At 39.7% G+C, this 71,765-nt stretch overlaps 4 protein-coding genes and 1 long non-coding RNA gene across 12 annotated transcripts in view; 2 read left to right on the forward strand and 3 right to left on the reverse strand.

Annotated features, from left to right (window-relative positions):
• Positions 1 to 867: 867 nt before the first annotated feature.
• On the reverse strand, positions 868 to 2,326 carry LOC116723849 (uncharacterized). Its single transcript, XR_004340050.1, has 3 exons — positions 1,945 to 2,326; positions 1,730 to 1,836; positions 868 to 1,638 (listed from the first exon to the last, which is right to left on the reverse strand). It is a non-coding gene; the product is annotated as an uncharacterized LOC116723849 (long non-coding RNA).
• A 2,780-nt stretch (positions 2,327 to 5,106) lies between these two features.
• Positions 5,107 to 37,703, forward strand: mapkap1 (MAPK associated protein 1). 2 transcript variants are annotated; one of them, XM_032569011.1, is made up of 12 exons: positions 5,108 to 5,364; positions 6,053 to 6,513; positions 13,704 to 13,793; positions 16,451 to 16,599; positions 21,225 to 21,397; positions 21,512 to 21,688; positions 22,091 to 22,200; positions 24,221 to 24,328; positions 26,187 to 26,327; positions 28,067 to 28,192; positions 34,687 to 34,784; positions 35,382 to 37,703. In XM_032569011.1, the coding sequence occupies exons 2-12, from the start codon at positions 6,231 to 6,233 to the stop codon at positions 35,502 to 35,504; spliced, it is 1,578 nt and encodes a 525-aa protein (XP_032424902.1). In that variant the 5' UTR covers positions 5,108 to 5,364; positions 6,053 to 6,230; the 3' UTR covers positions 35,505 to 37,703. The 2 variants fall into 2 exon arrangements, with proteins under 2 accessions (XP_032424903.1, XP_032424902.1); XM_032569012.1 differs by lacking the exon at positions 28,067 to 28,192 and having other exon boundaries at positions 5,107 to 5,364.
• A 3,901-nt stretch (positions 37,704 to 41,604) lies between these two features.
• Positions 41,605 to 58,748, reverse strand: ajm1 (apical junction component 1 homolog). Of its 4 annotated transcripts, none has more exons than XM_032569001.1 (3): positions 58,496 to 58,748; positions 46,930 to 47,866; positions 41,605 to 46,773 (listed from the first exon to the last, which is right to left on the reverse strand). In XM_032569001.1, the coding sequence occupies exons 2-3, from the start codon at positions 47,810 to 47,812 to the stop codon at positions 44,543 to 44,545; spliced, it is 3,114 nt and encodes a 1,037-aa protein (XP_032424892.1). In that variant the 5' UTR covers positions 47,813 to 47,866; positions 58,496 to 58,748; the 3' UTR covers positions 41,605 to 44,542. The 4 variants fall into 4 exon arrangements, with proteins under 4 accessions (XP_032424892.1, XP_032424893.1, XP_032424890.1 ...); XM_032569002.1 differs by lacking the exon at positions 58,496 to 58,748 and having other exon boundaries at positions 41,605 to 46,288; positions 46,699 to 46,773; positions 46,930 to 47,043; XM_032568999.1 differs by having other exon boundaries at positions 41,605 to 47,866.
• Positions 58,749 to 59,022: 274 nt separating this feature from the next.
• On the forward strand, positions 59,023 to 64,266 carry minar2 (membrane integral NOTCH2 associated receptor 2). Its single transcript, XM_032569032.1, has 3 exons — positions 59,023 to 60,833; positions 61,225 to 61,473; positions 63,248 to 64,266. Exons 1-3 carry the CDS (start codon positions 60,687 to 60,689, stop codon positions 63,440 to 63,442), a joined length of 591 nt encoding a protein of 196 aa, XP_032424923.1. The 5' UTR covers positions 59,023 to 60,686; the 3' UTR covers positions 63,443 to 64,266.
• Positions 64,267 to 65,662: 1,396 nt separating this feature from the next.
• slc12a2 (solute carrier family 12 member 2) overlaps positions 65,663 to 71,765 on the reverse strand; it is a 76,316-nt gene continuing 70,213 nt past the window's right edge. For all 4 annotated transcript variants that reach the window (XM_032568998.1, XM_032568995.1, XM_032568997.1 and 1 more), the window contains 3 exons: positions 71,622 to 71,757; positions 69,846 to 69,913; positions 65,663 to 69,714 (listed from right to left, as the gene is read on the reverse strand). In XM_032568998.1, the coding sequence (XP_032424889.1) occupies positions 69,579 to 69,714; positions 69,846 to 69,913; positions 71,622 to 71,757 (340 nt within the window). In that variant the 3' untranslated portion in view covers positions 65,663 to 69,578. The remainder of the gene's footprint in view (positions 69,715 to 69,845; positions 69,914 to 71,621; positions 71,758 to 71,765) is intronic.

Raw genomic sequence — 71,765 nt, forward strand, 5'->3', positions numbered from 1 at the left:
CATGCCACGGAGCCGCAGATTCCACCGCTACTTCTCGCATGTTAGCTCCAGGACTTTGTTTTCCAGTGTTTGAATCTTTTCCTCAGCTTTGCTGACTCGGCTGACCGTGGTGTGCTGTGTGCTTTTAATATCTTGTATGTCAGCGGAGAGAAAATTAATAGTAGACTTCAAGTCATCGATGGATTTCCCAATAGATGTCCCTTGCTCCTCGATAGCTAGCTTTAGCACCGCTATCACGTTCTCTGCTGTGGCTTGCTCCATTTTACCTTTCTTGGTAGACGGTGACTTCGTAGGAGTAAGTACTAGATGACCTTCAGTTTTGCGTTTTGTTGTAGAGGATGAAGACATTACAAATATATCTGTTCTGACAGGAGAAGAATAAAGTTGGAGGAAAGTTCCAAATAACGTCTAAACGCCAGCCGCCATCTTGACTCTGTTTTGTTACTCATTGTGTTACAAGTTGGCTCAAATTTGACGCGCAAGACGTAACTGGTAAAATCCGGTTTAGGATTTTCAAAATAAAACATCCGGAAGTAGTTCATTATTTCTTGCGCGGCCCGGTACCAATTGGTCCGCGGACCGGTGGTTGGGGACCACTGCTTTACAGTACAAACCACAGGGTGAAAATAGCAATATAAATTATTTTATCATTATAAATTTTCATTATGACAGATGTCATAAAGGACTACAAATGGTCAGGTGTGCATAAAACTGACATGATACTGTCTTAAACATGATATAACACCTGTTAGGAACATATTAACAGGTGTCATGAAGTGTCATTCAGTAAATAATGACACTTTTAATGAGAATTTGCTTTAAAAATGGGATGACTGGTGTAGCGGACCCCCCCCCTCAAGTGAAGGATTTTGGCTTTACTGATGAACAGTGAGGCTTATTGGAAGTAAATCCTGAGTTTCACCGTAAGAGCTGTAGCACAAACACAAACACAAAAAGACAGTATAACACTCTCTTACAACCATAACGTTTGAAAACAACATTCACTACTAATAACATCAACCGATTCAAAAACTATACCGTACTTGATTACAATAAAGCAAAAATTACAATTACAGTTGATCAATATTAGAAATATTCTAGTTACAAAATAAACATGCCTTGTGCTTCTGTCAAGGGAGCCGCTAATAACTAAATACATTTTATAACAGTGTCGCCACTTATCTTCCGTTTCTTCTGTTGCCAAGCTGCCGCCTCACAACAGTGGAAGTTCTCCCATTATTTACTGAATGACATTTCATGACACCTGTTAGTATGTTCCTAACAGGTGTTATGTCATGTTTATGACAGTATCATGTCAGTCTTATGCACATCCTGTCAAATAAAGTGTTACCCACATTTTTCAAGAGTACATTGCCAATATACTATAACAGCATTGTACAATTGTCAACACATTCAAAGTTTACAGACAACATGCTTATGAAAATTAGCACAATAAAACAATCCGTACACTTTAGAGGACATGTGAAAAATATTTCAACAAGGACAGAGTATTGTTTTAATACAATGTCAAAGTATTCCAGAATTACTCCAGACAAACTGAAATTTCTCCTTCCTAACAACAGTGAAGATCAACGACAGAACATTCCTATTCACTGCACGACTACACTTTACAGAAACCTACAAAAGAGAACAATAGAGCAATTAAACAGAGAAAGTAGTTGTATTTTAAAGAGTGCAGAAAAACAGCAAAGAAAAAAGTAAGACTTACAATTTTAGCATAGCGTTGTGGACTCGCTATGTATGTGGCATCATCAGAACTGATGATGATTGGGACTGGATGCCTGGGGTGGAAAACATTTCAGGTGTCTTCTTTGCCTGTTTATGTTAGAAGTAGAAAAAATAGTCAGCAATATCATAGAATCAGTTGATGTTGGCATTAACTATGAAGCTGTTTTAAGTGTGGACTTAAGGGAGACAAACTACCTTAAAAGCTTTCCATCCATGATTTGAACACGTTGATTCTTGCAGGGTGGTGAGGGGGGCTAGTGGTGCCCATCTCCAGCAGTCAAAAAATGAGAGGCAGGGTTCACCTTGGACAGGTCACCAGTCCATCACAGGGCCCTGAAAGCTAACAATGAATAAAATGTATGAAAGAGAAATGGTAGATTAACAAGGGGAATAAATTCTGTCCAATTATTTTTTAAATCAAATCATGTTTATTAAGCACTTAGTGCTGGCAGTGGCAACACACCAGTTTCTGCTGTTAAAAATGTAGCCAGCTGCTCAGTAAAAAAAAAAAAAATGCCTTACACCATGAAGACGATGTGGAGGTGCATCCTCAGAACTGGTTGGTGATCTGGTGGAGCCAGAAGTGTGAACTGGAGCTAATGCCGTTCACTAACACATCTTACATCATACATCTGAAAATGGATTGGGTAAAGACAGCTTCCGTGTTTTAGTTAAGAAACTGAAAACAAAAGATCATATTCAGAGAGATGTACAACTGAAGATAGTCAAAAAGCGAAGCTCTCGATTTACAGGTCGATCTACGCTCCCACCCTTATCTATGGTCATGAGCTTTGGGTCATGACCGAAAGAACGAGATCGCGGATACAAGTGGCCAAAATGGGTTTTCTCTGTAGGGTGTCTGGGCTCTCCCTTAGAGATAGGGAGAGACTCAGAGTAGAGCCACTGCTCCTTCACGTCAAGCAGCTCGAGAGGAGCCATTTGAAGTGGCTCGGGCATCTGGTCAGGATGCCTCCTGGATGCCTCCCTGGTGAGGTGTTCCGGGCACGTCCCACCAGGAGGAGGCCCCGGGGAAGACCCAGGACACGCTGAAGGGACTATGTTTCTCAGCTGGCCTGGGAGCGCCTGAGGATTCCCCCGGAGGAGCTGGAACAAGTGGCTGGGGAGAGGGAAGTCTGGGCCTCCCTCCTGAAGCTGCTACTTCCGCAACCCGATCCCGAATAAAGCGGAAGAAGATGGATGGATGGATGGATGGATGGATGGATGGATGGATGGATGGATGATACCTGCTACATTTAGTGTTAAGGACAAGTATTGTTTTGGTTGTAGAACCTCTGTCACTAAACTGTCAATGTTTGATATTTTGAGGTATGAAAACATTATTTACTTTGTTAAACAACATTACATCAAGTTCCACTATAAGGACTGTTATTTTTTTAATTCTTTGACATTTTAACAAAAATTGTAAAAGATTATTAAGGGACCTAAAATGGCATACTTTATTAGCCTAAAGTATACACTGAGACGTAATTTAAACATACTGAAATTAATCATTTTAAGTAAGCGTTAAGTGAATTTTAAAAAATTATATTTTGAGGATATATTTTAAAATATATGCTCAGATATCTTTTAAATATCTTTAAAGCATATATTTTAAAGATATTTAAAATATCTTTTAAATATACACTTGAGGAAGTATATATTTACACTTGAGCAAATACATATTTTGTTCACTTAAAGTATACTTTTATTTAATATATTTCTTAAAAGTGTATTTTGGTACAATTATATTTAAGTATGTTTAAAGCAAGGGTACTCAAAGTCGGTCCTGGAGGGCCAGAATGCTGCAACTTTTAGTTCTCTCCCTGGTTTAACTCACCTGGATCAAATGATGGCTCGTTAGATAGCCTAGGAAGAATATTGACATGGTGAAAAGATTGTTACTACCACCAGGGAGAGAACTAGGACCGACTTTGGGCACCCCTGGTTTAAAGTTATAATGTCAAAATTGGTACAAGCATGCTTTTAGTATACTTTGTATATATTTATAGGTAGCACACTTAATACTTAGTATACTTAAAATGTACTTACACGAATGTAAGCATATTTGAAATATACTAAAGTATTTTTTCACTAGGGTGATGATCCATCTGTTATTTGTTTTCCTATTTTTATATTAAATTCTGGTTCTACAAATGCTATTCCTATTTTTTCAGTTATTTTTGATGCATCTATAGACATTTCAATACTGTATATTGATAATAATTGTTTACATATAATTGTACTGAATAATTATCTATGACACAAGATGTATCTTTTTTTTAACCATTAATGATAAATCTACTATTGATTCTGGTAGAATCCAGGGTGGTATAATTGATATTGGTGTTGTTTGACTAAGCTACATATTTTAAATTCTTTTCTTTTCTTTTCTTTTCAATTGTCCATCCAAAACTGCTCATTTCTCTTTTTTCTTTTTCCCAGCATTGATTTAAAATTTCCCATGTTGGATGATCCAAGTTACTGCCTTGTAAATTTAACCAATAATTTATTAGTTTTGTTCTTCTTAAACCTAAAGGCGTTTCTCCCATTTCTACTTCTATTGCTGCTGTTGATGTAGATCTAAATGTTCCTGTGCACAATCTGAATGCCTGACGCTGAATAATGTCTAATTTGGCTAGATGAGTTTTAGCTGCTGAACTGTAAACTATACAACCAAAGTCTATGTTAAATCTTACCTACCTTTTGAATTTTTTTATGTTCTTTGACAGTGGTCTCTGAAAGGCTGGTATCCTGCAACTTTTAGATGTCTCTGCTTCAGCACACCTGGATCCAATATTAACTATTAGCAGAGCTCTGTAAAGCCTGTCTGCATGCTAAGTGAGGCAGTTCAGCCTTTTAATTCAAGTGTGTAGATTCTAGATTGTGCATAGCTGACATCTCCCGTTCACAATGAACAGGAGATGGCAGCAATTTGCCCTTGATGCCCGAAACCAAAGAAGCAGAAGAAGTCCAGAAGAAGAATGCTGTGTTACAGTTGTATTCAAATGTTGGAATTTTCATTTACAAACCGAAAAAAAAAAAAAAAAAAAAAAAAAACTTACCAACCCCTACATCTAATTCAAATTCAGCATTGACAAACTGTTCATTAGCTCAACATCTGGTCTGTATGTCGTTAATTAAGTTTCACCAATACTGTGTATTATTTTGTCACGTAGTCCCGCTAGTCTTTCATCTAGTCATAGGATGAAAGACATGCTTAAGGATTCGACCTATATCGCTAACCGTGATTGATGTAGACACTTTGCACAGTAATAAAGATCAGGTTTAGATGGCAGATTAAGATTTCCAACTTCAAAGTATTTTGGTGTGACGTCATTTCTATAATAAAGTTCCAATTTCCGAGGCAAACTAAACGCACCAAAATATAAGGAATTGTCCTGGAGTAACGCTGTGATTCTGTTATATGGTATTTGTTAACACTGAAAATAACTATTTGCTTTATCTCAAGTTACCACGGATAATGCGCTGTCGTAGACCTTTGTTCCCGCTGTTGGCTGTCAGTTCTGAAAGTGGGATTTTAAGAGGTTCTGATAGCGGCTAACTACAGCCAGCTAACCAGATCCAGTCTCCGTGATCCCCGGGTTGGTTTACGAGGTAACTAAATCCATCAAATGCTGTTTGTAGCCTTTTTGTGTACAGTGACATGTTGAAGTGTGTGACGTGTACCTTGGTGCTAAATGTGCAAGCTATTTTATTTTTAGAAGTTTTAACGCAACTACTTTGCAAGGTTAGATTAGGAGGCTGAGCAATAGCCCTCTTTGCTAACATCAGCCTGCATTAGTCTAAACATATAGCAACATGCTTTATTTACGCGTTCACCATGAAATCGTCTGGGCTAAAACATTTCAACAGTTGTTAACAAAAACTTGACACTAAGTCTTTCCTGAACATCAGTTTGATGAGATTACTAAGACTTTCTAAGCTGAGTTCACCTGCTTATTAATGCCTCCTGTTAGAACTGCTGTCTGGAACACAGTCATTCCGTTGGATCTGATTTCTCCATTCCAACAGCAACATTTGTTGAAATTATAGACAGCCTTGTGTTTATGGTTAACTTTTATAGTTTATGTTTGCTGTTCCCTCATGTCTAACTGGAAAGTGTCTGAACTACAAGTACTAAGTCACTAATGTTGTTGCGTAAGTTCCTTGAGAGTTTATCACTGATTGCTGTTCTGTTTCACAAAACCTGGTCCTCATCAGGATAATGTTGTCTGTGTGAATAACAGCACTGAGCCCTGTTCTCCAGCCTGCTTCATGCTAACAGCCTTCTCACTCCAACCAGGTGCTGATAGTTCTACGATGGAGCTGAATCAGTAGTTAGAGCAGCAGGAGGAGTTGAGGCTTCATCATAATCCACTGCTTTAACGCCATTCAACAGGAACTGTTTTGGAAAAGAGCCCTAAGGTAAAAGAAAGCCAAACCTCCCTAAGCCTTAGGCTCTGCTTTGTAAGACTCAGGAAATGGCTTTCCTGGACAATCCAGCAATTATCCTGGCCCACATCAGACAGTCCCATGTGACCAGTGATGATACAGGAATGTGTGAGATGGTTTTAATAGACCAGGATGTGGATCTGGAGAAGTGCCAGCTTACTCTGGTAACCAGCGGCAGCTGTGGGTCATCTGAGTCCACCTCTCTCAGTGAAGATAGTGGTACCATGGTGGACAGTCATACTTGTGACCTCTCTCAGTCCATGGACATCACTTCTAGCTGGGACTTTGGCATCCGCCGACGCTCCAACACAGGTAAACCCATCTGCAGGCGCTTGCTGGTTGTTTGGGCAGGCTTTCTGTTGGGCCCAGTTGTAACAGGTCGTACAGCTCAGGCAGCCAGAAAGCCTGTTCCTCTGTAGTTCCGTGGTGCTGTGTCCAATCTGTGACTCTTATGGGTCATTGAAAATGATTGCTGTTGTGGTGAAATCATGGGATCAGATGTATGTTAGCTATATAAAAATCATTCAGTGAAATGTGGAGAGTGGACTAGATGAAACTGGAAGTAGCCAATTTTAGACAAGCAGGACTGGTTCAGTTTATTTATATAGAGCCAACTCATAACATTGTCTCAAGTCACTGTAGAAAAAAGTCAATGTAATGAAGTCATACAGACAGATCCAAGGTCAGTTCCATCCATACCAATTTGATCCTAGTTATCAAACTGTTGGTGTCGTTGTTGAGTGTGTGTTGTTGTGTCATGTTACTTAAAATCCACAGCAGGCAAGCACTGAGCTAACTTTGATTGGTTGTTGATCGAAAAGTTAAAATGACATTGCATATAAAGTCAACACATCTTAGCAAACTCAATAAAATAAGTGCTATCCACCTTATTCCTAGCCCCCATGAGGCTTTGCGTAAACTATGGGCTCGGAACTTGACTTCCGTCGCAAACCTGAATCGTCATTTGTTTACATGTTAGCAACTTACTAGCCGGCTTTTGTCAGAGCTTTTAGGCTATGAAATATATGGGAACACCAGCTATCACACCTTAAATGTGACAGTATTGTTTTAACCCTGCCGACAGCTCAGTGACGTGCGGTAAAGTTCATAGCTGGTGAGGCACTGACTTAATAATAATCAGATTTGCAAATATAGACCCTCCTGAATGTTGTTGTTTACATACAGAAATTTCATGCATGCGGACAACGCTGGAGAGCAAAAACACTATCCCTTTACATGCCATCCATAGCTGTGCTGCCGTGGTAGAATAATGTAGACCCATGTAGACCCAACCAGTCTACATGTGTTTTGTGGACTTGGAGAAGGCGTTCGACCATGTCCCTCGGGGAGCCCTGTGGGGGGTTCTCCGGGAGTATGGGGTACCGGGCCCTTTGATACGGGCTGTCAGGTCCCTGTATGACCGGTGTCAGAGCCTGGTCCGCATTGCCGGCAGTAAGTCGGGCTCGTTTCCGGGTGAGAGTTGGACTCCGCCAGGGCTGCCCTTTGTCACCGATTCTGTTCATCACTTTCATGGACAGAATTTCTAGGCGCAGCCAAAGTGTTGAGGGATCCGATTTGGTGGCCTTAGGATCTCATCTCTGCTTTTTGCGGACGATGTGGTCCTACTGGCCTCATCAGGTCATGATCTGCAGCTCTCGCTGGAGCGGTTCGCAGCCGAGTGTGAAGCGGCCGGGATGGGGATCAGTGCCTCCAAATCCGAGGCCATGGTCTTGAGCCGGAAAAGGGTAGAGTGCCTTCTCCGGGTCAAGGGGGGTGTCCTGCCCCAGGTGGAGGAGTTCAAGTATCTCGGGATCTTGTTCACGAATGGGGGAAGAAGGGAGCGGGAGATCTACAGGCGGATCGGCGCAGCGTCTGCAGTCAAGCAGGCGCTGAACCGGTCCGTCGTGGTGAAGAGAGAGCTGAGCCATAAAGCGAAGCTCTCGATTTACCGGTCAATCTACGTTCCCACCCTCATCTATGGTCATGAGCTTTGGGTCATGACCGAAAGAACGAGATCGCGGATACAAGCGGCCGAAATGGGTTTTCTCTGTAGGGTGTCTGGGCTCTCCCTTAGATATAGGGTGAGAAGCTCAGTCATTCGGGAGGGACTCAGAGTAGAGCCGCTGCTCCTTCACATCGAGAGGAGCCAGTTGAGGTGGCTCGGGCATCTGGTCAGGATGCCTCCTGGACGCCTCCCTGGTGAGGTGTTCCGGGCACGTCCCACCGGGAGGAGGCCCCGGGGAAGACCCAGGACACACTGGAGGGACTATGTCTCTCTGCTGGCCTGGGAACGCCTTGGGATTCCCCCGGAAGAGCTAGAAGAAGTGGCCGGGGAGAGGGAAGTCTGGGCCTCCCTTCTGAAGCTGCTACCCCCGCGACCCGACCTCGGATAAGCGGAAGAAGATGGATGGATGGATGGATGGACTCCCCTGACCGCACGTCACTGCTACAGCTATTGCAGGGTGGGATGGTGACTTAAAGAAGCGGCCGCAAATAACCCGCACTAGCATATTTAGCTACTTCACTGACATAGTTGCTTCGGATGTGGATTTTTTTCCGTTGGCCTTTTGTCCACACAATGAAACGAGGATACACGGGGGGAAATCCCGGGGTGGGGGTGATAATAGAAAAGTTTAGAATTGTCCCCCGCAAAAAAAAAAAATGATAAAAGAAACCTTTGTATTTAAACAATATGAATATAAAAAGGCAAAGAAAACGGAATGAAATAAATTTGCCATATATGAAAGAAAAAAATAAGAGTGGATTTTTACAAACCCCCGCCATTATTAGAACAATGGTTCAGTCCAAAGTTTAAAAGGAGCAACAGCAATGCTGCACAGGCTCTGTCAGAGCCGCTGAAGAAAGGAGTTAGCTGTGGCCCTGCAGCACAAACAAAAAACCCTCCAGTAAGTAAATAGTTAGAGCAAAAGATGTAACACCTTTTATTTACTTTCACTGCACAATAATAAGAAACACATTAACAATAAAAATCAGACTACAGTTTGTTATTTCATTAATTTGGCTGAATTATGCCTTGGAAATCAAATCTAGCAAAATTGGCTGGATTGCTTTGATAGACTTAGCTTTGTTTGTCGAAGGTAGCAAATATCAGTTACATTTAGCTCCCTCCGTTTCAGACTCTTACATTAATAAGAGTTTGAAACGGAGGGACTGATCACTACACCTAGCCGACAGCTCAATGTGTGGGAGCCAAGAGCAGAAGCAGAATCAATGTTTGTACTGCCCCAGATTGACTCAACGGTTAAGAGGCAAAGAGGCTTTCCAGACTCTCAGACAAGTGTTTTCATTCATTACTCAATGGCTTATTTTTAAAATACAATTGTAAAAAAAAACAGATGATTTTTTTTTTCAAGATTGATACTCATTTAAGATATTTTGTAAGCCTTGTTATTGAGTGTGCCACCTCTTCTGTCGTCATCTGTTGAGAAAGCAGCATCAGAACTGCTCAACCTGGTAAAGAAGACTGGCTCTGTCCTGGCTCTGTTCTGGCCCTGTTCTGGGGACGACCGTGGAACCTCTGGAGATGATGATGCAAAGGAGGATTCTTCATAAAATTATGGACAACTCTGGACACTGTATTTCCCTTTGGGCTCACTAAAGTATTTTTGAATTTGAAACGAATTTGAATTTTGAGACACTGTAATACTTAATTTAATTTATATCTCACCCATTCTGTTGTAAATCTGTTATTGTACTCGGAATCACATTTGACTCTAGAATACTTTTATACATAAAAGACTGCAAAGCAAGCCCACATCATCAACCCCCCACCAACATTCTGCTTGTTGATGGAAAGTCCCGTTGACATAGTGTTGCTGTCGGTTCCAGCTGAGCAACGCCTTTAGCTCGTCTGTTTAAACTATTCCTCCAGAATAATAGCTGTCTATTTATGATTAGCTTGGCTGAGAACCAAAAGGTAGGTAGAAATAATGAATATCTGGGAAGTTTCATAAGTTAAACTTAACACTCCAAGCACCAAGGTTTTTATAGAAAAATATCCAGATTTTTTGTGTGCTTGTGGTTTTAGAAGCTCTATATTGAAAATGGTAAGAAATAAAGGCATACATTTCTGCTTTTCTATCTGCAGCATTTTTTTTCCTAGACAAAAAGTGACCCTTCTAATTGAGTAATACCTATTCAGTAGTTGTTTTTTTTTTAATTTTGCTTAGTAATTTTTCATGTATTATTTTCTGGAATTGACCATCTTCCAGAATTCTATAGAGTTGCAAATTGATGTTTTTAAAAGAGACTGTCTGTCATTTACATTGATGTCCCAAATATTCACACACATACCTGCAGCTTTATATTAGAAATTACTTTCATTCAGCTGAGAAGTTTTTCTTTCTTATAGATAAAATATGCACTGATCAAATCATAACAAAATTCAAATTCGTTTCAAATTCAAAAATACTTTGGTGATCCCAAAGGGAAATACAGTGTCCAGAGTTGTCCATAATTTTCTTAATTTTATGAAGAATCCTCCTTTGCATCATCATCTCCAGAGGTTCCACGGTCGTCCCCAGAACAGAGCCAGGACAGAGCCAGCCTTCTTTATCAGGTTGAGCAGTTCTGACACTGCTTCCCCAACAGATGACGACAGAAGAGGCGGCGCTCTCAATAACAAGGCTTACAAAATATCTTAAATGAGTATCAATCTTGAAAAAAAATCATCTGTTTTTTTTTACAATTGTATTTTAAAAATAAGCCATTGAGTAATGAATGAAAACACTTGTCTGAGAGTCTGGAAAGCCTCTTTGCCTCTTAAGCGTTGAGTCAATCTGGGGCAGTACAAACATTGATTCTGCTTCTAGTCAGAAAAAATGTGTTTGTAAAATTAAAGCTAACTTATGAGCTAAACCTGCCATGGGTATGAATATATTACAGCATAAATTTACCACTGAGGAACCAGCTTGATCAAAGGTATCTTTTCACACACTGCTTCTGCTTTGTTATTCTATATGAACAGCATCTGGTTGGTTTGGATCAAGTGGAGAAAGAATTGGTTCTAAATTGTGAGATACTATGAATGCTGTTTTCTTAACCTGCCAGACCTTTCATCTTGACAAAATAGAAAGAATAGAATAACCCAAACTAGACAAGCATATTTGCATGCAACCCCTGTCTCATTTTATCTTAAGTATTTAATACACAAAAATGTAAAATATTAGCATATTACAGGTTTCCCTGTTTTTGCTTAGTAACTCCCTTCTTTTAAAGTGTCTTTAGACAGTATACCTGGAAATGGTCTCATTGATTCAGTGAGCAAATTTTGAAGCTGTTGCCTGAATGTCATTGAATTTACAATATAACCTGTTTGATACCATGATGAGAAGTGTAAGACTTTCTATTTGATTGTCAGAATACCAAATCTGCCATTCAAGCTAATCCTCAAATCATTCATCATTGTGCTTAAGATGGGATATGGGTTTGTTTGATGCAGAGATGCACCGATAGAATGGTTCAAATCTGGTTGACCCAATAGATTTTTATTTCAAATGGACCCAGTTTTCATTGTAAACTGCAGTAATTTCAGTCTGTATGAAGTACATATTTGGAGTCTTGATCATGCAGACAATGGAATCGCACTGACTGTTTTGTTATTGACTGTGATGCAACACATTCACGGTTTCTTATAATGTTTACATGCTTTGAACTTTTAATATGACTTGTTTTGTCATGTTAAAACTATGAACTTAAATATATTTTACTGGGATATTATTTGTTATATCAAGATAATGCAGAAATTCAAAGTTGAAAAGAAAAACATTGAGTGTTTTGCATTAATATTCAGCATTAATATTCAGCTGTATTCTGATAATTACACTCAAAATATAAACTCTTCTCCAGAGGTCACCTAAGCAAGTACAGTTTACTATTGTGTAATTTAATCTGTGTTTCTGTCCTCTGAGGTTTTATGGAGAATAACCAGCATCATGACTAAGGAACACTGTAGACAGGTCAGGGAAGCTGTGGGGAAGTTTAAAGCAGGATTAGGTTAGCAAACTATATATTCTATGCTGTATATATCTTTTAGCTGCAAAGGTCAGGTGAGATGATCGGTTTTCAGTCTTGCACTCAACAAATCTGAACTTTACCTATTAATCTAGAACAAAGTCATTTCTGAAAAAAACCCATAAGAAGTTCTGTTTGTAGTATGCTACAAGCCAAGGAAGTTGCTCTGGACAAACGTCAACTTTTTGGTCTACATGTAGAACTGAAAATTACTACACCTGGATCACGCTTTCCCTATGTTACTAGCACAACTAAGTAATTAAATGGTTTAGATCACAGCATGTTCTTATATGACAGAGTAGCCATTAAAAGTCCAGACCTAAATCCAACCAAATTTCTGTCAAGAGTTAAAAACTGATATTTACAGATACTTTCCATCCAGTCTCACTGGGTCTGAGCCAATCTGCAGATACAAAAAAGCACGTGTAAGTGGTTTGTTAACTTATACACAATGAGGTTTTACTTTTACTTTTTATTTTCAACTTTGAAATTATGTACAGCGTATTGTGGAATTCACTGAAGTTGAATCCATAATGTAACAAAATGGAGAAAAAGTTCAAAGCATGTGTAAGGCAATGGAAGGTAAAGCTTCAGAGTCCTAAAGGGGTTCTGACTCTTGACAGGACCAAAATGGTCTACCTGTGAAAGTTGACCAGAATAAACTGGCCTAGTTCCTCCCTGAATGATCGGTGCATCTCTCATTTGATGTGATGCAGAAATCTCCATTTAGTGAGCCCCAATTAAAGGGGTAGAATTAAATCTGCCTCAAGCAACTTGTCCTTAAAAGGTGAATATGGTTTTGCCACGAGGGAGTCCAAAGGTAAAGATCACCTTTCCTTTTGACTCTCTTGATAGTTGTAAACTGTTTGGTGGTGTGAAGCTCAGGGTTCTGGGAATGGGGTAGTATTCTACATTCCTCTCAGGTTTTGCACTTAGATTTAAATACTGACCTGTGGTGGCTGTCTCATCAGGATTCCAACAGGAAAGCTGTGAAAAGCCTGGTGCTGCTGGTAAGATGAGTGGGGTAAACCAATACCTTGGTAATAAGTCCTATGTTTTTGGGGGGGGGGGGGTTTCTTGACATAATTGATGTTTTTGTGTATATGCCCAAAATCAAGACATTGCTGTTCTCCACTGTATTTCACATTTGAATGTGTACACTGTTTGTATACTGTACTGTGTCCATTTTATACAATGTAAATATGTATTGGGGTTATTATTCCTTAAAGTTAAAACAATCATTACCATCTTTAATTTGTTGTTTTAAACTAGATATTTTAATTCATAGTTATTACATAGATGGATAATGTGGCTTTAGTAGAAACTGAAGATGCTTTAATGTAAATGGTTCAGTCGACTGTGACTGTCATGGTGTGATTTACATAAACTATGAATTTTATTCAACAGATTTGTACTAGCTTGGAAATGTTTGCATGTAAAAGAAATGTAAAATTTGTTTTTCTTTGCAGCACAAAGACTTGAAAGACTCAGAAAAGAACGGCAAAATCAAATCAAATGTAAAAATGTTCAGTGGAAGGAAAGGACAAGCTCTCATTCTGGTATGGATCCTTCAATTTTTCTACTTCCAATATCAAAATATTTGAGCAAATCCATGTTACCACTGTGGTCTTGCAGCAAGAAGGTCGTTGGTTTAAATTTGATTTGATTTATTTACTTCAGAGAGGTTTTTAAAAACAAGAAAAAAGCAATCATTAGGACAGAGGATACATGTGCATACATAACCAAGAACAAAATATTTTGTGTACCACTACTTTTCTGTTTGAAAAGGAGTAGGAAGAAGTGAACACTTTTTCAGTCATACCCCTTATTTCAGTTTAATGAAATATATTACTACTGACTCAATGATTATCAAAAAATTGTAATTAAAACCATATTATAATATTCATGTGCCTGATCAATATACTGGGCTAAAGAGCCAACAAATAAATTATATTACATAGACAAAATGGTTACAACTAACTCTCATAACAAGACAAGAAAATCTATTAATAATAATAATAATAATAGTAATAATGACCACTGTAAACAACAACTGGACATACAGCATCAGGATAATTACCAACTCCTTGCCAAGGTACACCAAACAATTCTTCTTAATCTGTCTTTAATTTTTATATAACAATAAATAAAATTTAAAAAAAACAGAGAGAAAAACTGACTCTGATGTACATGCAATATTGCAGAGTTGCGTCAGCCAACACAACCCTACAACATCCAGTTCCTTAAGAAACCCAGGATGAATTTCATCCACCCGCTGGGCCTTGCCACCGAGGAGCTTTTTAACCACCTAGGTGGCCTCGTCCCCAGAGATTGGAGAGCCTGACCCAGAGTCCCCAGGCTCAGCTTCCTCAATGTTGGTGGGATTGAGGAGGTCTTCGAAGTATTCTGCCCACCGGCCCACAACATCCCGAGTTGAGGTCAGCAGCACACCATCCCCATTATCAACAGTGTTGGTGCTGCACTGCTTCCCCCTCCTGAGATGCCGGATGGCAGACCAGAATCGCCTCGAAGCCGTACGGAAGTCTTTCTCCTTGGCTTCTCCAAACTCCTCCCATGCCCAAGTTTTTGCCTCAGCAACCACCCGAGCCTTAGAAAACCAACCTTAAATTGGTTTTCTAAGCTTAACGGGTAAAATTCAGCTGAGTAAAAATTTTTTGGCCCGCTAGAAAAAAATCGGATTTAAGACTTTTTTCCATTCTTCTTTTTTTTTTTTTTTTTTTCTTTCCATTTTCTAAAATAGGTCTCCAGAGTTGAAAATCATTCATCCTTTTGTGTCATCTCGTCTGGACTACTGTAATGCCATTTTTACCTGCCTGGATAGGTTCCCAATTTTATGTTTGCAATCAATACAGAATGCAGCAGCTAGACTTCTCACCAAATCCAGTAAATTCAGCCATATCACTCTGGTTATATTCTCTACACTGGCTACCGGTCGATTTTAGAATTCGTCTTAAAGTACTTGTGCTGATGTACTGAGCTTTAAATGGTCAGACTCCAGATCATCTTTGTCAGCTTTTAACTAAATTCTCTGCTGCTCGTGGTCTTCGTTCCAAACACTACATCTCTTGGTTGCTCCTTGGTTGCTCTTTCAGTTAGTGGCCCCAAGACTGTGGGGCCCCACTAACTGTTTTCCCTTGCTGCTCCGTTTTGCACACTGTGGATGTTTTTGAAAAGCAACTGGAAACAGTTTTATTTTTCCAGGCTTTTATGTCATGATTTTATTGTTATGTTTGTTTTATGCTTTGCATAGTTTAAGGTTGATTTTTATTGTACTACGCTTTGTGATTTTATGTCTGTGAAAAGCACTTTATAATTAAGCTTTACTTACTTGCCAGCCCACCAGTTCATGCCTGCAGGTTTGCAGTTAACAATAATCACCCCAATGTTGCCAACTCAGCGACTTTCTTGCTACATTTTGTGACATTTGAGACAAAAAAAATCGGTATCAGCCAAAATCGGAATTGCAGGTCAGGCTTTTTAATGACCAGAAAACTGCAGTTGGTGCAGCCTTATTATTAAAAACTTGTTCCTTCAATGATAATTCCCCATGATCTCTAAATAAAATTAAGTGGAAACTTATCAGCTAATGTACATTTAAGCTATAACTGAGTTGTGCTGCATCAAGACTATATAAAACAAATATCAAGAACTAAACACAGACACATTAATATTTTGTATTTAGTTCACAAAAGTGTAAACACCCTGGTGAAAATTCCAACTGTTTGAGACCATGATAAATTATTTCACAGCCATTTTATCTCTTATAATGTGACATTTAATCTGCACAGACCAACTGAAGAATGAGCAGATTTGTTTGGAAGGTTATATGTGAAAACATAGTAAGGTGTAATTTGTTAATGTGCATGTGAACACTCTAAAATTGCACTTTGAAAAGCCACTATGTGCATTACAGGGCAAAAGTTCAATCTTATTTCTGTAGTATACAGCCAATCAAAATGCACTTTTAAAGTAGACCTAATTATCTGTTTTAGGATTTGTTTCCTGTACATATTTAAACAAAAAGCTTATGTGTAAATGTACAAAAGAAATAGGAGTGTGTTGGCTGCCAATCTAGGTAGTGAATAAAGTTACTCTGATGATCTTTTTTAATTCTTTGAGTTGACTTGAGTTATGTTTGCTGAACGTTGTTTTCTTTTCTTTTCCAAATTTTGTTGCTTTCTTGCTTTCTGTCCAGCGGAAGATTTGGGATCTCTGTTTGAAAAGCGGGACTACAAAGACAGGCCGCGAACAGCTGGGGCCAAATCCACCTTATCACTACGGCTGGAACAGTGTCCACAGCAGCTCAACAACCCCTTTAATGAATACTCTAAATTTGATGGCAAGGTAAGCTCATGGAGACTCATGGATTGATTGAAGGGCTTTGGTATATGTTAGTGATGAAACTGCGATGAAGCTTTGATCACTGCCAAATAATGACATCTATTCAGCTTATTAAATGCATTTTATAAGCTGCTAATGTAATTATTTGTAAAAAATAAAATGTATATCTTTGCTTAATGTAAAATGAAGAACATGACGGTGCCATGGAATCTAATACTATTTTTCAAATTTTTATCAATAAGTATTTTGTCCACTCCTCCATGGGCTGCCACCTTATCGTGGTGGAGGGGTTTGAGTGTCCCAATGATCCTAGGAGCTATGCTGTCTGGGGCTTCATGCCCCTGGTAGGGTCACCCAAGGCAGACAGGTCCTAGGTGAGAGACCAGACAAAGAGCAGCCCAAAGACCCCAATGATGAAGGAAAACTTTGGACTTGGTGTTCCCTCGCCCGGACGCGGGTCACCGGGGCCCCACTCTGGAGCCAGGCCTGGAGGGGGGGCACGATGGCGAGCGTCTGGTGGCCGGGCTTTTACCCATGGAGCCCGGCCGGGCTCAGCCCGAAGAGGAAACATGGGCCCCCCCTCCCATGGGCCCACCACCCGTGGGAGGGGCCAAAGGGGTCGGGTGCAGTGTGGGATGGGTGGCAGCAGAGGGAGGGGACCCTGGCGGTCCGATCCTCGGTTGCAGAAACTGGCTCTTGGGACGTGGAATGTCACCTCTCTGGTGGGGAAGGAGCCGGAGCTAGTGCGTGAGGTCGAGAGGTTCCGGCTAGAAATAGTCGGTCTCACCTCGACGCACGGCTCTGGTTCTGGAACCAGTCTCCTTGAGAGGGGCTGGACATACTTCCACTCTGGAGTTGCCCAAGGTGAGAGGCGTCGGGCAGGAGTGGGCATACTTGTTGCTCCCCATCTCGGCGCCTGTACGTTGGGGTTTACCCCGGTGAACGAGAGGGTAGCATCCCTCCGCCTACGGGTGGGGGGACGGGTTCTGACTGTCGTTTGTGCTTACGGGCCGAACGACAGTTCAGATTACCCACCCTTTTTGGAGTCCTTAGAGGGGGTACTGGAGAGTGCTCCTCCTGGGGACTCCCTTGTTCTGCTGGGGGACTTCAACGCTCACATGGGCAATGACAGTGAGACCTGGAGGGGCGTGGTTGGGAGGAACGGCCCGCCCGACCTGAACTCGAGCGGTGTTCTGTTGCTGGACTTCTGTGCTCGCCATGGATTGTCCATAACGAACACCATGTTCAAGCATAAGGGTGTCCATATGTGCACTTGGCACCAGGACACCCTAGGCCGCAGTTCGATGATCGACTTTGTCATCGTTTCATCGGATCTGCGGCCGTATGTCTTGGACACTCGGGTGAAGAGAGGTGCGGAGCTGTCCACTGACCACTACCTGGTGGTGAGTTGGCTCCGGTGGTGGGGGCGAAAGCCGGTCAGACCTGGCAGGCCCAAACGTGTTGTGAGGGTCTGCTGGGAACGTCTGGCGGAATCCCCTGTGAGACGGAGCTTTAACTCCCATCTCCGGCAAAACTTCGAACACGTCCCGGGGGAGGTGGGGGACATGGAGTCTGAGTGGACCGTGTTCCGTGCCTCCATTGTCGAGGCGGCCGATCGGAGCTGTGGCCGCAAGGTTGTCGGTGCCTGTCGCGGCGGCAACCCTCGAACCCGCTGGTGGACACCTTCGGTGAGGGATGCCATCAGGCTGAAGAAGGAGTCCTATCGGGCCTTTTTGGCCTGTGGGACTCCGGAAGCAGCTGATGGGTACCGGCGGGCGAAGCGGCATGCGGCTCGGGCGGTTGCTGAGGCAAAAACCCGGGCGTGGGAGGAGTTTGGAGAGGCCATGGAGAAAGACTTCCGTACGGCTTCGAGGCGATTCTGGTCCACCATCCGGCGTCTCAGGGGGGGGAAGCGGTGCAGCACCAACACTGTTTATAGTGGGGATGGTGTGCTGCTGACCTCTACTCGGGACGTTGTGGGCCGGTGGGCAGAGTACTTCGAAGACCTCCTCAATCCCACCAACATGCCTTCCACTGAGGAAGCGGAGCCTGGGGACTCTGGGTTGGGCTCTCCAATCTCTGGGGACGAGGTCGCCGAGGTGGTTAAAAAGCTCCTCGGTGGCAGGGCCCCGGGGGTGGATGAGATCCGCCCGGAGTTTCTTAAGGCTCTGGATGTTGTAGGGTTGTGTTGGTTGACGCGACTCTGCAATGTCGCATGGACATCGGGGGCAGTTCCCCTGGATTGGCAGACTGGGGTGGTGGTCCCCCTGTTCAAAAAGGGGGACCGGAGGGTGTGCTCCAATTATAGAGGGGTCACACTCTTAAGCCTCCCTGGCAAGGTCTATTCAGGGGTCCTGGAGAGGAGGGTCCGTCGGATAGTCGAACCTCGGATTCAGGAAGAGCAGTGTGGTTTTCGTCCTGGTCGTGGAACGCTGGACCAGCTCTACACCCTCGGCAGGGTCCTGGAGGGTGCATGGGAGTTCGCCCAACCAGTCTACATGTGTTTTGTGGACCTGGAGAAGGCGTTCGACCGTGTCCCTCGGGGAGCCCTGTGGGGGGTTCTCCGGGAGTATGGGGTACCGGGCCCTTTGATACGGGCTGTCAGGTCCCTGTATGACCGGTGTCAGAGTCTGGTCCGCATTGCCGGCAGTAAGTCGGGCTCGTTTCCGGTGAGAGTTGGACTCCGCCAGGGCTGCCCTTTGTCACCGATTCTGTTCATCACTTTCATGGACAGAATTTCTAGGCGCAGCCAAGGTGTTGAGGGGATCCGATTTGGTGGCCTTAGGATCTCATCTCTGCTTTTTGCAGACGATGTGGTCCTTTTGGCTTCATCAGATCGTGATCTGCAGCTCTCGCTGGAGCGGTTCGCAGCCGAGTGTGACGCGGCCGGGATGAGGATCAGTGCCTCCAAATCCGAGGCCATGGTCTTGAGCCGGAAAAGGGTAGAGTGCCTTCTCCGGGTCAGGGGGGGTGTCCTGCCCCAAGTGGAGGAGTTTAAGTATCTCGGGATCTTGTTCACGAATGGGGGAAGAAGGGAGCGGGAGATCGACAGGCGGATTGGCGCAGCGTCTGCTGTCAAGCGGGCGCTGTACCGGTCCGTCGTGGTGAAGAGAGAGCTGAGCCAAAAAGCGAAGCTCTCGATTTACCGGTCGATCTACGTTCCCACCCTCATCTATGGTCATGAGCTTTGGGTCATGACCGAAAGAACGAGATCGCGGATACAAGCGGCCGAAATGGGTTTTCTCCGTAGGGTGGCTGGGCTCTCCCTTAGAGATGGGGTGAGAAGCTCAGTCATCCGGGAGGGACTCAGAGTAGAGCCGCTGCTCCTTCACATCGAGAGGAGCCAGTTGAGGTGGCTCGGGCATCTGGTCAGGATGCCTCCTAGACGCCTCCCTGGTGAGGTGTTCCGGGCACGTCCCACCGGGAGGAGGCCCCGGGGAAGACCCAGGACACGCTGGAGGGACTATGTCTCTCGGCTGGCCTGGGAACGCCTCGGGATTCCCCCGGAGGAGCTAGAAGAAGTGGCTGGGGAGAGGGAAGTCTGGGCCTCCCTTCTGAAGCTGCTACCCCCGCGACCCGACCTCGGATAAGCGGAAGAAGATGGATGGATGGATGGATGGATGGATTTTGTCCAAGTTCTAAAAATTTGATAAGTGAAACTTGTTTTTAATCTGCACCAGTTTTTAACAAGTTAAGGTACACTGACTCATTAGCTGTAACTTATGCGCTTTCTTCGGTTATATTTAGAAACAAAATGTCGATGTTGTACTCCATTAAATGGTAAATGCTCGGTACTTGAATAGCACTGTATCAAATTGAGAGGACCCCAAAGCTCTTCAAAGTACATTCAGTCATTCGCATGCTGATGGTGGTGAGCTAAATATCAAAATATTGTATTTATTTAGTAACTCCATTGTAGCAAAGTTTGCCATTTTCTTTTAAAACATTACATGCTGTAAGAGAGATACTACATACAGTAAATACAAAATTTTGATGTTTTCTTTCAGCATCACCTGTAGGGATGCACCTATTGCAGTTTTCTGGCCGATCACCGATTACCGATCTTTTAAAAAGCCGAACTTACTGATTCCGATTTTGGTTGATACCAATTTTTGTTTGAAATGTTGCTCAATATATCAAGAAGGTTCCTGAATTGGCAACAATGGGGTGACTATTGTTAACTGTAAATGTGCAGACATGACTTGGTCGGCCAGTTTGTCAGTCAAACCTTTCTCACGGGAGAAAAGAAAAGCACAGTGGTTGATTTTTAGACCTTTGCCGAGGTTGATGACATCGGTGGATAAGATCTGCTTCACATGTAAAAATCGGCCTATGGGGCGTGCTGTGGTGGCGCAGGGGGTTAGCACGCCCCACGTTTGGAGGCCTTAGTCCTCAACGCGGACGTCGCGGGTTCGACTCCCGGTCCCGACGACCTTTGCCGCATGTCCCCCCTCTCCTCACCCTCCTTCCTGTCTGCCTACTGTCGAAAAAATACGAGCCACTAGCGCCGCAAAAACTCTTCGGAGAAAAAAATGGAGAAAAAAAAAAATCGGACCAATCACCGATCACCCAATATTAAGGAAATCGGTGCACCCCTAATATACAGTCTTTTCTCTCTTTATCTCAAGGGTCACATAGGTACCACCGCTACCAAGAAGATAGATGTCTACCTCTCAATGCAGATGACTCAGGAGAAAATGCATCCGATGACAGTGGTCACCATTGCAAACGCTCGTGTTCACGACCTCATTGGACTCATCTGCTGGCAGTACACAAGCGAGGGACGAGAACCCAAACTCAGGTGAGTACAAACAAATTCCAAATACAGTTTTATGTTGAAGCTCTTCATTAACAGTGTTTCCTGTTCACCTATGTTGTTATATACAGGGCATTAACACTGTTATTTTGCTTACAGTGAGAATGTGGAGGCCTATTGCCTTCACATTGCTGAGGATGATGGTGAGGTGGATACTGACTTCCCACCACTTGATTCCAATGAGCCAATCCATAAGTTTGGCTTTAGCACGCTAGCATTGGTGGAGAAATACTCTTCACCTGGCTTGACTTCTAGACAGTCACTGTTTGTCAGAATGTAAGTATGAAAATGTGCAGAAGCAATATTATAGGGCGCTCCACCCAGTCTGGTTGTTTGTCACTGGGCAAGACACTTCATGCACCTTGCCTGCTGATGTTGGTCAGAAGAGCCAATGGCACAAAATGGCAGCCTGGCTTCTGTCAGACTGCCAAAGGGCAGCTATTGCTACTATCCATGATCAGTGTGTGAATGTGTCCTTTGAGATCTCAATTTGATATTAGAAGTGAACTAAAAATAAAATTGATTATTAACTAACATTGTGTTTTAGAATGAACAAATGATGATGGTATCAGTCATCATTTGTTTGTTCAAACACAGAATAATGATGCCATTTCAGGCTTTGAAACTTTTGCTGTGCATTTATAGTTGGATTGACTGTTTCCATCTTTTTCTTTTTAGAAATGCTGCTCATGGTTTCTCTTTAATTCCTGTGGATAGTCTGAAGGTAACCATGAAGGAGATTCTCCAAAAAGCACTTAAGAAGAGAAAGGGTTCACAGAAAGGGTCAGGTAATGATGCTTTGGTCGCTCAAAGTTCTTGGTGTGGTGTGCGTAGTGTTTGTTTTTGGTCATTATGATGCGATGGTTGTTTTGGGGTTACATTTTTAAAAATGTAACCACAAAAAACTCTTTCGCACTGGCAAGTCTCACTCTAACCTAGCATTTCTCAACGGGGGCAGTACCGCCCCCCGGGGGACGTTCAGAGGACGGCAGGGGGCGCTGGCGGAAATTTTTGCAAAAGGGGGGAGCGGGGATTCCTTTGGGGGGCGTTTGCTCAAAGGTAAACTTTACACCTTAAATGCACCACAATACCAATTTAGACTTTGAGCAAATTGTTAAACTTGTACTGTGTAAAATTAAAACATGCTTGGCTAGACTGTATCGATCTCTTCAGTGTTTGTAGCTTCTCGGCTCAGCTCCGCGGTCCTGCTACTGGTAGCTTCACCGCATCAGTTCAGCGTTACACCGACTGATATTGCTGTGATTCACTTGTCTGGTGTCTCATTTTCAAGTATTTTATGTTTAAGTTTGTTTAAGAAAGAATCCAAAGAAAATTTAATTTTACATCACAAGCTAATATTATGTTGTTCCGGCATTTCACACTGTCGGTGCAAAATTACAGCTCTGAGAGAACCGTTTCTCTCTCCTTTATTGCTGCCTGTTCCTCAGTGAGACAAGCTGCTGCGGCGCTGTTAAATCAGTCATTCCAAAACTTTCTGCATGTGTTCCTGGTTCTGCTTGTGATTAAATTCATAATTGTTCCTCCATGCTGAGCAGCTCTCTGATAGCAAATGGCATGTCTGCTGTTCACAGCTAAACTATAATGTTGTTTTGGAATTTGATGTGAGGTCATTAAGAGCTAATCAATGAATGTGGTCAGCTATCACTTAAATTGGTTTGGTGCTGTACTCGGCTCGGTGTGGCTAGTACTACCCCTGAAGTAGGTATCAATACATGAGAACAGCTGGGCAGAACAGCGCCGGATTTGCTAATGAAAAATAACTCTGGTCGGGAATGACTGGGACCGAATCGGTAAGAGACGGGCTAGTGGAAAAGTGCCTTTAGAGCAGGGGTGGGCAATGCTGGTCCTCGAGAGCCGGTGTCCTTAGATGTCTCCCTGGTCCAACACACTTGAATCCAACAGCTGAATCACCTCCTAAGTGCAGTCAAGTTCTCCAGAGTCCTGCTAATGACCTCATTATTTGACTCAGGTGTGTTGAAGTAGAGACGCATCTGAAAGTTGCAGAAGACCGACCCTCGAGGCCTGGAGTTGCCCACCCCTGCTTTAGAGGATCCTTGTTGAAGCAGGGTAGGTATGAGCTCCCAGGCAGCTGTTTTCTCAGGACTACAGTAGGCGTAGAGTGGAACTTGGTTATGTCAGTCTTAAATGAAGCATATGTAATTTCTTAGACATTTTCATTCATTTCATGTGTGTTGCGCACATAAGTCTATTTTTCAATTCATAACAACCCACACAAAAGGTGTTTGGCTGTTGTCCACCCTTAAAAATCTGATCGGTCTCTGCTGTCTTCGCCAAAAACACCCAGTTAGTTGTTGTGGAAAACACGTGAGCTCCAAAGATGCACTGTATCGTCTTTAGTTCTGCAGCCAACTGGTACCATTTGTCATCAATTATTGCTCCCTCATACTGTCAAGCTACTCGGGTGGCTCGCTTTGATTTGGCATATAGAGGCAGTATTAGTCATTTTAGAGAACACTTCTCCACTGAGTACTAAAGACATGGTCTTTGCTTCCTCTGCCCTAACATTTAAACTTGAAATAATCAGTTAATGTATGCACTGTAAAAACTCCAAAACAGATACCTCTGTTTGGAGGTATCTGTGTGAAGGCCTGATATAGTGAATCATCCCTTCACATATATAGTGAAGGGCTGATTTACTATATATGAATCAGCCCTTACAGTTAATGCAAATCATCAAGAAAAATTCCCTGACAACTGACTTACAGACTGTGAACAACTACAAGGAACTGAATGGTAAATGAAAGTGATCCCTTGACACTCCTACAGGGCCCATGTATCGTCTGGAGAAGCAGATGGAGCCGAATGTTGCAGTTGACCTGGATTCTACTCTGGAAAGCCAGAACACCCTGGAGTTTTGCCTGGTCAGAGAAAACAGTGAGTGAACTCGGCATGAAGGTTTAAATATGAGGTCTGCTGCAAACTTCATTTCAGTGACTGTTGTGGCAATTCACCATCCCAGAATGTTGTCGGCTGCTGCTGCTTCACCAAATGAAATATTCTTCAAATCATTTCTATGCCATATACACTCCTGATCAAAATCTTAAGATCAGTCAAAACATTGCAAGAATTTGCATTTTGCACTATTGGATCTTAAGAAGGTTCTAAGTAGAGCTTCACAATGTTAAAAGAAGAAATCAGCGTAAGAGACAAAACCTTTTGAGTGGGGAATTAATTGAAAACTGCATTTATACTCAAACATGATTTTTTCAGCTGATCAAAAGTTTAAGACCATAGCTCAAAAAAACCCGAAAACCCCCCAAAACAGAAACAAAGTGTCAAAAAAAAGGACTCAGTAATGAGTAGCTCCACCATTCTTGTTGATGACTTCAAACAATCGTTTAGGCATGCTTGATGCCAGTGTTTCCAGGAGGCTAGTGGGAACGTTGCTCCAAGTGTTGAAGATGGCTTCACGAAGGGCATCCACTGTCTGGAACTGATGTCCATTTTTGTAAACTTCCCTTGCCATCCATCCCCAAATGTTCTCAATTGGGTTTAGATCCGGGGAACATGCAGGATGGTCCAAAAGAGTGATGTTATTCTCTTGGAAGAACTCCTTTGTCAGGCGGGCATTGTGAACTGCAGCATTGTCCTGTTGAAAAACCCAATCATTACCACACAGACGAGGGCCCTCAGTCATGAGGGATGCCCGCTGCAACATCTCCACATAGCCAGCTGCTGTTTGACGCCCCTGCACAACCTGAAGCTCCATTGTTCCATTGAAGGAAAACGCACCCCAAATCATGATGGCGCCCCCACCACTGTGCCGTGTAGAAAACATCTCAGGTGGGATCTCCCTGTCATGCCAGTAACGTTGGAAGCCATCAGGACCATCAGGGTTAAATTTTTTCTCATCAGAGAAGACAACTTTCTTCCACCTTTCAATGTCCCATGTTTGGTGCACCCTTGCAAAGTCCAAACGGGCAATTCTGTGGCGTTGAAGAAGACGTGGCCTTTGAAGACGTTTTTTGTTTCTGAAGCCCTTCTCTCGCAGATGCCGTCTGACGGTTATTGGGCTGCAGTCAGTACCAGTAATGGCCTTAATTTGGGTAGAGGATCGTCCCGTGTCTTGACGGACAGCCAATCGGATCCTGCGGCTCAGAGCTGATGAAATTTTTTTGGGTCTACCACTTGACTTTTTTGTTCCATAACCCTCAGGATCGTTTATAAAATGCAAAATGACTTACTGCGTCCAACCTCAGCAGCGATGGCACGTTGTGAGAGGCCTTGCTTATGCAGCTCAACAATCCTACCACGTTCAAAGTCAGTGAGCTTTTTTGCTTTTGCCATCAGGAGGTCTTGACAGTGTAAAGACTTCACAGAAAATGACATGGAATCCAGATGTTTGCACAGCTTTTGACTTTTAAAGACTATGGTCTTAAACTTTTGATCAGCTGAAAAAATCATGTTTGAGTGCAAATGCAGTTTTCAGACAATTCCCCGCTCAAATGTTCTTGTCTCTTGCACTGATTTGTCCTTTTAACATTGTGAAGCTCTACTTAGAACCTTCTTAAGATTCAATGGTGCAAAATGCTAATTCTTGCAATTTTTGGACTGGTCTTAAGATTTTGATCAGGAGTGTATACAGTATATAGCAAGTTTAGACCAAACGCAGGCCCACTAAAAACTCTATAAGGAAAAGTGAAAGTTTTGTGAATGAGCAGAGATCTTATTATCAGGAGCTCTTGTGTTTTATTTAGATTTCTTTTCTTAACTCGGCTTATTCATTTTACAGGCTCCAGAGGTGAGGAGAGCTCTGAGGAGGACCCTACTATTGATATAACCACAGTCCAAGACATGTTGAGCAGTCACCACTACAAGTCCTTCAAGATCAGCTTGATTCATAAGCTGCGTTTCACCACAGATGTCCAGCTAGGTACATGCTACTCAGTGAGGTGCTGCTGTCTTTTCCAGATATGAAAATGTTTTTGTTTGTACTGATTCTTGTGTATAAAGTCTGTTTTAAAAAGACAGTTAAATGTGTGAAACGTTGACCAATAATGACAAGATATGCTGAAGGATTCTTGATGGAGGCAGTACTTTTAAAACTAATGGAAAATGATACAGACTCACTCTGTGCCTGTTTCCACTCAGGGCAGTGTGGAACATGATAGTTCTAGAGGACTGTTCATATGAGCAACAACTCAAGTAGTCTGCACATGCAAATAAATGTAGAAAAAAAATCCACAATTAAAGTTATAGGTAAAGAATTGGAATGATTGAACACACTTGTCTACATCCCAGAAAGAAGGACACAAGGGGCTGGCTGTTCCTCTGGGGAATCGTTACCTGGACCTGGGAGTATAGAGTGCATCTTTTTGTGTGTCTTTACACATGGTATTTAGATGTTTAGAAGATGGAGCAGAATACACAAGTAGAAACAAAACTGCTTCAAGACTTTTTCTATGTTAATAAAAAGTAAAAAGTTTATAGCAGGAGAGGGAGATTGATTAGATGATGGGCTCATTATCTTTGCCGATGTTCTCCTCCAGGAAGAAATCGCAGCTAAACGAAACACCGGGTGTAGCTTCAATGGAATGAAAAGTAACTGAGAATACAAAGTCAACAGCAAATGATGCAAATTGGAGAGTAGTAGAAGAAGATGATAGCAGACTGAGGAAGGTAGTCAGCGTGACCAACTTTGATGGTCCCACCTGCAAACTACACCTTTTATGTAATGTTTGTTTTTAGTGTGATGTGTAAAACAAGTTTTCTCTGCTGACCCAGCCAGTGACCTAATGTTACTCCCATCAATCGGCAAATACTACCTGTATCTCTCAAAGTTAAAAGAAAGCTGACTCGTCTATTTATTTCGAACTATTAAAACAGCTGTACTTTACATGGCTTTATTTTCATTTAGAGCTTTCTGAATAAATCTAATTATCCAGGAATGTTTAATATATTTTACTTTTATTTTATTCCAGTTGTACTCAAATCACCCATCACAAGTGTTTTAATCATGCCTGGTTGGTTTTTGACTGGTTGACTTTTTTTCAAGTACCAGTATATATCAGAAAACAATTTCTGTGCAACATACAGATGACACAATAAATGTTCTGTTCTTTTTGACAAACATAATGATCAGTTTGCAGACAGGAGTCTCACAGCAGCAGGCATGTCTGCATTGTTGATATAAACAAGCATCTGCATCACAGCAGATCTGCAACATCCACAGCATGCTGTCTTGTACAAGTCAACAAGTCAATGTACAGTATATACCAGGGCTGTTTTTATTTGCTGAGCTAAAGTGAACAGACGTCATTAGTGAATTATGTTGCTTGTAGGGGGTTTGGATGTTAGAATGAGTTGACCATTTGCATCTTATCTTGTAGTATTGTCTCTAGGCCACAAATTGCACATTGCTCTTCAGTGCTTCTGCAGATCCATTAGATTTTATGTTACAACAGGACACGTTATCTCTGTGGTGCTACAGTTGTTGGCCTTTTAATTGAGTTTTTCACATTTTATTTTGATTTTATGATTTTATGCAGATGCTCTGGATAAATCACGCTCTTAATGTTTACTTAAAAATAAGTGCTTTTACCACATAACCCAATCCTATTAGCTTTTTTTTTTACCTTAAATATTTTCCACCATCCAAAACTGTCCTTGCAGGCATTTCAGGTGAAAAAGTGGAAATCGATCCTGTCACAAGTCAGAAGTTTTGGATTCGCCAAAAACCCATCTCTATTGACTCGGACCACCTTTGTGCATGTGACCTTGTTGAGGAGAGAAGTCCCAGTAAGTGTTCTCATGAGGTTCTCTAAAGTGAGCCCCTGTCTGGTCATCCTTATAAATTGATGGTTTCTGATTGTGTAATGTTTTAGAAATGAACTGTGTAATTACAACTGCAAAATGATTTCACATCTCATCAGAAGGTCTTAGCATTTTTTAGGCATGGATAGGAAAGAGTAGAATGATTGGGTCCTAATGATTCTAAAAGGCCACCAACTGTATTTTTGTGTAATGGAACACTGATTTCACTCCCCCTTTTTTGGCTAATTTGAAGTCCTTATAGCTGCAGTATGAAACCTTTATAATTTTGTATTTATATTTTTGTCAATTTGTTCAGGGTTTCCCCCAGAAAACTTGCTAAGCCTGGTGGTCGGTTCACCGAGACGGTCCACCAGGGTTTTGTATTAAAAGATGTTAAGTTGACAGGAAATGTAAAATATTACTGCGTAATTATATGTTACGGGAATACATTGCCGACAATACTTAAACTCACAACTATAGAATCTTAAAAACAACAAATTAAAAAAAAAATACAGTTAAAATAAATATCAATTATTTGCACTTCTGATAAATCCAGATTAAGTAATCAGTTAGTGGCTCTAAAAACATGATGTAATTCTGATCACATTTAGCACTGGCCCAAAGCAAAAGTGAACTAAGAGAATATCAAATTTGATTTAATGTTTTCAGCATAGTTAAATGAAAAGATTTTAAATTGTTTAACATTTAAATTTAAGATGCTAAAGAGTTGGCAAGTTTACTTTGTAAAAGTTCAAAGAACAATCTTTATAATTGGATTGTTTTGTTACCTAAATTTGAATCTGATACTCTTAGTTTAATCTTTGAGTTTTAGCTGTTTGTTCACAAATACATCTAAGTAAACTACAATTGTAATTGAGTTCTCGGCCAATTAAACAAGGCCCCATGTCCCAGATTTCACTAAATCCATGGTGACATGCTGTCTGGTGCTGATGTTCTTAGCAACAAGAGGGACCCCTAAATCAAATTCTGCTCACGGTCTCATGCAACATTGGTGTTTGAAAAAAATAAATATATTAAAAATGTCAGATGCTTTTTGATTACGTTTCTGAGATGTCACTGTGACAAGTCGATGTCAACTGAACTTTTACCATGTTGAGTCCGACTTTAAAAAATATGAAGTTGTGCAACCCCCAGTCATGACAGTAGGTTGCAAGACTAATAATCTGTGAAACAACTGACTTCATCTACCTCCTCCTTCAGCTTTTATTGCCATCTGAAGAAATGCACCGCTTTCGGCTAGGACCAACCAATCAGAGCCAGGAGGAGGGTCAAACTGCAACGCTGTCAAACTCTCATGTACTCTCTGCATGAGGTGCAAATGGCAGAGAAACATTTTAGCGTTACAGGAAAACCGTTTATCTGCCATCATCAGTGGCTATGCTACTGATGATGAGATTTCACAGGACCTGCTGAATGGGGAAAAAGCTGTAGCGGTAGCAGAGAGGAAGAGGTGTGGGGAAGAGCAGCGGCACATGAGATTGTGATTGACATCCTCCGGGCTCTGATTGGTTGTTTTCAGTTAGAACTGGGAGAAGGCAGATGAACTCAGTTTTTTTCACAGAATATCTGTCTGATACCATACTGTCATGACATGATGACAAATATATAAAATAATATATTTTATAAAAGTTACACACTGCAGCTTTAAAATACCTTGACTAAAAAGTTTCACTCAGTTATAAGCAAACTTTTGATATGTAGCCAATCAATTCAGTCTAAGTTACATTTTCTGTATGTCAGAACATGACTTTCTGTCATTCCTCTCTCTCAAAGCTGCCTTTGAGAGGAATAGAGGCCCTATTAGAATGATGTTGCGTAATTGGATGTGTTGGAGCTGCAACCTCCTTTCTGTACATTTATAAATCAACAATCAGTTAACTAATATGACAATATTTATTCCTGACCAGAACAAGTGTCCATAGTAGGCTACAATATGTTTATGGTTATAGCTTTCATTAATACACACACAGACTAGAGAACATTATGTTCTTTGGCTAATGGTAGCTCCACAACAACTAAAGTCTCGTAGATTCACAGGAATGTGACATCATTTTCAGACCAAGGCAGTAACTTTTCAATCTGTACACATAGGCCTGTCGCGATAAACGATAAATCAATTAATCGTACGATAAATTAAAACTATCAACGTCATTTTAATTATCGGCACTATCGTCTCTTTCGGCCTTTTTCTCTTTCTGTTAATGACACTAAATGAAAAAAGGCTCAACTCCGGTGCTCTCCACTGACCCCCCCTTCCTCATTTCCTTAGTGTAAAGCCCAGCGCACACTACACGATCTTAGAGTTGTCGGCCGATTGTCGGCCCATTTTCGAAACCTGACAGATCACACATTAGCCGACAGAAATCCTAGGTATAACTGTTCGATCCTGCCGTGTGGTGTCCAACAATGGGCACAAAATAATGGCTACAAGTCCAGTTAACTAATTTAAAAACCGGGCATTAATCAATGCTTTACTACAATCTACCTGCAATGCATGTGGCTAGTGTCAGTGTAAAGTCCTGACTGAATGAAAATCATTATAACCTATATACGTCACGTTAACGAAGAACAGCTGAAAAGTTACCGGGTTTATCAACTGCGGTAGCAATTTAGCTCCAACTCCTCCCCTTGTTATTTCTATATTCTTTGCATGTTGAATAAACATTAATGTTGTTTCCACATATCATCTCCAATGTCCGCTGGACTTCGGGTTGCGCTGTATCAGCGGTTTGGGATTCCCCTCCGTAATTTCCCCTCAGAAAGCGCGGAGGAGAATCCACGCTTTTTGATTGGCTAACTGTCACATTCAACAGGCTCCCAGTCGGGGAAAAACCCTGATTTAGATCGGAGCGGCAACGACGATCTACCGCAGGGTGCTTAAACCTTTTGAGACCAAGGTCTACTTTTTCTCTCACCAGCCGGCTGAGATCTACCTCATACGGAGCCCCCTAGGGGACATGGGGAATTTTTTTTCTTTTGCGTTACCTCGCAATACTTTTGCGTTCCCTCGCAAAACTTTTGCGTTACCTCGCAAAACTTTTGCGTTACCTCGCAATACTTTTGCGTTACCTCGCAAAACTTTTGCGTTCCCTCGCAATACTGTACTGGTCAGTTATGCAGCATAATTGAATACTGCAAGCCTTTCTTATGGTGGGCGCCGTACTTTATGCTTTAATATAAGGTTATGTGAGGTATTTCCATGAATGTTAGTATCTTTTTGTGAAATATCTGAAGTTTTATATCTTTCTTTAGGATAGAAAGGCGCCACAAACCTACGATATAAACAGAAACTTTCCGTAAGTAGCAAAGAAATAAAAAAACATCCTAATTTGGACTATTTCTGAGTTATTATCGCGGGGTAATAAATCATCTGACAGTTTTGATTGTGTCTCTGTTGTGTTCGTAGTCTGAATGGTTTAAAGAGCTGCTTTCAGTGCCGCTCCATCTTAGCCTTAACAGACATAAACATGCAGGAAAAAATCGATTTTCAGTTTGTTTTTTGCACCAAACAGTTAATAATAATAAACAAGTTTTCACTGAGGCTCTGTAAGAGCCATATGAATGAAATAAGTAATTATTGATATGACAGGAACAGGAGGCTTTGACACTTAGGTGTGTCAACGTGGGAGTGACGTCACCAGGTATGAATGGGAAGGATACTGGCTTTGTGTGTATGAGGAAGCGGTGAGCGGGGCGGCCAGTCCTTGCAAAGTTTGGAGCATGATGATCAAAATGGAATAAATCGATAATTGTGACAGAACAAAGAAAGAAGTGGTTTGGAGTTGATTGATACACGGACAGATGAGATTCCCCGAGTTAACCCAGTGCGGTCCTTTACCATCATTACTTTGTTGTGTTTTTAATAATAAAAACTTGTTAATAATAAAAACTGTTTGGTGCAAAAAACAAATTGAAAATCGATTTTTTTCCTGCATGTTTATGTCTGTTAAGGCTAAGATGGAGCGGCACTGAAAGCAGCTCTTTAAACCATTCAGACTACGAACACAACAGAGACACAATCAAAACTGTCAGATGATTTATTACCCGCGATAATAACTCAGAAATAGTCCAAATTAGGATGTATTTTTATTTCTTTCCTACTTACGGAAAGTTTCTGTTTATATCGTAGGTTTGTGGTGCCTTTCTATCCTAAAGAAAGATATAAAACTTCAGATATTTCACAAAAAGATACTAACATTCATGGAAATACCTCACATAACCTTATATTAAAGCATAAAGTACGGCGCACACCATAAGAAAGGCTTGCAGTATTCAATTATGCTGCATAACTGACCAGTACAGTATTGCGAGGTAACGCAAAAGTTTTGCGAGGTAACGCAAATGTTTTGCGAGGTAACGCAAAAGGTTTTGCGAGGGAACGCAAATGTTTTGCGAGGGAACGCAAATGTTTTGCGAGGGAACGCAAAAGTATTGCGAGGGAACGCAAAAGAAAAAAAATTCCCCATGTCCCCTAGACGGCTCCGTAAGAAATAGTCCAAATTAGGATGTATTTTTATTTCTTTCCTACTTACGGAAAGTTTCTGTTTATATCGTAGGTTTGTGGCGCCTTTCTATCCTAAAGAAAGATATAAAACTTCAGATATTTCACAAAAAGATACTAACATTCATGGAAATACCTCACATAACCTTATATTAAAGCATAAAGTACGGCGCACACCGTAAGAAAGGCTTGCAGTATTCAATTATGCTGCATAACTGACCAGTACAGTATTGCGAGGGAACGCAAAAGGTTTTGCGAGGTAACGCAAAAGTTTTGCGAGGTAACGCAAAAGGTTTTGCGAGGGAACGCAAAAGGTTTTGCGAGGGAACGCAAAAGTATTGCGAGGGAACGCAAAAGAAAAAAAATTCCCCATGTCCCCTAGAGGGCTCCGTAACCTCGTGACACGAAGACATAAAAATTGTAAATTAAACTTTTTTGACTTATTTTATATGCGAATATACATCAGTAATAGCAGAAATAATAAAGTGATAGAAAATCTAATGCAGTATATTTCTTCCTCAGTGAGATTCTCCTACCGTTTTACTCTCTCTCTCTTTGTCGTTAAGCACGCCCGTTGCCGTGGCAACCGACTGCGCCCCGCGAGCGGAGCAGCGATTACTTTAAAAACATAACATTCAGTCCGTTACGATGTCAAGTTTCCAGGCTTGATATTTATTTCTCGATTATTGGTTGATTAGCTAATGTAAACTCCTGCTCTGCTAGTCAGTCGGTCTTTGTCGCCTTTTTTTTGTTAATGGAACTGAAACGCACTGAATTGCGCAACACCTTGTTGAAACAATAATTACTGAGAATATAAATTTTAACAGGTTTTGTTGATTTAAAAAAAAAAATATATATATATATATATATATATATTTTTTTTTTTTTTTTATATATAATTATATAATTATTATTCTTTAATGAAGCTACAAACGTTTAGGATCTTAGTGAATATTTTGATAAGCCTGTCAGAAGAGGAAGTTCTGGTCTCATCGTCCTGGCGGCGTTCAGTTTGTCACCTGCTGCCTAGATCAACTCAAAACCTTCCCGTGATCGACGTATTGAGCCCCCTGATCTTCCGTAACACACCAAACACTACAGGATGATCGGTTACGAAATCGTAAGCGACAATCTTAGAACGGCCGGGGTTCTAACATTGTCTTAAGGGGAAAAATAGGGGCAAAAAAAACCTTGTAGTGTGAACTATTGCATCAGGTAGTCGATGTGCCCATTTTCTCTATTTAAATCTAATTATTACTGAAGGGCAACATGGTATACAGACTTCATAATCTTTACTCTTTTGGTTGAATGCAGTATTTATTTCCACTTTGGCTTTATGTTGTTTAGTTTTTTTTCAAGTAAATTTTTTGTTAATGGAGACTGAGAATCCATTTTATTTTTGTTTTTGGTAGTTTTGTTTATTTTGTTTATCAGTTCCAGTGTTTAGTGTTCTTTTGAAAATAAAGTGTATCTATCTTTGGCAGGAAATCGCCTGCATTATTACGTCATTTCCATTACATCAGTGTAAAAAGGTCTTCAACAATATTATCGTTTATCGCAATAATTTTTGAGACAATTAATCGTTCAGCAAAATTTGTTATCGTGACAGGCCTATGTACACAATAGAACAATAAGAAGCAATAGCCTTCCTTGTTTTCTGGCTTACATTTTCTCTGGCATCTGGCACAAATACTGCCTATTTACACTAGCTTAGCTTTTATATGTTTTTTCCAGATAAAGTTTTATTAGATATGCCACTTCCTCTCATCTCGGGTGTGTTATTCTTACAAATGAAACCACTCAATCAATAAGAGATTTTTTTTTCTTTAATTTTCCATCTTTGATTTATTTATTTTTCCTGGAATTATACAAATGCATGACCCATGATGTATGACAAGGAGAGACTGGTTGATTTGTGTGCATTTTTGACCTGTTGAACATGTTTTCTGTTCTACAGGTCATGCCATTTTTAAGATTACTTATCACAGCAACCATGACTACAAGGCTCTATACTTTGAGTCTGATGCTGCTACTGTCAATGAAATTGTGCTCAAGGTGAGTTCTACATGAATGATGTGACCCTGCAGCTCCTGTACTGTAATCTGTGTGGCGTGCCCATATATACACTCTGATCTACTACATCTCTGGTTGTGCCTTTTATATTACTCTTGATACAAGACACATCCAATTATTTGCATGATTTATTCACACATGACCGTATTCTGACTTGCTCCCACCCAAATTCCCAGCCTTCCAACCTTTTGGTCAGAAGGTTTGAAATGTCCTGACTCATAGCTTCATTCTGTAGTGCCTGAAAAAAAGTATCTTAAATTAATCCTTTCAACAATAATCAACATTCTATAGAATCACATAAACAGTTCACAGCTATTCAGCTCAGTTATCCAGTTCTTTCCCCTCATCGTTATCACTGAAATTGTTCCAGAGTCCTTCCATTGTTTGTGATTATCTGCACTGTAGACAAAGTTGTGTGTAAATTACTGCTACTCTTTTAGTGAGGAACAAAGGTTTTCTAACAATATTTCTTTAGCTAATGCCTAACCCGTTAATCATTGCAATTGCTAAGTCTAAGGTAAACTTTATGACTAAAGAGTTGAAATACTAAATCACTTTTTTTTTTTCTCCTTTTGCTAGGTGAATTACATCCTGGAGTCTCGGGCCAGCACCTCCCGGGCAGATTACTTTGCCCAAAAGCAACGCAAACTTAGCCGCAGGACAAGCTTTAGTTTCCAGAAGGAGAAGAAAACTGGGCAGTAGATGCACACTACTGAAACCACTCCACTGAGGCTACACAGGTCCATCGGCCAGACGCCTTTCACTCCTGTACAAAGAGCATCTTGGATGTAGTTCAAGATTTCAGATGTAGAATCTGATAGAAAGTCAAGTTAAAGACTAAAGATATGGCAGAAAACAAAAGTTGTGCTTCAGCTGGTGCAGATTGAAAACCTCTGTAGCCCAATGAAGGAGCAGATTTCATAACTAGAGGGAACTTGCATGTTGACTTTTGGACAGATTAGCTGCTGTGCTCTGATTCTTCACTTGTTGCCTCTGTATGTGAGTACTGCTCAAGCAAGTTGTTAAAGTTACACGTTGAACATTAGTTCCACTTCTCTTTTGTTAACAGATTTGAATCCTCACCATTTTATGTATTGTATATACAAATTTTATAATCAAAAAATTAAATAACATAAATTTATATTAGCCAGTTTGGCTTTTTTTCCACTACTTCCTTGAATCACCCCCATTTTGCAGTCATTTTACTCCTGTCTGTCTAGAACAACATTGCCTGTTAGGTTTTTCAACTGTACTGTTGTGAAGTGCTGTTCTTCTTAATTGTGATGAATCTTTTCGGTTTGCAAAATTTCCATTAACACCCCAAGATCTGCTTCCAAGAAATGCGTGTGTGTGTGCATGTATGTCTAAAATTTTAATTATTTTGTGAAGAATCAACAAGTGGGACACAATCGTGAGGTGGAATGAAATTTATTGGATATTTTAAACTTCTTTAACAAATATAAAACTGCAAAGTGAAACCAAAATCGTTTGGCCACAATGCAAAACGATATGTTTGGGATAAAAGCAACACAGCTCACCCTGAACACACCATCCCCACTGTCAAACATGGTGGTGGCAGCATCATGGTTTGGGTCTGCTTTTCTTCAGCAGGGACAGGGAAGATGGTTAAAATTGATGGGAAGATGGATGGATGGAGCCAAATACAGGACCATTCTGGAAGAAAACCTGTTGGAGTCTGCAAAAGACCAGAGACTGGGACAGAGATTTATCTTCCAACAAAACAATGATCCCAAACATAAAGTAAAACCTACAATAAAATGGTTCACAAATAAATATATCCAGGTCTTAGAATGGCCAAGTTAAAGTCCAGACCTGAATCCAATTGAGAATCTGTGGAAGGAGCTGAAAACCGCTGTTCACAAGCGCTCTCCATCCAACCTCACTGAGCTCCAGCTGTTTTGCAAGGAAGAATGGGCAAGAATTTCAGTCTCTCCATGTGCAAAACTGATAGACATACCCCATGCGACTTGCAGCAGTAATCGCAGCAAAAGGTGGCGCTACAAAGTCTTAACGCAAGGGGGCCACATAATATTGCACGCCCCACTTTGCCATTTAAAAAAACAAAAAAAGTTTACAATATCCAATAAATTTTGTTCCACCTCATGATTGTGCCCCACTTGTTGATTCTTCACAAAATAATAAAAATTTTACATTTTTATGTTTGAAGCCTGAAAAGTGGCAAAAGGTTGAAAAGTTTAAGGGGGCCGAATACTTTCACAAGGCATATATGTCATACATGAATGTATAAAATTCTGCTGAAGAAATGTGTATCAGCTCGTACAAAAATTGCAGCACCTGTATCCATCATGTAAGAAATGTTCTATTTCGCTTCATGAAGTCTACTTTGTTCCTGGCATCAATACCACATGAACAAAATTGCTTTAATATTTCTTAGCCATAGTAATCCATATTCACAAAATGAAAATGTTCAAAATTATTTTATCTCTCTTTCAAATATGATTTACTGTACTTGTTAATTATCAATTAGCACAGGAGTGCTAATTGCATATTTAGATAAACCCCTAACACGCCTAAATCAAGCGCCTGAATTCCCTTGTCAGTCAGCCAGCTCTGGTGGAGGCCTGCTAACCAGCCAGTCATTGATTCAGGAGGCTGGAGCGGAGAGTCCCTGAAGGAGCAGAATAGAAGAAGATTTCATCTGAAAAGCTGGAGGTAGTCAAATCCTTGATATTGCACAGATTGCAACTAATGTTTTCTGTGCCTTTTAATAATGACACTCCCTCTTCCTTCATGCAAATTGCGAGGTACAATTGTCAAATTAACCTTAATTGAGCTGTCCAGCAGTCATTAGATGTATGTGTGTGTTGGAAATATTGAAATGCAATGCAGGAGCTCTGATTAAAAAAACATGGTCGTTTACATCAGCTTTTTCTAGATATTGTAGGATTTATAACAGTGGGATTTGGATAACAATACATATCAATGCAAGTATGTGGTAACAAACACCAGGGGAAACAAACTGCAAATCTTTTTTTAGTTCTTTTTGAGTTCAGATTATTATGGGTTGTTCACCCTTAGCTAAATTTGACCTTGTGGGTTTATTTTTCTATAATACAGTAAAAAGTGCATACAGTAGCTTATCAAGATCAAGTCTAACTATGGAAAATATTGACTGAATTTTTAGAAGGGCAAAAACATCAGGGAATTATTTTCAATGTGATTACATTGTATTGATGTAAGGCCCAACGACAGGTTTCCGGTCGTTGGGCATTTATTTGTTAGCTGTAACCAGTGAGTTGGTCACAGGAGTAACTTCTAGTAACTAGGAACATGCATGTTGTAAGAGCAGTACCAGCCTCTCGTCCTGCAGAAGCATCAGGTGACGTCCACCCTGAGGAGGATCAACATCCACAAAGCTACAGGACCAGACAAGGTGTCAGGCCAGACGCTGAAAACCTTCGCCGACCAGCTGGCAGGAGTGTTTCTGGACATTTTCAATCTGTCCCTGCAGCTCGCCATGGTTCCTGAGTGTCTCAAGTCTTCCACCATCATCCCTGTACCGAAGAAGATGTCCATCACCAGCCTGAACGATTACCGGCCCGTCGCTCTGACCCCGGTGATCATGAAGTGCTTTGAGAGGATTCTTCTGAGGTACATCAGAGACTTCATCCCCGCAAACCTGGACAGCCTTCAGTTCGCCTACAGAGCGAACCTGTCAACAGAGGATGCTGTCTCCATCACTCTGCACACAGCCCTGACCCATCTGCAGCATCCCAACACCTACGTTAGGATGCTATTTGTAGACTTCAGCTCAGCATTTAACACCGTCATCCTAGACAAGCTGGTGCTGAAGCTACTCGAGGTGGGGCTGCCCGCTTCACTGTGCCACTGGATCAGAGACTTCCTCACCAACAGGCCTCAGGTGGTGAGAATAAGTGGCTCAACATCGTCCCCACTGGTCCTCAACACAGGCACGCCGCAGGGCTGTGTGCTCAGCCCAGCTCTCTTCACCCTGTTTACACACGACTGCGTGGCCATCCACCCCACCAACACAGTCGTGAAGTTCGCGGACGACACAACAGTAGTGGGTCTCATTTCAGACAACAACGAGACCCACTACAGAGAGGAGATTCTGCAGCTCACTCAGTGGTGTTCAGCCAACAACTTAGTGCTGAACACAGGGAAGACCAAGGAGGTCATTGTGGACTACAGAAGGTCCAGGAGGATGGATCACACTCCCCTTCTCATAGATGGAGAAGTGGTGGAACGTGTGGACAACATCAAGTTCCTGGGCCTCCACATCACGTCTGACCTCTCCTGGAATACAAACACCTCCCACCTGGTGAAGAAAGCACAACAAAGGCTCTTCCTCAGGAAACTGAGACGGGCTGGACTTTCCTCACGGCTGCTCGTGAACTTTTACAGGGCGACGATCGAGAGCATCCTCTGCCTCAACATGACTGTGTGGTATGGTAGCTGCACAGCACTGGAGAGGAAACAACTGACACGGGTGGTGAGAACAGCACAAGGCATTGTGGGATGCCCCCTCCCAGACCTGGACTCCATTTACATAGGCCGGGTCAAGAAGAGAGCTGGATCCATAGCCATGGATTCCAGCCACCCGGGCCACAGACTGTTTGTGCCGCTGCCATCAGGCAAGCGGTACAGGAATATATGGACTACAACAAATAGACTGAGAAACAGTTTCTTTCCCACAGCTGTCAGAGCCATTACTCCCTGCCGCCCCCCCCTCCCACACATATCATAACCTCGCAGTCACACATGCATATCCCCCATCCCCACACAGCCATATTGGACCTGCTGCTACTTCTTTGGTGTGGTTGAGTGCCTTTAGTTAATTTTAGTTGTATATATTGTTATTATTATTATTGTGTGTTTGTTTATTTTATTTATTGTATATATGTGACTTTTTGCACGGGAGTTGCAATAGAAATTTCGTTGAATCCTGTTCAATGACAATAAATGCTATCTATCTATCTAGTGATGTTTAAAAGCAGGTACACTGCCCTCTGCTGGCCTCTTCCTTTATGACCCTCAACATTTAGACTTGCTGAATATAAGACACTTTAGATTTCAAGTTTGATGTAATGCATACTTCACCATTATTATATCAGCTTGTTTGTGCTGTCTTATTTAAACTGCTTATAGACCAAGTACAGACTGTTTAATATTTCTACTTCCATTTGTGGGTCATAAGAATAAAGGGCAGAGATGGAGGATTATTCAAATTCAGTTTTTAAAGAAGGCTGCACAGTGGCGCAGTTGATAGCAAGAAGGTCCTGGGTTCGATTCCCGGCCAGGGGTCTTTCTGCCTGGAGTTTGCATGTTTTCCCTGTGCATGTGTGGGCTCTCACTGGATACTCCGGCTTTCTCCCACTGTCCAAAAACATGACTGTTAAGTAAATTGGTCTCTCTAAATTCTCCCTAGGTGTGTGTGAGTGTGTGTGTATGGTTGTTTGTCCTGTCTGTGTCTGTGTTGCAGACTGGCAACCTGTTCGCTTGAGATAGGCACCAGCACCCTTCCCAACCCCACTAGGGACAAGGGTGTACAGAAAATGGATGGACTTTTTAAAGAGCTTATTTCACTGATCCCAGATTATGAACCTTTATAGTTGAATCTTACTAAAACCAAATCCATCAAAATGCAACAAATCCTTTATCTGCTATTTAAACTATTTCTTTATCTGTAAATTGTATTTGGAAATGTTTTACCTTAAATTTCCTTCCACATACATCTTTTCTAATTTGCCTGTGCTTGTAACCGTTCTTTGGAACCTGGCTTGTGGTTCTTACTATTATTGCTCAGATTTTTGCCTACAACACAGGTTTCCGGTCGTTGGGCATTTATTTGTTAGCTGTAAAATGGGACTGTCATGTTCTGGGTCAAATTGACCCGTTTTAAAGTTTAAACATTTTTTTAAAGTAGTTGGAAGTATTTTTTTTGCATGAAACTTTTTCTATTTGTCTTAATAGGTGCACTCTACATATAAATTAAAAATGTATTCATTTTACACATTTGTACCAACCCCTACGTCTACTTTTTACATAGATACTGTTCGGGTCAATTTGACTCGGCAGTCAGGTTTAAGTGCAAAAAAAGATACAAAAATGTCCAATTCTATATGTTTCCTTGCAGCTATGAACCATATTTCACCACACACACAAACACACCCCACCACACACATACATGCACACACACAAGCCCACTTTCTCACTACTCTCTTTACTTCACTAGGAAACTGCGAGAAAGCAGGTGTTCACACAACTTTTGACGGGAATCTTTTCTGTTCCCGTGGACAAACTCCACCCACACTGAGTGGACACTCAGGAGAAGTGGAGGAAAACATAAATACTCTCTGTATGACTCATTTATCTTGATTTTAATCAGTGGATCAATTTGGCCCTGTGTGTCTCAAATTCAATTATAAAGATCACCCATTGGAAAAAAATAAATAAATGTAATATAAAAAAAATTACCAAAGATCAATTTAAAAAAAATTATAGTTTTTTTGTGTCTAGGTTTTTTTCAGTGGGCATTAAAAATGTTCAAATGAGTAAATGAGTAGGTTGTCGTCATTGATCCTTAATTTCTGAGAAGTAAAAAAACATCATTGCACAAATATTGATTGAAATGGTTAGTATTGGAGTTAATAATCAGATACAAAAATGTTTTGGAGGAATTTTTTGGTTTCTGACACTATTGCATGATTAAACACTTCCTTGGGTCAAATTGACCCACAAACATTTTTGCTGTACCCTAGAAACGAACATAACAGGAGGGTTAATTTTTTTTTTTTAGATCTCCTTTGTTAGTCTGTACTTCTTACCTGATCTTATTTGATCTGTTCATTTAATACTTACTGAGACTGACGGTAACGTTGCAGAATGTTATTACGGACAACATCTTGATGTTTTTCTGTTGGACTAATGTCACAAACAAATGTTCAAGTTTTCAATAAGCATTAACATTGACTGGAACAGGCTAGCAGTATATTTACATTATATTACACTTGAGCCTCTGCTGGCTTTTAGGAGTTCCAGAACTCACAAAAGAAGATGGAGGTCTGCCCTACTTTACCTGATGCTGTATATCCTTCTAATGGTCTGGCCCATACGAAGATTGAACACACACAGTGTTGAAATTAAAAGGAACTTACCCATTACAGAGTTTAACAAACTGTAGATAAAGAATGAATTTGAATGTAAAAAACCTCAAGAATCTGGGGCCTCTCAAAGACAGCATCTCTTAACATGTTTTACTAGTAAAGGTCTGGTAGTAAAAATGCCATCAAAGGTTCATCAAAGGATGTGAACTTTATTTCTCACTGGGTGATACCAGTCAGATTTACCTTTCTATTATATATAAAAATCTAGTCACTAAATATATTGTGTAATGACTTGGGGTTTTTTGGCAGGTCTAGAGGCAGACTTGAAGAGTGTTTACTTTTCTTTTCTCTATGCTTCTTTCTCTCCCTTACTCGTGTCCTTTTTTCCTTTAAACCTTTTCTCTTCCTTTCTCCCTTTCTTTTCCTACCCTTTGGAGGAACAAAGATCTGCATGTTTTTGTTCCTCCAAAGACATGCAGATCTTTGGAGGAACTTTTACCAAGATATCCTCCACAGAAAAAATGCCTAATTTCTTGAGTAAATAATATCAAACTAGACTATTTGGGTTTCCTGGTACAGACATAACACTCATAACAGCTGTAATAAATACTGTTTAAATCAGAGGTCCTCAACCGGTCAACAAAAGAAAATGGCTCATTTGTAATATTCTTGTCTTTTAAATACTCTGATTAAAAAGCTTAACTTGAATAAATATCCCCTTGAGAAAAGAAAGAAGGCAGTTCCTGTTCCATTTATTGGACATGGTTTATAAATAGACACACACACACACACATATATGTTGAAAGTATAAAAAATACAAGATTACAGGATTTTCTAAACATTTTAGTGAGGTCTCTTATTGTTTAACATGATAAATAGAAATGAAGAAAACAAATCTTGAACAGCATTGTATCACTTTCACGGGCTCATTCATCAAGCATGTTGCAGTTACTAACATGTTAAAATGAGATTGGAGAAGAAAAATCAAATAACATGCAGCCAGTCAACTTTTCAAGATTTTTTTTTTTTTTACAGTACTTTATCTTAAAAGTAACTTTTTTAAAATATATATATATATATATATGTAAGCCTCAAGTTTCATTGTACTTTGTTGCACAGATTCTGAGGACTGAGAAAGGTATATCGCTAAAGGACAACAAATTGATCCACCTTCATTTGTGATTAATAAGAAATTTACATATTTGTGATATACTGCGACTTGTATGTTTTTGTGGTGTCAGGTAAACCATATTTAGATAGAATATTAGCACTCAAACATACAATAAATTCAAGCCACACCCTTCTTTCCATTCACCTCTAGGATAAAAGTAAGATTTAGGATGCTACAAATACACAATTGACAGAAAAAATGAGGCAATATGGCTAAGTGGTATTATTAAACTTTCTACATTTTTGTACCTAATAAACAAATTAAAGACTCTGATTCGCTAAAACTAATAAGGATATCATACATGTAATAAACCTAGATCAGCACAAATTCACAGCTAACTTCTTCTGTCCCTATTTCAGAAGTCTACCTTACAGTTACCGTGCCAAAATCTGGCTCACTTTGTTCAAAGGACAATAACTCCTATAGATATTCATTTGTGAAAATATCCAAAAAGACAACTCATAAATTGTATTTCAAAGAAGTTGCATTACATGTTGGTATTTGACCAAGTTGAGTTTTTAGATAACTTTCACTATTCACAGTGTTTAAACTGAAGAGTACAGGCCAACACCTCTAGTGGGGCTTGTAACTGGCACCATTTTAACATCCATTCTGAAGGTTTTCAAGTCCAGGATTGATCTGCTAATTCTGCAGAGCAGAATAAAGAAATGTTATGCTGATGTGAACTTCTCTAAGTATGCCTTTAGACAGAAGAGTCCATGTTTTCAATAGAGTACTTTTTCAAATCAATATAAAATTTTGTGCCTTTTGTACTAGATATCTTAAACAGCACAAGATGTTTCTTTCTCGGTCATCCTTTATGTCTAGTAAGAATTTACACTTCCATCAAAATCATTACTTTTCACACCAGTCTCTAAAGTCTCTATATATTTCTATAATATGTATGTATCATACATAATATAGCAGATGCTACACCTGCAGGAATGTGGTACTTAATTGATGAAATAACCTTGCATAGAAAGTGTTTGCGTTGCTAAGAAAATAATGTTTCTTATTTCCAGCATGTCATACCATAAAAGTTAAATATGAAAATATTTATGCCGTACTCACAGATGTAGACAGTCATGTAAAAAAGTTCAGGACAAAATAATAACCACTATTTACTTATCTGAGATATTAAAAAAACAATATGTGAGTTTAGTAGTAATATGTGAGTTTAGCAGTCCCAACCAAGGGGAATGTTTTGTAACAGTAGAAACCAGGAAATGACTTGTGGATGACTTAAAGCATTTTATAGTGTTAAAATAAATAACTAATATATTGTACTTCTACACCTGATGAGAAATATTTTAATAATAAATAATACTGACCAAGCAGGCATGAATGTATGTAATTTCTACAGTTGCACTACACACAACTGTATACAGCTAGACCAATAGAAATATGTGCAAGAATTTGTATGTATTTCTATACACATCTATTTTCAACAAAAGGTGCCCTTAAATGATGTCATCAAGCAGATGTGGTGCACCAACCCAGTCCAGTGTTCTGGGCTCAGAGGCAGCCATGATCATGCACATAAACTGTTTGCCAGTCCTCTTATCAATTGGATAAATAGTTGTAGGTGTGAACCTTCTGTTGCTTTCCACAAATTCACAAAGCTGTTGATACACATTTGGGTATTCATGGCGTAGAAAAACTCCTCTCATTCTCAGTTCCCGTTGTATATTGATGAAACAGATTTCTCGTGCCTTCCGACCTTCCTCTCCTTCCATGTCAATATCAGCCGTTCCTGGAGGTGGTGTAAGGATCAGTGTTTCCATGTCATTCTCTTTCTTGTGAACCTTTCTCTCAGGACTAAAAGAAGCCAATGCAATTTTTGCATATTTTCTAACTGTAGGAGCTTGATTCCTTGGCGATGGCCCATCGGGCAGCTGGTCACCCACAGCAATGGATACATTCAAGATGAAACATTCGTTTGGGTCATATTCTTTACCAGCTTCTTGCAGCTCATTACAGTATTCCCCCAGGTTGTCCTTGAAGCTTTCAAGCTCCCGAAGAGACAGGTATGTAGGAGACATTGGTAAACTATTCAGGCCATACTGAAGGAAGCTACAAGATGAAGAAGGATTTGGAAAGCCAAGGAAGAGGACCCCCCTACCTCGAGAAAGGTAGCCAACCTTGGCAACACGGGAGAAGGCTTTGTGGACTTCAACAGTCTCCCGGCAGTGTTTTATAATATGCCGGCATGTGCTTCCAATTCTTCCATATAAGCAGCTTTCTTTATGTATGTCCCAATCCTCTCTACGGCAGTTCCGAGAGCAGTAGTAGGTGTAACAGCTGTGGCAGGATTTAAAATAAAGACAAGCATTGAATAAGGTCTCTGTTCTCCGGCACTTATTGTTGGAGCACATCATTGTATCATCCTCATCTGGACTTTGATCTGGAGAGCATTCCTCTGCGGTCTTCATTGAATCACTTGGCCCATCCATGTCACGAAAAACATCTGGATTAATTTTGATTGAAGTTGGCTGCTTATCCAGAGGCAGTGGTTCATCTGTATCTGGCTTTAAGCATTTTCTGGACAGAGATACTGCTTCTTCCTCATCAATTAACTTCTTTAATTGGTCCAAAATCTCCTCACTTGTTCGTCTACTGGGTGGCTTGTAGTCAGTCACAAGATCTGCTAGGAGCTCATCAAGCTGCTCAAGGCTTTGCTGAAGTGAGGCATTATCATGTGTCTTTTCTTTGGTTGAGCTATCAAAGTCATGTAATTCTAGACCCTCAGCGTTTCTAGAGTCAAGAATATCCCAACTTGCAGACCGTCCTTCAGCCTTGTTAAGATTTCCTGGCCTAATGTCATTATCAGTGATTGTTATTTCAGGAGTAACAAACCAAAGTTTGCTTGTGGGACTTTTTGACGTCTCTGTTGGACTTTTGTCAATAAGTGAGTTATCAGACACTGATAAGGCTGCATAGCGTCTTGGTGAACTGGAAAGATTGACTACCACTGGTTTTGGTTTGTCACCTGTGGCCATAGGCGGCTTCCTGGAGTCCAGAAGATCATCGTAGCTCTGACCTCTCTGTACAGGAAGAGGTTGTTCTCTTTCTACACGTGAGTTGAGAATGTTGTCCCAAGACCTGGAATAAGATTTGGAATCTGTACCTATTTTTTGAGGTTCTACACATGGATTGGTATACCATGGAGTTAGTACAGGCTCTTGCCGGACTCTGGTTGGAGTGATCTGCGACACATAGGAGGCTGGATTAGTAGAATAACCAGATGCATCAGAGCCATACCAGTCATCAGTTTGTGGTTGAGTGACTCTAGCATGTCTTCGACCTTCAGTATAGTATGCCCTTGCTGGAACATGGTGCTCTGGAGGGACTGCAAACATATCACTGGAATAATAAAATCGTGGTGGTGCTGTCTGAATTTGATAAGTTCTTGGATCATCACCATACAATATACTTGTGGGGGGTGTGCTTATGATGTATGGCCCTGGTTCATTTTCAGCATATGGTTTGGGATATCCTGACTGCACAGAGTAAGGGTGGGGCTCCATTTCAGAATAATATGGTCTAGTAGCTACAGCATGCACTATTCGAGTCCTTGGATCTTGCACATACTGTACTTTGGGACTGTATGTTTTACCTGGTGTGTAGTGCTCATCATGAAAAAAAGATCCTGGTTTTGGAGCAGGAGCAGTCACATATCTGGCTACATCATCTGCATAAAAGAAATTAGTTGGCACATTAGGACTGGAATGAGCTCTATGTTCTCTACCATAATAATCACTAGCAGAAGGCATTCTTTGTAATGGAAGCTCCATGTGTTGTAGGTAAGTATTTGGCATGCTTCGGGAATATTGATAAGCTTGCCTACTTTCTGCACCCATTGAGTCAGTGGGAGTTGGAGTTCTGGAGTAGGAGAAATGACGTGGCACAGTCAGACTTCTCCCAGTACTGTGATGCCTCTGCCAGGGTATTTCCATTGCAGATGTTGTCTGTTTTCGACCTGAATGATGTAATGCCGCATCATCGGGCTTGATGTCCACTCGACACCTAACATGGGGGCTAGTTGCTGATTTATCTAGACTTCCATCCTCAAATTTATCAGAAGCATAGTGTGGTGAATATCTACTGCTGTCACCAATTTGAGGCTGCAGCTTAATGGGATGTACTTCATGCATATGAGTCCTTGTTGCTACATAAGATGACTCTCTAAGTGGGGATGCTTCAGCTCTCCAGCGAGAGTCTTTTGGAACCCTCTGGGACTCTCTTCCTTTCCTTCCTGATGATGAGTAACCTTCAAAAGTCACAGGAGTGAGGCCAGTCTGAACACGAGAGGCACTTTTTGACCTGGTCCTTCTTTTATTTTCAGGGACAACTACCTCACTTGCCCTTTCTGCAGCCACTGATTGAGGAGTTAATCTGTGACTGAAAATGTCTGGAGCAGAAAAACGGTATCTCTGGTGGCGACCCAGGGCATTCCAAGCAACATCTGGGTTGGCTGCATGCCTATCAGCTTTTCTGTGTGGGGACTCCATTGAGGACTTGTGTGATTTTGGGTACTCCAATGACTTATAGTCAAAGGTTTGACAGTGCCTCTTATTAACTTTGCTTTGACTGTCCTCCACTGTAATGCAATTTATAAAATCACATTGTTTGGAGGGTTGCAAAGATTTGTAGTGGGTAGATATAGGAATCACTTTTATGTCTTGATGCACAGTTGATACCAGTATATCAGGTGGGTCTGTGCGTGTCATCTTAAAGGGATTCCTTTAATTTTCTCCATGAAGTTGCCTCAATATTGTGGTAACCTAAGGAGGCAAACAAACAGACAATCATTTTTCTTTCTGTTTACGTTAGATAAAGGACATGTATTAAAAGACATAAACATGCTTTTAAATGTATTAAAAGACATTTTTTATGCTTTTTACTAAAGCATAAAAAAATAAATTTGTGACAAAGTGAACGATGTGAAAAAGTGATTCCTCAATCAAGAAACTGTGGTGAAATTTCCCAGGAGTGACTAGCAGACCAAAATTACCCCAAGAGTACAGCAGCGACTGCAGGCCTCACTTGCGTCAGTTAAATTCAGAGATAATGCCTCTATCATAAGAGACTGGACAAAAATAACCCCATGGGACAGTGGTAAGATGAAAACCACCACTGAGCAAAAAACGTAAAACAAAAAGACCCCATTAAAGCTCTTCTCATTTTTTCAGAAAGATCTTGATGATCCCCCAAACTTTTGGGACAACATTCTGTTTACTGTTGGGATGCAAGCAGAACTCTTTAGAAGGTACTGTATATGTCCCATTACATCTGGCGTAAAAGTAATACCACTTCTGATAGAATGGATTATCAGATGTTCACACAATAGTACAAAAAGTGTTAAAAAAAATATATAAAAATAAGATTAACAAAAACATAAAAATTCTGTACCATTGTTTCATATCATTAAACTTATCATCATGTGAAAATCACCATCCCTGTTACTAATAATATTAGTAGAAGTGGTAACATGTTTCACCATTACCAATCAAGTAAAGATATGGGCTATCAAAAGGTGCTGAAGGATATGCAAAGGAACATAATGTATACCACTTCTTCAACAAGAATGTTACAACCTCTCCCCAAGACAAGTAAGGGTAAATTCTGACACTGGGTGTAACACAAAAATTGCAATAACTAAACAGTTGATATCAGTAGCAAAAGAGTTTATTTTACAATCTGAATCACAAGAGAATGAACAAACAGGGAAGCTTTAAGCTTCAGGGTCTCCAAGGCCAAATCAGAAAACAAAACACCCCCTTTTACTCTAAAATAAAACAACCTCTTTCTAAGAACTGAAAAGGATGCAAATCCTGAAATCACTGGCTATCCACAAATCAGGAGAAAAACAGTTTAGAACAAAAATGGCAGAGAACCCCTACCAGTTTCCACTGTGAATACAGACACCATTGTAGTTAGATACTTAATTCCTCATAATATTGCTCACAACAAGATCATTTAAGTCACCACAGACAACAGTCAGCAGACAGACAAGATCATTGCAGATCAACACCCAGGGAAAAGGATCCTGACATCTCTTGCATGGAGCTCTTTATGGAGTGGCTGACGAGCTCCAATACATTTTCACCTGAGGTAGCCAGGTAGCGCTGAAACACGAAGAGAGAGAGAGCTCATGAAGAGAGCTCCTACAGGTCAGTAACCAGAACTCACAACCACAGTAACATTTCGGTCAGTGAGCAATAAAAGCAGTTTATCATGATCTACGTATTGTCAAGATTGCACTGCAACACAGAAATACTGGAACTGGATCCCCACCCCCAGGAAAACCTAATTCTGCTTCTGTTTTTTAAACTCTACAGTTAGACAAATCCCTCTTAGCATTTTATCAAAACATAATATATTATTTACATATAAAATTACCTTTTATATTTTGATGCTGTTTGTAACATGCTAAACTGGATACAAAGAGAAGATTTGCATAAACCGACGAGTCACCTTCAAGAGTTGGGTACTTTATATATGAAAACTTGTGCAACTTGTGTTAGTAGTCAAATTCTTCCTATTTATAGCATGCTACATCTCATTGTTTTACTCAAAATAAAGACTAGTATTAGAATTAGATTGTGTTTCAGGCAGAAAGCTGTGCTTTGTTGGTGCTTGTTGACCCACAACTCTACAAAGAAAAAAGCTTTTAAGAGAGGATCCAGTTATTGGTTCTTTGAGTCCTGGGGAGGATATGAAACTGTGTTATTCTGGTTCCATGAGCCTGAAGAAAATGAGTCTGACATAGTAAGTATAGTGTACAAGAAGTTAGAGTGACATAAATTCTGTATACTGCACTGACATTTGCACTGAAGTATGTTTTTGTATTCCTGGAAACAATGTTTTTCATAGTAGCAAATCTAGTAGATGCTTAACAATTGTTGCTAATAATAATAATAATTATTAATAATAATAATAATAAAAGTTGCCTACCACTCTGCGTATTGATGCATAAATGTGTGTGTGTTTCTGAATGTGATTCTAGTGTCAAGCGCTTTAAGTAATCAAAATGATTGGAAAAGCGCTATATATGTTTAGTCCATTTACCAATTTACCAATAACAATAATAATTGTTGCTAATAATTGTAGCTCACATTCTGTGTACTAAGAATTAGTTGTGACCCATAATATTCACATGTACTAATTTATTAATTAGTACATGTATATTTTAATATATTTCTTTGATTGAAATATATTCAATCAAAGAATGATTACAAAAAAAACAACTCAGATCCAAATGACCATAATTCATCTGGTCTTGAAGCCCATAGGAGATGTGATGCCAAACACAAATGTTGTGTCCTTTACCTTTGCTTATGCCAAACTCTAATTTAAGACAAGAATCTTGTTCAAACTTTGGAAGTCTGATCTTTATTTAGAAAATGAATAATTAAAAAAATAAGAATCACCCTTTTCTTAAGCTGCAGTCACATTGTTTTTGATTTTGGCATGTGTACTGGCATATCAAGAAACATTTCTTTTATAGGTACAGGTTTAAAACATTGGGCATGTTTTGTGAACTATTTTTATAGTTTACAATCTTACCCTCATATATAACATGTGTAATGGGACAATAACCACCCAAAATTGACTGGCCACTTTTGCTTTCAGAGCATTGAAACTTCAATGCTCTTACACACATTGACTTCCTGTTTGCCTCAGACACAATCTGGATGCTAAAGGCAGTGCTTCGACCGTCATTGCTGAATTCTGTTTTATTCTTCTTCTTCTTCTTTCACTTCACACAGTGAAAATACACCAAAACTACTCTGTAAGATGTTTATCTCCTATTGGACCAGTAGAGAGCACTGTTTTGCAGTTTGTATGCACCATTCTAATAGTTGTAATGTTCTATCAGCAGAGGTTTAGATTGGCAGGATGCCAACCCCCACTGGGGTTGTGGGATTAGGTCATTAGAGGACCGTAATATCTTACTAACTCCAGGGTTTAGGAGTTTTATTTTGCTTTTGTTTGAATAATATTCAGTGCATGTTGCTTGTTGACTCATAAAGAAGCTCAGAGAATAAAGTGAGTCCAACCAAAATTAAAGGTAGAGAAACTATTTTTTGTTCATAAAGTGTGGGAATTCAGAGGGCAAAGGTGAAACAATTCCATGTTAAATTCCATATATATTTGTACTGGTAAAATCAGTATACACTTTGATGTTTAGACCAGTTAACATGCAACTTAATGCAGTAAAGCTTTAAAACAGTTGATTTAGCCTGTGGCATTAACCAAGGCATTTACACTATGCCTTGGTTATTTTCATTGAGTGAAGGACGGTAATGTGAAAAAAGTAATGTGTAAAGTTAATTATTACTGGTGAGAAAAGTAAACAAGGTTTATTAAACAAAAGTAATGTAAAGCATTAATATTGTACAATATAAAAGGTTTGTTGGTTAACAAAAAAATGAGATGTGTAACGCTAATTGAGGCTAGGCGCCTGACTACGGCCAATAATGGTGATATGGCAATCAGAATGATTCGACTGAGGAGCCCGTGTGTGAATAAACACCAACAAACAGAAAGTAAAATTAAGTTATTGTATTTGCATGTATATTTTTCCATATATTTAGGAAGGTATTGAATAATAATAATAATAATATTTTCTTATAAATATAAACAATAAACACAACAAGACAAACAACAATAACAAACAAATAAATAAACCCTGATGACCCCCAAGAGTCTTTCTCTCTCTCATTCAAGTCCGTGCTTTTTGTTGGTAAGGTGATTAATGGGTCACCAAACAATAGTCCAACTGATTTTAGTCCATAATCCAAGGGAAGCAAAAGGAGGGAGGAGAGGGGGGGGGAGTCCTGGAAAAATGAGGTAGTTCGGTTCAGTTACATCCTACCGCGAAGCTGCGGTGATCCGGTGGTAGCTCGCCATCCTGACGTGGAAACAGTGGGGGGGGGAAACCTGACCTAAACGAGGTCATACATAAAACAAAAATTTGCATTTAACCGGAGTTAACCTGCTATCCAACAACTAAACATTCAGAAGAATACATAGCTATATTCCAAATAATATTTGTCAGGAATCATTCAAATAAGTTTAAAGGTAATCACATTAATATTACAGATCAAGTAAAGTCAGACGAGATATCAAAGTAAAGTCAAGTAAGATATCAAAGTAAAGTGCACTTTTAAGTTCTATCCGAGTTTAATTGACACTCAAGTTAATTAAACTTAATTTACTTAAATACTATTTCAATAAACATTGAATTGGTTTCTGGTTTTGTTGCGCAACTACGGAGCAACCAACCAACTGCAGAGTTCTGTTGGCCGTTCACAAAATCAAATGAAAAATAACTAAAAATATCCCTAAAGGACAAAATCAAAGGGCTTATTTAAGGGCATATCTTTGGTTCGGCCACATAATTAACAGAAAAGAATGATTTTTAGTCTACAAAACCATTTTAAAACGCCAATACATAAATCGCAAGTGGGCGTGTCGCCACCAAGTTTCTACTTTAAAAAAAAAAAATAAAGGACAGGATCAACAACTCACCGTCGAGTAGTTGTCATAACAACCAACGTGGTGCTTCGGCTGTGTTAATCTGAGTCGATTTAGCAATGTTCTTGCAGCGATTTAGGAAAACGCCAACACACGCAGCCAGCCACAGCGACAGCAGCAACCGTCATGAAGAGGACCCGAGTCCACCCCCGACCCGGAACTTAAAGTGTGCTGCTTGACCCGCCAAAATAAAATATGTTCTGATTATTTTGTGCAGGTTACAGATGCAATCTGGATGCTAAAGGCAACGCTTTGGCCATCATTACTGATTCCTGTTTTATTTTTCTTCAAATTATGATCATCACTGTTGCAGCAGTCCTGACACTGTTGTCAGGACTATTTTATTGAAAATGATATGGTAATAAATAATGTCTAAAATAGTTAATAAATTCAACAATTTCTTTGTTCTTTCTTGTTGGTCCAAAACTAGTAGAAGAAATACAAGATCCTGTGAATGTTAATATCGTAATAGAAAGAAATGTCTATACAATATTTGTTAAACCAGTTAATGAAAGTGAAGTTATAAATATTGTTAACGCTGAAAAAACATCCTCTGATTATGACATTGACATGCTATTGGTAAAAAAAAAAAAAAAGTAATTGAGAGGATTTCTAACATTCTTACTCATATTTAGAATTTATCTTTATTAACTGGTTAGTTTCCCAATAGTATGAAAATTGCTAAAGTTATTTACATTGTATCTGGAGATAAAAATCACTTCACAATTTACCACCTTGTTTCTCTTTTTCTAGAATTTTCCAAAATCCTGGAAAAGCTATTCAACAGCAGACTGGACTGGGCTTCATGGGAGGACAAGTGGAGGTGGCTGAGGAATATAAATACCTCGGTGTTCATCTGGACAACAGACTGGATTGGACTCTGGACTCTGATGCTAATTAAATTCTGTCATTGTTGCCTCAAAATATGTATCATTAAAACTGATCAAAAACAATGAGTTTTCTTCTTTTCTACAGGGAGTGGTCAGACATCAGACTTGCCTTTTCATCATAAAAGTGTAATTTTATGGTGAAAAGGCAAGACTGATGTCATAACCTTCAATTCTATGGACAATGTCACTGTTATGGGATGCTGTGGTGGCGCAGGGACAATGTGCAGTCCATACACGGAGGCCCTAGTTGTCGACGTGGCTGTCACAGGTTCAAGTCCCAGCCTGAGCATTCATTTGCTGAATGTCTTCCCCCTCTCTTGCAACTCACTTTCCTGTCTGACAACAAAGGCTACTGGAGCAACAAACCTTAAAAAAAGATTCAGTTACAGAAAAATTGGTGAGCTTGATCCATTTCGGTTGCCCAGTGATAATTTAATATGATAATCCCCTGCCCTCACCAAAGGCCAGCTCCCTGGCAACAAATAGTCATATTTTCACTTGAAAAGGATTCCTTTCTTACCCTCGCAACCTAATCCACATCAAATTGAATCAGATGAGTAACAAAAAGTTGGTCTCATGGAGGATGTGAGACCAACTTCAACTTCACCTCACTGCCATGGGGCAGTGAGGTGATGAATATGTTTATGTTTAGCCCAAATTTCCACATATCATTTGATTTGCACCAAACTGAAGATATTATTCTAGGAAAAAATCTGGTGGGTGTGGCAAAATACTTTCACAGCAGCCCACAGAGGCATTAAAACAATCAGCCTCAAGTTTTCATCAAGGATAATGAAATTTGGTACACATATCTCAAGACCTGCAAAGAAGTCTCTTGAAGCCATGATCCAAATCTGGCCATTTTGATCCTCTAATACAGTTTACTTTTCCTACAGATTCCCATTTAAAGACTTAAAAATTACTCAAACGCTAATAATCAAAAGCTATCAAAAACGTATTAGTAGTTTTTACTGTGACAAATTTTCCACCTTATTCTTAAATAAAACTGTGAAAATAAGGGAAACAATAAACTCCTCTGTGACTGCTGTTGGGAAACAATTAACTATGTTTTCCCCTAAACAGAATTTACCTTTGATGACCCACTTTAACCTGATCACTCAAATTTGAGTTACACTTTACATCATATGAAATCATCCACCTGTTCCCTGGACATCATACCTACAAATTTATTCTTAAAGGTCTCAGAGGTTTTGGCTCCGGAACTTTTACAAATAATTAATAAGTCACTCTCCTCTGAAGTCTTTCCTCAGGCTCTAAAGACTGCGGTAGTTAAACCACTTCTCAAAAAGCATAATCTAGACTCATCAATTTTAAGCAATTATCGACCAATATCAAACTTACCTTTTTTGTCTAAAATACTAGAAAAAATTGTTTTTCAGCAGATAAATGGCTTTCTGGCCTCGAACAACTGTTTTGATGTCCATCAGTCAGGCTTCCGTCAACATCACAGCACTGAAATGGCTCTTGTCAAAATATTCAATGACCTCCGTCTAAACACTGACCGTAATAAAATGTCAATATTAGTTTTACTTGACTTGAGTGCTGCATTCGACACAGTCGATCATGATATTTTATTATCCCAATTAGAAAATTGGGTTGGCATTTCTGGTATAGTACTCAGCTGGCTTAATCTTACCTGTCCAATAGAGTCTTTTGTGTGTCCATTGGCAATTTTAAATCCAAACTGAATGAAATTATATATGGAGTACCCCAAGGTTCCATCCTGGGGCCGCTTCTTTTTAATATCTATATGCTTCCATTAATTCAAATTATACAAAATAATAAGATAGAATACCACAATTATGCCGATGACACACAGCATCGTAATCCTGACTGTAATCTTTCACCAGGAGATTACAGTCAGGTTCAAATACTCACTAAATGTATTGAGCAGATTAATGTCTGGATGGGCCAAAATTTTCTCCAACTAAATAAAAATAAAACTGAAATATTAGTGTTTGGAATAAAAAAGCATAGATTAAATATAATCACCCACCTTCAGTCCATTGGATTAAAATGCTCTGATGAAGCTAAGAATCTGGGGGTGATCATGGATCCTGATCTGAACTTTAATAACCACATCAAATCTATCATAAAAACATCATACTACCATCTAAAAAATATTGCTAAAATTACATGACTCATGTCCCCACAAGACTCTGAAAAATTAGTTCATGCCTTTGTTTTTAGTAGACTTGATTACTGAAATGGAATTTTTACTGGATTATCAAAAAAAGCAATAAGACAGCTCCAGCTTCTCCAGAATGCTGCTGCAAGAGTCCTAACTAAAACAAAAAGAGATCAACATATCAGTCCAGTTCTAAAATCCCTGTACTGGCTACCTGTTGCTCGAAGAATAGAATTTAAAATCTCCTTAATGGTTTACAAAGCACTTCATAATAGAAACCCAGACTACATTTCTGATCTTCTTCAACCATATATACCACTCAGATCTTTAAGATCATCAGAATCAAACCTTCTAACTATTCCGAGAGTCAGAACTAAACACGGTGAAGCAGCTTTTAGTTTTTATGCTCCAACACTCTGGAATAAGCTTCCTGCTCATTGTAAGACTGCCCCTACCTTGAGTTTATTTAAAACAAGGTTAAAAACCTTCTTATTTGACGTTGCCTATTCTTAAATTTTTGTTTTTTTAACTATATTCGAAATTGTAATGTTTATTTTGTTTATTTTTAATCTGTTGTATGTTGTTTTTAACTTTTTTGTACAAGCACTTTGAATTGTCTTTGGCTGAAAGGTGCTATATAAATAAAGTTGTCTTGCGTTGCCTTACTATGTTAAAATTGGACATGAATGAACTGTGTCAACCCACAAACAGACACTATTCATGATATAAGTGAAACTGCATCTAGTAGCAGATGTCATATTCAAATCCTACAGGAAATCTTCACTAATCTTTCGCCACCAAAAAGGAAGAGACTCAAACTTCTATTAGGAAGGTCAGATTTCAGCCATTTTCAAGTCTTCACATCAAACTGGAACTGAAAAGAACTGAAAGTAATTCAGAAGGCTTGCTAAAAGTTTTAATCATTATTAGGCCCGAGCAGTTAAGTGCAGCAAATGTGTATTGCAATTTAGTGTTATTTTTATTATGCTTCTGTCAAATTAATTGCCTTTTTGAGTCCTAAACATATATGAAAACTCACCAAACTTGGCGGACGCATAAGGCCTGGGTGAAATGTATGTATTTTAAGGTCGTCACAAAAATCAGTTGAAAGAGACCGTTCCGCGGTCCATTGGACTCTCAATGAGTAGGCGGGCATAAACCCAAATGCCTAATGTGGAACCATACCAGAGATATGGCAAACATGACACACCAATATGTCTTGTGCTTATCACAGGAAGTGACTGGTTGACAGATGTTTTTCTGTCAACCAGTCAACTGAATGTGTTATGTAACGCCATAATTGTACCGTACCATTTTCTTATCAACCTACAACCGAAGAGGGCCCATGAACAGTGCTGTATTGGTTGGTTGTATGGGTCATTATTACAATGGAAACAGACAAAGCAGGATACTGTACCCCACTGATCTTCAGCTGAAACAAAACAAAACATATGAAAGAGACACATTTGTAGCCTAAGGATACCTTATGGTGAAGTGACAAACACATATTAAAGGAGTTCAACAGGAGTAAAGTAGGGAATAGATCAATGGCCAGTGGAATGAAGAGAAAATTACTGACAATTGCTAAACAATTGTCAGTAATTGTTTACCAACTGTAAACAATTACTGACAATTGTTTGAAATGTTACAAGCTTGCAACAAAACAAGCTTGTAGCATGTCTGTGGGAATATGTTCAAAATATTCTTTATTTGTGCGTTGATGTGTTGTTGATGTCTATAGTCACCTACCAGTATTGCATGTGTTATTAAATTTTTGTTGTTTTTATTTCCTCTTAAGATATGACCAAACTGATAAGAGATTTCCAGTGAACCCTGACTGCCAAAGGCAGACATGCTTAAGACAGGAGTCAAGATATCATGATTTAATTCTTTTCAGATTTTGTTGAATGTTTTTTTCTCCATATTTGGTTCTGACTGCTTCACCTGACAAGAACTGGAGTAGTTACAACCTGAAAGGAAATATCCTGATTGTGCTACATCTTTTAGAAGATGTAGCACAATCATGCTTTAGGCCTCATTATGCTTGAGACCTAAAGCATGAAGATATTTGTTTAAAGTCTTCATTTTGTTATCTGGTGGGATATAACGTGAAGATCTCAGTAAAAGAATCTGATACAATACTGAGAGTTTTTATTTACCCACATTTAAACCTGGGTTGTAATGATTAACCAGCAGACCCTATATTGTCAGATGGTTGAATAGCACTGGCTCCTGCCCTAATTTAATGTGAAATATTTCTGCATGGCCCTGTTCTACAGCATCAAGCTCTCACCAGTGTTCTGTCGAGTTTTTGAAGAACAGTCATCAAAGCACCGATCCAGCCTCTGCAGCAGTACCACACTGACGGCCTGCAGTCTGTGAAATAAAATAAACTTGAGCCGCCGAGCGCAGACATCCTAATGATCGTCGCATTGAGGCGCTGAGCTTGCAAACGCTGCGCGTTGGGAGTACTGCATGAATAGCCGCTGCCCGGAGCCAGAATCCTGATGAGGATGATGTCAGTGTTCTAAGATGGGAAAACAGCTAGTAATGAGCCGCCTGATTCTTCACCGCTTTACTGCATGCTCAGAGCGCAAAGCTCGACACTCACTGCACGTTGCAAATGAATTCAGACGAATAGATTGTTGCAGATTTAAGCCTGCCCAGTTCACACCGTGTTCATCATGTAATGACAGATAAATCACTGCACCAAGAATAACTAAATGCCGCAGCTGCAGAAGATGGAAAGCTTCACGTGATCAGTCACCGCACACATCACAGTGGGCTTACAGCACAAATATATATATTAAAAAATGAAGCTTCAGTCTTACCGCATTAATCTCAGCTTTTGCTTGTCCATATTTTGTCAGGCCAGAGCGCAGGTGTTCTCCCAATGACGACATCTGATATGTGCACACGGTGAAACTGCAATGTGCACCTTATTAGTCAGTCAGACTCCAGGGGAGAATTCTTCCTTTCGTCCTGATTTTACATCGCTAGTGAATCTGCGCAACACAGCTGCGCAGACCCGTCGCAGCGTCCGCGTCGATGTGGCCGCAACCACAACCCTATCCTCCCCCCTTCCCTTCTTCCATTCCGCCTCCATGATAGCAGGCGCTTAGGACAGGGAAATCAGTTTTGTGTAATAATTTTTTAGGGATGTTGACTGGTATTCTTTAAAACATCATTAAAATATGAATTACTCTTTCCATTCAGATATAAATATTTCCTTCTGTCGAACATTGGCATTCAGTCCCAGTTCCATGGAGGTCTGAAGACATGCATGGTGATGCATGTCTTCACCATGAGAAATTTTCATTTTCTGGAATTTTAAAGGCTAATACAAAAACACTTTCATTCTTTTTTTAATTGCAAAAAGCCACTTGTGTCAGCCTCTGTCTAGCCTATTGGCTGCAGGGCTGTGTCTGGTGCATTTTGTTAAAATGTTTTCCTTCATTCTTATAGCTTGATTGTCATGTTATCCAAACTGGCAATGCACATTAATAAAATAATATTGACCATAGGACACTGTATTTATAAAAGATAGCATTTTTCCTACACAGAAAGACCTAATAAACTTTTTTAATATAGAAAAAATAAACTGCATTTACTGTTACACTATGATTTGTTTTTGAAATTGCCATTCATATTATATCAGCTAATAATTGCATGTGATAAAACATATCCAAACTCAACATCCTTAGCAAATAACTATCATGGTTTACCATAATAGTGGACCAAAAACACCATAAGAAACTGAGGCAATCATAGCAAAATGTTCTGTACCGTGTTTGCCTTAGGAGATGATTAAGGGATGAAGAGACTTTATTCTTATGAATTACTTGTTACATTTCTTTGTCTCTAAAGTTACAGCCATTTAAAATTAGAGATGGTTTTTACGAGTAACAATTGAATATGTAATCATGCATATAATTTGCCAAATCACAAGAGGAATTGCTTATAAGACTATTAAATTGAATGTAACATTTAATGTGTATTTTTTGACAAATCATATTGCCATCTTGGAAATGTGGCAGTGTTCACAGAGCAAGTTGTGTTTGTTGTTAAAAAAATGCAAAGTATTGAAATAATTTTTGTTTTACTCTACGGAACATGTGAGAATACATTACATTTTGCTCTGTGTTAAACAAGTCATAAAAAACCCACAATGACTTTGGAAAGCAAAAAATATCTATTTAAAATACATTTAAAATACATTTGTTGTTGTTGTTGTTATAGTTGTACTTTTTAACAGTACAAATGCCTAAACAGTGACCGGTTCGCCATTTTGGATGTCGAAGTTGCGACACACTCGAACACGTGTTTACTTTGATTGAGTACACACTTCATGGAGGGGCGTAGGATGAAAGTATTGGGGCGCATTATTTTGAACACGGCTGCGCGTGTTCAAAATAGCGTCGTACTGGCTTCATTTGACTTCCTACAGACTTTCGGGATGTTCCTACAGTGCACTCTAGTGGTGGTAAATTGTAATTAATTTCCACTAGGCTACATTTTCATTAACAAAGAAAATACTCCTACATCAGTTCAGCTGTTTCTCTTTTGTGTATCTTCTCTGTCTTCTCAAACCTCCAGTCGGTTCTGGCAGATTTTTGATTGTACTGAGCCTGGTTTTGGTTCTGTTGGAGGTTTTTTCCTTTGAAATTGGAGTTTTTCCTCTCCATACATGCTCAGTATGAGGTATTGCTGTAAAGTCAATGACACAAAGCAAGCGATTGTCTACTGTCAGTACGTGTTCATCCAGGAGGAGTGAACATGACACTATGGGGTGGACCTTGCTTACACTCCCCTCTCTCACCCTGTCTTTGCTTCTCTCTTGGCAGTATTACTTCTTTGTCTTCAATGATAAGATTAGGTTACCCCAACTGCAAGTGATACAGCTTCATAAATATCTTGCTTTTCATGAATAATTGGCAAGTTTGCCAGCTAAAGTGAGCATGTGAACAGAAATAGGCCGCAGGCAGGTAAAGCAGTCACTGTTTATAGAGCAGCAAACCAAAGATGGATATTTCTGTTCTGCCCAACAACAATCACCCTGAAAAGTTTCTGCAGCTGGATGTTGGCATTTTGGATGCTACCCATGGCATGTTCCAGGTTGGAGCATTTGTTTCCAGTCAGAGACGATGGCAGAACCGGGTCTATTTACAGGTATGGAGCAACAGAGCTACCATTACTCTACAGCATGCTCTTTCCGCACAGTGATTTTGTGTGTAATATGTATTGTTCTTATGAATGATTAGTCTTTCTATACTTTAACTAATAAATATTTAAATATTTGTTAAAGTATAGAAAGACTAAGCTTGCATGTAATTGCATGAGGTCAGATGCAAGCATATTCTGATAAAACAGTAATTTAACAGAGTTCTGTTGTTGCCTCAACTACATTAAAAGGTAGTTTAGGAGTTCAAGTTTAGGTTACTTTGTAAATCTGCAAAATCTACAAAATCTGCAGTGTTAAGATGCAGTGTTAAGATTTTATTCTCAGAATAATTTTATTCTTAGAATTCTTTTATTAATTATTTCTTTTCTTTCCTGACAGCGGGAACAAACAACCCAACATGGAAGAAAAATTCCTCCGTACTCAGAGGGCAGTCCTGTGGTGTTTGTGGACAGACATCTGGAGAAGCATATAACTCCAGTAACTCTGAAGTATAACATCAAAAGGAATCCTCTTTACATGGATTTAAAATCCATCGACACGGTGGACAGTGGCGGAAGATTTAAGCCTTCCTGGACCATCAAAGAATATGACACAAAAACTATCCATGGCAACTTAGATTATTTGAAGGTATTTTGCAGTTAATGACAGAAAATAAGGGATTTTGCAGCCTTTATAATCATAAACTATATGTTCATTTTTAACAAAGGCAATAAAAGGTCAGCTCATTTGATCAACCTTTAGAACATTTCCACCACATTGAGTCAGCTTTTCACCTGTGAACCACATCTAAATGTTTAATTAGGAAGCAACTAGACTTCTCGGTAACACTTCATTTGACGGGGTGTGCGTAAGACTGACATGACACTGTCATAAACTTTATATAACAGTGCTAACTTTACAATATTTTGTACTTTAATGCAAAGTTGGCATTTCAATGGACTTTCAAGGCAAATTTTAGAACAACTTTGCATTAAAAGTGTCATTATTTACTGAATGTCACTTCATGACAACAGTCATGAACATGGGCTTGCCGTGGTGGCGTAGTGGTTAACTCGACCCATATTTGGAGGCCTTGAGTCCTCGACGCGGCCGTCGCGGGTTCGACTCCCGGACCCGACGATATTTGCCGCATGTCTTCCCCCCTCTCCTTCCCCGTTTCCTGTCAGCCCACTGTCATATAAGGGACACTAGAGCCCACAAAAGACCCCCTGGAGGGGTAAAAACAAAAAACAAAAAAACAGTCATGAACATGACTGCTTCATGTTCATGACAGCTGTTGTGTCATGTTTATGACAGTGTCATGTCAGTCTTACGCACACCCCGTCAAATAAAGTGTTACTGACTTCCCTTATTCAACTAAACTCAGTGTAGTTTATTGACAGGGCCAATTCACAACAAAATATGCCTTGTGAAATCACCTGGCAAAAAGAGGAAATTCTGCACTACAGGTGTTCAAAATATGGACATAAAGGCACCTCTTCTGTTTAATGTAGATGGCTTGATTTAATGCTCCTTTGAACCATTCTCAGTCCAGATGTGCATCAAATGTTTAATGGTTAGCTGAGTTTATTGATTTGGTTTTGAGCATAAACCAAAAGAAAAAACTAAGCAAGTGCAAAACTTGTCAGATATGTAAAATAGACAGTTTAAAAAGGAGTTGGCAGAAGTAAGTGTATATTATTCCACATCCTCAATTAATTATATCATCTTCTTATATCATCCATCCTATTGAGGTTGGGGTGCTGGTGCCTATCTCCAGGTGAGAGGCGGATTCACCCTGGACAAGTCGCTAGTCCATTGCAGGGCAGCATAGAGACAGACAGGACAAACAATCATGCACGCACACACACACACGCACACGTAAGGAGAATTTAGAGACCAATCAACCAAGTTATGTCTTTGGACTGTGGGAGAAAGTCAGAGTACTTGGAGAGAACCCATGTATGTACAGAGAGAACAAACAAACTCCACGCAGAAAGACCCCAGAACTGGATTTGAACCCAGGACCTTCTGAGATAATGTCCAATTACCTTGCATTTAAACAGTTTGAAGCCAAAAGGTGAAAAGTTGTCTATGTTAAGATGATGTCTCAAGACAGCTATATCCTGTGAGACAACAGTCAACTAATCTACAATATGACCTTTAGAAAGAAGGCAATGTAATCTTTTTAATGAAAGTTTGGGGATAAGTCATAAACATAAATAACATTTCTTTTTATTTTCAAACTGAAATAACATCTCTAAACATAAATCACAACCCCTTGCCAAAAAGGATAAATTGTTTTCCCTTTTGCTTCTGTTGTTCGGTTGGTTAAAATTCGCAGGAAGAAATTACTATGAAAATAGTAGAAAATCACTGAGAAAATGATGATTGGTTTTCACTTTTTTGTCCCCCAATATAGGACACAAAAACACCCAAGCAGTTGGACTTCTGGCTTGAAGACCTGTACACCCCAGGATTTGACTCTCTGCTCAAGAGAAAAGAATCAGAGCACAAGAGAAAAAGACTTACCAAAATTGTTCTCTCAATAATTTTGCTCATTTGTGCTTCTCTTATCGTCATAATAGTGCCTATTGTAGTTTTACAACAGAGCTGAATTGGATGCAAAAATCGTGCCATAATCTGCATCATCTACTCTAAAAGACAATAGGGGCTGTCAGTGATTCAGTGTCCAAACTATCTACCAATAAGATCAAAATCATTACCTCAAAAATATTAAATATTTTTGAGGTAATGATTGGCTTTTTTTAATCATAAAGAATATGGGTGATTGTGGTCCTACTTGATATGAAATTAAAATAAAAATTTTGTAAAACATCTAGTCATACAAAACTGTAAAAGGCATCTATCTGCATTGAACTTACACACCACATCTTAGAGGAAATTACCTTTTTCTCAAAACTAAAACTTATGGACATTTTAAAGTTTTTGAAGGTCAGCTTGCTGCAATCTTCTGAAAATTTTGCTCCTGACTGAAGGATGAGTGAATATGTTATTTTCAACAGGTCATATGTAAAATGATCGTACTTGGCAAAAATGACAAAAGCACACAATACATATTATAGATATGAAACACAAAGGATAATAGAATCTATTCTAGTCTAAATGTTTTATTACTTGCATGCAAGAAACGCAATGGTAGTCAACTTTTCCTCCTGCATGTAGGAGGAAGAGTTATGTGCTTTAGACAAACACATAACCAATGCTTATAACGACTAATCTGGCTGCCTTCATTTTAAAAGAACAATTATTATGCAAATTTCTATTTAAGTATCATAAAGATAAAATTTTTTGCTGTGCTATTAAATTCATAGATGATATTGGGTCTCAGGGCTCTTTGAATCACTATAATTAATTTCAGAGAGCTGGTTGATTAGTTTGTATGGTAAGCTCAATTAAAGGAAATCTGCTTAAGAAGGATGTTCCACATTATTAAGCAGGCCACAGGTTTCAAGCAATATGGGAAAGAGAAAGGATCTCTCTGCTGATGAAAATCATCAGATAGTGTAGTGCCATATGACAAGATATAAAAACATTAGATATTTAACAAAAGCTGAAGCGTTACTATACTGTGAAGAGATTTGTGACTGATTCAGAACAAAGATGGGTTTGTGCAGATAAAGACATAATGAGGAAGGTTTCTGTTAGACAAATTCATCAGATTAAGAGAGCAGCTGTTAAAATTGTTTGCTGCCCAAAGCAGCAAACAGTTATTTGAAGCTGCTGGTGCCTCTGGAACCCCACTGTGGAGGATCCTCCAGAGGCCTGTTGTGTACTATTCGCCCACCCCTAACCAGAGCTCACAAGCAGAAACGGTTACAGTGTGCCCAGCCGTACATGAAGATTAATTTTCAAACATACTTGTTCACTGATGACTGCTGTGGATGGTCCAGATGGACGCAGCAGTGGATTGTTGGTGGATGGCCACCACGTCCTAACGTGACGTCAGCAAGGAGGTGGTGGAGTCATTTTTTAGGCCGAACTCATGGGGACAGAGCTGGTCGGCCCCTTCAGAGTCCCCGAAGGTGTGAAAATGACCTCAGCAAAGTATATGGACTTTCTGACTGATCACTTTCTTTCATGGTTCAAAAAGAAGAGCCATACCTTCCGTAGCAAAATCATTTTCATGCATGACAATGCACCATCTCATGCTGCAAGGAATACCACTGTGTCATTGGCTGCTATGGGCATGAACGGGGATAAACTCATGGTGTGGTTACCATCCTCCTCTGACCTCTGACCTCAACCCTATTGAGAACCTTTGGAGTTTCCTCAAGCAGAAGATCTGAGGGTGGAATGCAGTTCATATCAAACCAGCAGCTCTGGGAAGGTTTTCTGACATCCTGCAAAGAAATTCAAGCAGAAACTTTCCACAAACTCACAAGTTCAATGGATGCAAGAATTGTGCTGTGATATCAAAGGTCTCCTATGTTAACATGTAACTTGGTCTGTTAAGATGTTTTTGATTGAAATAGCTTTTGATTTTAGTACATGTAACCACTAAATGCTTCACATTCAAAGAGTGACCGTTTGCAGTTCTTTATAATCCATAAAATGTTTAGAAAATCTGCTGTGCATAATAATTTGGAACAGTGCATTTTGAGGGTTTTTTTTTTTGTTCTTTTTAGAAAATAAATGAAAAACCTCTCATTGGGTTGTTTGTTCAGTAAAATTTGATTTATACTGTAATACTTCATGACTTGAAAATTATACTGACCATCATTTGCATTGACCATTTAGGAAAATCTGAGAAAATATCACTTGCATAATAATTTGGAAAACGGTGTATGATTCAAAAACACAAACCAAAAACATCTTTCATTTGATTCATTTATTGCAATAAAGATATACAAAGTATTTGTAATCATAACTGTTAAAATGTTAGAAAAAGCATATCTGTGACTGTTAACAGTACAGTGAATCAAATCATTACTACTTCAACCAGCCAGGTTGATTCCATCCATGTTTGTCAAAGCTTGGCATTGCTTTTTTTGATCTTAACCAGGTCTTTGTCTCAAAAGGCATTGAAAAGATAGTCAAAAAATAAAATTTAGCTAAAATTAAAAGGCAAGAATACTAACAGAAAACCATGCAAATTAATTTTGTACTGAATCCAAAATATTACACAAGAAAAACAGAAAAAGAAATTCCAGATCTAAAATAAATACTTTCTTCATACTAAATGAAACATTATTAGACTATGAAGATTATTTACAGGTTAGGCCATGTTAGTGGAAAGGAGGCCAATGTCTGCAGGTTTTTAGGATTGTGATTACTTTATTATGTTGGAAATCTTATTAAGTCACTTTGGTTCTGGAATGAGCGGGTGACAGGGATCAGGCTAAGAAAGAATAACAGTGGATTATGATCTCAGAAACGCTGCCTTAAATCTGAAATATTAACAAATGACTTCTGATCTGTGGAATATTCTCCAATATTCTTTATAACCTATTAATAAAGAGAACCGATCAAATCAATAGGCACAAACCCCAACTATTTGTAAAAGTTATATTTTGATCAAAATGTGACATATCAAAGACAAAGATTTCCTATAGGTCAGACTGACAGGTATATGTATGTGTATATGCTGAATATAGGTTTATATATTTTCTTTAACATACAAATACAGAATAATGTTTGTGCATGTTTTCTTCAGTGTTGCTCCAGAACAGAAGGGAGAGTGATGGCTCACATTATGGCAATGAACATAAAGTCACATCTTTATTCTGTTTAGTACACAAAAGTGATTTCAAACATCAAAGCTAATTTCTCTTTGAGTACAGGCTTAAATAAAGTCCAGCTTGTTCTGTGCATTTATTTGTATATTCTTCAGTTAGTTCATATTGAAGGCTCAATGGACATTTATAGAATTCACCATTAACAGCTCAAAATAGCCTGAAGTGTACAGCAGCTGCCTGGGATGGATAATTATCATACTGCTTATGATAACTGGGGAAAATGATTGATAAGAACTGACTTATGGTCATAAGGATAAACTTGATTATGTTTGGAAAAACTATAAATAATATAATTGGAGTTGTTACTATTGCTGTTTGAGCTGTTGGTTCCATGACAGTATCAATCAATCAATATCATTACATTTGAAAATGTGAATGCTGTTTAGTACCACAACTGCACTACACAATGGACCTGCTGTACTGTTTGGTAATGGGTGTCTTGGCTTTACAATAGTTTGGATTTGTGGGGATATGAATGAAGGGACAGATGTATCACTAAGACCAGTGAAGAACACATTTTGTGAGCTGCATCTTTGAGAGAAAACCTGATTTTTAAACAAACTTAAAACTAATTCTGAAAGGTCTAGAACATTCCACTTTGATAGAACAGTCCTCAGAGTGGGAATGCTTCCTACAACTTCCCCAAACACCAGAAATGAGCTGGGAAGTTTGTCCCCCCAAACAGAAAGAAACCACCTTAATCTTGTCTTCAACATTGGAAAGTTTTCCTTAGACAAACAGGAACATCCTCTCTCACTTCTTCAGATGGGTATAATAATGGTACAGGTGCTTTGATGATTTCTCAGGACAAAGTGTCTGGAACAGTGTGCAGGAGAAGCACAGAAGGATGAGTGATAAAGAACTAGTCTTATTGCTGTCTATGTGGAAAATTAAATACATGAAAATGAGCAATCAAAAAAAAAAAACATCTGCTCACTCGGAAGCCGGACTTCATTATACATACATTACATTCCACTAACCTAAGCATTGGTTGACATTCTTCTTCATAAATTGCATACAATCAATGACTGATTACAAGGGAGCTACAAGGTGAATATTAAACTTGTTTAAAAAAAAAAGAACACAAGACTTGAAGAGTTAATCAAAACAGAATTGAACTCGACTTTACTGATGAAAGCCATCTCTTTATCTAAAACTACATTGATCAGCAAAATTAGGAGCTGTTCATCTGACTTGCAAATATGAAGACCTAAATCACTTTCTATAGTCGAACAATCTGCAAAGTCACATCAATTCTCTTATTTCTTAATCAAATGGACTTATTTACTTTAGTCAACATTTACTCAGAATTTGAGCTGAAAGGTATCGCCTCACTCTGAACTAAGTCTATTCCTGATCTAATCTATTTTTTAATTTGACAGCAGAAGTACACCATTAAAACTGTACTTATTGACTTCTAATGATTGCATAAGCAATAGATGTTCATTTATTAAGCTTATTTTGTAAAAACCTTTAAAAATCAGCCAAATTTTACTTCTCCAAGCATAAATTACAGTTCTATTCGAGCTTTGTGTTCTACATCTGACCTATTTTTCACACCTCAGAGCAGGGAAGTTCTATATGGCTTTTAATGGAACCATGGTACTGCTGCTTGGAGCCAATGGAGGATGTGTTGAAGGTTCCCATCAAATGAAGCAAGGCTCCTCTGCACAGAAAACCACTGGACTAGAACTTCAGCTCACCCGCTCAAATGCATAGAGGTACATCTTCACGCTCAGTCAAGACATTTTCTGGATGTGGGGAGGTGTGAGCTCTGTGAGAACAGGAGGACAACAGTCCACAGTGCAGCCTGATGGGAGCGAAGGAGCCCAGTAGGTTGACATGACAGTGTATATCAGTGCCAAATATTATACAGTCAGCGGACAGAGAACTTCAACAACAATGTGCAGTAAAAACCAGAGCACACCAAATTCAGCGACACTACAGATGCATCTACATAACAAATGAGCTAAGACTGAAGACAAACCACGGATTGCTTCCACATTTATCCACAAATCACACAGCCACTATGGGCTTTGGAGAAAGGAAAGCATCATTAAGGCAAGGTTTTAATTAGGTCGTTGAAGAGAGTAAAGTCTTTAGAGGGGAAGAACAGAAACAAACATTACTCAGCAGCTTCCAACCAACAAGGCTAATTATCATTAGCTTCACATCTTTGCTAACTAATGGCATGTTTAATTTGAAATAAAATACAATCTGATGCAGGCACTGGACCCAAACGGTCAACTGTGTCCAATAACAGGCTATTGAAAATGATCAACAGCTTTACAATGGAAGACCAGCAGAGTTTTGAACCATAAGCAGATTAGATGAATCTAAAAACCAAATGACAGAAAGGCTTCATGCAATCAACCCCCAAAGCTAAACTGATTCAACTAAGAAAGAGTTACCATAAATGCATTAAAATGATTACTTAACCACCAATAATATGGATCATATTGTTTATCTGATTAGAGATTCAACTAATTTCATCAGATCCAACCAAAAGGCACATCTGTAAGGCTTTAGAATGTGTGGTTCTCTCCAATGTCTAAAACAAATAAACTAGGTGATTATTGCTAACTGGTCCTAATAACCTCAAAAGATATTCTATACCATAAGGAACAAAAAACCACAAATATAATGAATTGTAGCCTGAGAGAAAAGAATTTGAACAGAAATGACAACTTATGCACGAAAGTTGAAAAAAACTAAAGCTACAAAAAAAAAGAACATTTGGAATAAATAGAAAAGAAGGGAGCCAAGAGGGCAACCTTACCAATAATTTCCACCCTAACCCTGAAATTCCTTCATCAACGTCTCAACCGGTATCACTTCCTTCTTTAGATCAACAGTGGCTGTGTTTTCTACAGTCTCTGGAGTGTGATGGTGCACCTTTTATTTTGGGCTTTAACTGGAACATGTGTGGCTTTGCTATCAGCCGCAGAAGTGAATGTGAGACTTAAAGACGCAGAATTTTTCCCTGTGCTAACACTAAGAATAGAAGGTGAGGACACTCTGGTGGTTGCCACGCACGAGGAGGATAGGAGGCAGGTCCTTAGACAGCACCTCCAGCCAGGCCATATAGAGGGCACTAGAGACTGCGCCCTTCCGAGCTAATGGCAGGCTCCTGGAGAGAGGAATAACAGTTAAAACAAAGATCTAGTTCTTTCATACTTGGGCTACAGCGTTGGAATGGACACACTGTCACATTCATGAAGTGGTGCTACAACCGACAATCAATGGTGAATGCTGACTTACATGACGATGAGGTTGGCAGTGCTGGAGTGTTCCTTCAGTAGCTCATTGAGCCTGATCTGACGATTGGTCTGGAGAACAAATACAACACACAGTTGGAAAACATTCCTCTAGATCCCCCCACTCAGACTCAGGGTGTGAGGGGCAGGACAATCTCACAGATGGAAACAGATGCATTTCATCATGCCTTTTTGATGCTGTACTCCTTTATGTTTTCTCTGCTAATTGCATAAGCTGCGGTCATTGTTGTAGAATGATCTGTAAATACAACAATCATCCAGGCTCTTCAAATGTCAGTGTGTCATGTGAAGACGTCAAGAAAACAACTGACGGCTTATGATTTAGTTTGAAACTTTGCAGTGACTTTAGCAGCTAGAACCGAGAACAGTTGTGACTGCAGGCAGTATATTACAAGTTAGGTGGGTTGCCAGGCTTTACACGCCCTTTTTCCCCCAGGCTAAGCGTTTCTTGTTTTTGTTTTTATTATACACAAGAAGAAAAAAAAAAACACAATTCTTTATTTGTTTTAAATAAGCCATACTGCAAGCATTGAGCATATCACTGGCAGAGCAGAATTGTTCCTGATAGTTGATCGGGGCATGAAGCCGAGAGCACACACCAATCACACCGCTGGCACCTCTAGCATTAGCCACCTTGCACACTGTCGCGGTTTGATCCCTGAAGTTTACCTTGGTGCAGATTGCCTCATAATTGCGCATCACGCTGGCTTTATTTTTTTATTCTTATTTTTTGAGTGACACGATGCATTGAACGGGCGCCATATCAAATGTTTTGTCAACTTAGTGAGGCAGCAATGCTGTGCATAGAAATCAGAAAAACTTTTTCCCTAAAGCACAGGCAACCAAAACAGTCTATGTCTCTGAAACTCAATAGACATGAAATGGAAGAGCTACTAAAGCCACATGAATGAAATCTTCCATTTGTCCCTCTGTGTCCAGCAGAGAGATGTGCAGTGCAGCAGATTTCTCATCATGCAGGGCCGGTCCAAGGTTGCATGAGGCCTTGAGCAGAATTTGATTTAAGGGCCCTTCTTGCTGCTAAAAACATCAGCACCACTAACAGCATTTCACATGGATTTAGTAAATTCTGGGAGAGGGGTTCTAGTTTATTTGGCCAATCGTAAAAGTGATAATTGTAGTTCCTGAGATGTATTTGTGAACAAACAGAGCTTAAACTTAAAGATTAAACTCATAGCATCAGATTGTGGTAACCAAACAATCCAACTATGAAGATTGTTCTTAAGTAAACTTTGCCAGCTCCTTAAAATCTTACATTTAAACCACCGGGCATAGCTAGTTTCCTGGGGGAAACCCTGGGACTGGCATGAATCAGAAACCTTCTGATGTCTGAATGCTGCCATTGATCAGGTAAGTTTTTATCTGCTGATGTCCTGCTTTAACTGGGTAAAAGTCATGTGACATATTCCTGCAGAATGTTGACCAAGATTTGATTGCGTAAGCTTGATCTTGTGACCGGATTGGTGACGTTAAAAGTTAGTGTCAAGCTTCACCAGGACCTCACTGTGTTTGAGATGACATAGAAGCAGCATGTTGAGTGTACTGCAGTGAATCAGTGTGTGATTTACTGCAGCACACAGTGAATCACACTCTAATTCACTCTAATGCAGTGCATCAGAGTGAATCACTGCATCATTCTATTTTACCATGCAAAAGTATTTGCATGGTAAAATAACGAAATAAAATATTATTGCAGCATTTTCCTTCCAAACCAGTGAATCAGAGTGTGTGTGCTGCAGACCTTGGCGCGGTACAGTTCCAGCTCATTGTCTGTGATCCTCCAGGGTTCGCTGTTTTTCAACCTCTCAGCTGCCTCCAGTTCCATGTTGTCTTCCTTCAACCGATAAGGTTCAACCATCTCCTCAAAGGTTGCCACACTAAGTCA

Source organism: Xiphophorus hellerii, chromosome 8 (genome assembly GCF_003331165.1).
Source record: "Xiphophorus hellerii strain 12219 chromosome 8, Xiphophorus_hellerii-4.1, whole genome shotgun sequence".
In the NCBI taxonomy this organism is placed as follows: Eukaryota; Metazoa; Chordata; class Actinopteri; order Cyprinodontiformes; family Poeciliidae; genus Xiphophorus; species Xiphophorus hellerii.

Coding starts and splice junctions, on each gene's coding strand:
- mapkap1 (XM_032569011.1), top strand. CDS start 6,231: ATGGCTTTCCTGGACAATCCAGCAATTATCCTGGCCCACATCAGACAG. Junction 21,689..22,090: donor CAGTCACTGTTTGTCAGAAT/GTAAGTATGAAA, acceptor TTTTCTTTTTAG/AAATGCTGCTCATGGTTTCT. Junction 26,328..28,066: donor CACCACAGATGTCCAGCTAG/GTACATGCTACT, acceptor CTGTCCTTGCAG/GCATTTCAGGTGAAAAAGTG.
- ajm1 (XM_032568999.1), bottom strand. CDS start 47,812: ATGACACGCACAGACCCACCTGATATACTGGTATCAACTGTGCATCAA.
- minar2 (XM_032569032.1), top strand. CDS start 60,687: ATGGATATTTCTGTTCTGCCCAACAACAATCACCCTGAAAAGTTTCTG. Junction 60,834..61,224: donor AGAACCGGGTCTATTTACAG/GTATGGAGCAAC, acceptor CTTTCCTGACAG/CGGGAACAAACAACCCAACA. Junction 61,474..63,247: donor GCAACTTAGATTATTTGAAG/GTATTTTGCAGT, acceptor CCCCCAATATAG/GACACAAAAACACCCAAGCA.